Genomic DNA, 72,089 nt, shown 5'->3' on the forward strand with positions numbered 1-72,089 from the left:
AAGTCCGAGAAACGCGTTACCTCGGGTTTCTTCTTGACTTCAAACTGAGTTGGAAAGCGCACAGTGACCTAGTTTCCTGCACAGTGTCAAGGGGAGTTGGAATGCTGCGGCGTCTAAAAAATGTGCTTCCTTTGAAAGTTTTAATGTCACTGTACCATACTTTAATAGCGTCGTATATAAATTATGGTTGTTTAATCTGGGCTAGTAACTTTCAGTCTAATTACAGGAGAGTTCAAGTGCAACAGAAGAAGGCAATTAGAATTCTAGGAAATTATAGTCGTGGAAGCGCTAGTACTGTTTCTATATATAAGAAGTTTGATATTTTGGATGTTGGAAAAATCAGAGACATGCAGATTGGTATTTTAGTGTATCAGTGTCTACATAATTTAGGGCCTGATATTTTTAATGATTTTTTTTTTTTAGCTTGGGTTCTTCCTGTCATGATTATGACACGCGAAATTCAAATAATCTTGTTCATGAGTTTCGGAATACTTCCCGGTCGGCTCATGTCATCAGATACATGGGACCGTCCGTCTGGAATCCATTCCCACATCAAGTTACATAATTCTACATAATTTAGGGCCTGATATTTTTAATGATTTTTTTTTTTTTAGCTTGGGTTCTTCCTGTCATGATTATGACACGTGAAATTCAAATAATCTTGTTCATGAGTTTCGGAATACTTCCCGGTCGGCTCATGTCATCAGATACATGGGACCGTCCGTCTGGAATCCATTCCCACATCAAGTTAAGGAATCAGAAAGTCTGCCTCAGCTGAAGCGACGCCTCAAGGCCCATCTTCTGAACAATTAGTAATGTTGAGTATTTTAGATTGAGAGAGGGGTATCTCCCCCCATTTTGTTAAATTGACCATTAGTTTTTGTTTTGTTTTCTTTTTTTGTTTTTTTTTTTCTTTTTTTTTAGTTTATTTCTCTTATTTATTTTTCTTTTTTATGTAAGTGAAATATGTTAAAGAAATGGATCGTATTTGATGTCAGCTATGCTTACAGGCCATTGCGGCCTATTTTTTTTAGCTGATGAATGAAAGTTTATTGTATTGTTTTTTGAATAAAATTACCTACCTAAAGAACAATTAAGTCTAGAAGATTGGTTAGGAGAAGGACCAAAATGGAGGGATTCACATTTATCAGGGTTAAGGGTTAGACCTTCATTCGAGAAAGCAGTAGAGATAGAACGAACAGAAGCCGAAAGCCCAGATTTAGTTCTACAACTAATGAGAAGAATATCGTCTGCATAAGCAAAATATGAGACATTTGAACTAGCTAAAAGGCAAGTTGTTGGAAGACTATTTAAAATATCAGCAATACAAATTTTGAAAATTGATGGAGATAAAACTCCACCTTGTCTTACGGAGATCTTTAACATAGAAGGATCAGAAGGAGAAGATTTAATATGAGGGAAAGAATGACCTTACCAAAATTTTAATAAAGAAACCATAGAAACATTCACTCCACATTTAAGCAAAGAAAACAGGGCTTGGGAGTGAACTACAGAATCAAAAGCCTTAGATAGATCTAAAGAACAAAAATAAAGATCATAGCCCTTCCCGGAAGCATCAGATAGCAGAGTAGAAAGAAATTTATTGGCATGCTGACATCCCAGACCACGCTGAAAACCAAACTGGTTAACTCCAAAATTTATATTATCTGTTATAGAAGGGAGAAGTAAATACTCAAGGACTTTGCTTAAGGTACAAGAAACAGTGATAGGACGATAAGATGAACATGAGAATGGATCTTTCCCCCTTTTTAAAATAGAAGTAACTGTGCCACACAAGAAACTGTCCGGCACGACAGAACAACACAAACACATTTGAAAAAGTAGTTGTAAATGCGATATTAAAGGGGGGCAATCAGGTTTTAAATGATTCTCATTTTCAAAGATCTTTTCTTTTCAAAGATCTGTAAATAGGTGTACATTCCCTAAATCTAGTTAAAGAGAAATCACCAGTGCAACAGCACACATAAAAAAAACAAAAAAAACAGCAATGGTTAGTTTACATATTTAATATATGCTATGCTTTACCCCCCCCCCCTGATGTGCAAATATATAGCCCAAATTTGTTTCTAAACTATTACAGATTTGTAATGACCCCATATTTAGGTCATTTTTAAGAGGTCAAAAAGTGCTTAAATCTGAATTTCCGGTAGAAGTGATTATTATATTTGTAAAGAGCATTAAAAAAGGCATCGAGTGGTATATTCATTTTATATGAAAGCCAGTAATACTGTTTGCTCCAATTTCACCTAAGGACTTTATCCATTCGCGTGAGCTTCGAGGATAGATGTGAAAACATCAGGTCAGGAACCGAAAGAACTTCATTAGCTGACAAGATAACATACGTAGGTATGGTTAAATCTTCAGAATCACATTTCGCCGGCAGCTCAAGAATATCACGTAAATGACTGTATAGCCTTATTTCCTGCACGTCTTGGGCAAATTTTTTCCCAAAAAGCAGACTTTGCAGCCGCAACAGCAGCTGCATCGAAGAATTCCAAGGCATGCCGAATAATAAGATCATCATCAACACCATTATTTCGTCTAAACTACAAAAAGTTCAGAATTGGCAAATAAACCAGTTCTCCGCTCGCCATTATTCCAGAGCGATTACACAATGTCCGTTTGAATAATCCTTTCTCAAATGCATAACGTCACACACTATTATCACAAACAAAAATTAGTCTTATATTATCTAAGTCCGTATCCAAGCCGGTTATTACAACTGTTATGATTTGGCTTAAGAACTCACTAATACATACTGCTAATTGAATATTTTTCTTCACAACTCTGTACCTATTAAGTCACTGAATCCCAGGGGATTTAATGTCAATAGCAGTTGCATGAACAATCGGACTATAAGTGTCTCTAGGGAAAATCATCCAGGTAAAAGGCCTTACTTGATTGAGAGGTTATTATCCAGAAATAATGTGTTTACACAACAAACTCTGAATCAATCAATGATGATTGTGTATTTTGGATCTGATGTCACTATTAAGAGAAATAAAAAAAAAGTTTTTTTTTAAACTGAAATTAAGGAGCGATATTAAAACTTAAAACGAATAGAATAGAACGAATTACTCCATATATAAAAGGGGCTGTTCCTTCCTCAACGCCCCGCTCTTTACACTAAAGTTTGACTCTTTCTCTAAACTCTACTTTTTAACACAGTAAAAGACTTTAGCGTAAAGAGCGGGACGTTGAGGAGGGAACAGCCCTTTTTATATATGGAGCAATTTCTGTTCGTTTTAAGTTTTAATATCGCTCCTTACTTTCAGTTAAAAAAAACTTGTTTTTTTTATATTTAATATCTGAACGTTTGCATGTTTTGATTTTGGCTCTCCGCACATGAATAATTAAAAAGAAATTTGCATATTAATTTATTTTCATGACTACATGGCTTTCTCATGGTTTTGATCGGACGATTTTGAGGAAAAAGAGCGGGGGAGTAGGCATTGTTACCCTCCAATTCTTTTGGTTATTTAAAAAAGCAACTAGAACTTTTGATTCAAACGTTTTTATTTGTAAAAATACGTAACTTACGAATTAGCTTACGTAACGAACTTCTATACTCGTATTTTTTTATTACGTACATGAGGGGATTCACCACGTCGTCAGTACTTCGCTCTTTACACTAAAGCTTTAATTTTGTCCCAATTCCTTAAGAATGACCCCTGAATCACAAAGGCCGTAGAATAAATAGTTGAAATTCATAAAGTTACTTTAGCGTAAAGAGCGAGGTATTAGGAGGAGGTGTACCCCTCATATGCGTAAAAATTTCTGTTTGATTTAAGTTTTAATGCTGGTTCTTACTTTCAGTTGAAAAAACTTTTTCATTTATTTTTTCATTGTTCTTTAAAAAAATACTAAAACATTTTGCGCCCCTTCATGGAAATTTTCTTCCCGTATGACAAATTCCTCCATGGAAAGATTCCCCCGCATAAACCCCTCCCCCCCAACCAACAAAACCCCTGAAAGCGTCTGTACACTTCCCAATAACCATTACTAAGTGTAAACACTGGTCAAAGTTTGTAGCTTGCAGGCCCTCCCATGGGGACTGTGGAGGAGTAAGTCATCCCCAAAGACATAGTTTATGCTGTAGAATAAACTATCGAATTTCTAGTCCATAGTAACTAAAAATTCAATTAAGTATACGACTGGGTCAGATAGTTTTTCTTGGGGGGGGGGGGTCCTTGGCTATTGGTTTGATTACCGTGGACGGGTTACCCAAATTTTTTTTCAATTCTCTCTTTTCAAGCAGCAGTTTCAAAGTTATTCAGCTTAAATATCGGCATTTCTAAGCTCTATAGCTACCAATTTTGTTGTATCTTAATTTGCATCTTAAAACATGTATCTTAATTTGTGTGTAAATAGTCTGGTTAGTAAAAGCTGGCTAATAAAAAAAGTTTTAAATTTAAATATATAAAAATATTTTTAAGACGTTGTATCAGGAAGCTCAAAAAGCAATATGATGGTTTAATTTCTTAATTAATTTTGAGTTTAATATTTTTAAAGAGTTCATGTATACAACCCCTCAAGTTTTTCTGTTTGGCATGACCTTAGAAATGAGACAAGTGTATTTATATAAATATGTGACGTAGGATTGCACCATATGGTGGAGATAATCAAGACTGGAGTACTTCTAAAATATCTGGATTTTCGTATATTCCTGCGTATTTCCAAGATTTCACTTTGATCTGTAGAAACTGAAACTTGCTTTAGTATAGAAATTTCACCTTCTATCCCAGTTTTTTTAGATGTACAATTATGCCTGTCCAATTTAACTTTTTCCCCGTGTGCGAATTTATAGCATTGTTATTTAACGGAATGTAATTATATAGTAATTATAAAAATATATAACAAACATATAATTAAAATTAAACATGATAATAATTAATATCGTTATGTAATTATATAATGGTTATGTAAGAATAATTTATAATTATAAAAACGAAAAATTGATAATTTTCTTCTTTCTTGTAGATGCCTTATCGTCCAAGACTTCAGAGACCGACTGTTCGTGAAATGCTATTTATACTAGAAGAAGATAAAGAAACTTGTAGGTCGCCATTATTGTATAAAGCCTTTGTCAAGTGAGGATTCACAACTGTTTTAGTAGTTGTTTTATTGAAAGAAAATGTTTTGTTACCGGTAGTGTGTTTTCAATTAATTTATTTTTATCTTTTTTAAGTTGCTAGGCCTTGGTTTTTTTTCTCTTTTCTAAATAGAGTTTTAAATGAATGAATTGTTGTTTTGGATTATAACCTTAGTTTTTTAAATTCGCTATCTCCAGACGTAGCAGATTTTAGAAGATCGTAAATCATTTGAAGGCGATAGAAATTGGTAAGGCCTGAGGCAGGCGAGGGTCATTTAATAATTTCTGAGACTACACTGGCTATACATAGGAAACTGAAAAAAAATTCGTGAAGAAGGAAAAATGAGCATAATTCCAGCCAGTGAAAAAAGGAAGGATGAATGTGCTCAACCGAAATATGCAGATATTTCGGTTGAGACCTCCGTTCGATCGTCCAGAGATAAATCACATTTATTACAGAGATAAATGTCTCGGGGGCAAATAAAAACAAGACAAATACTAAATTAAATGAGGCCCTCTCCAAGCAATTCCGATCGAGTCAGGGTCTCAACGGATATATCTGCACATTTATCCTGCCTTTTTTTTCATTGGCTGGTATTATCCTCGTTTTTGCTTTTTCGTAATTTTTTTTTCATTTCTGTGAGGCAAATTACGGTAAAGAATACTGCATTTGACTTTACACTCCCTATTGGCGGTGCTAATCTCCGTTTTACAGCCTTTCAGCCAGGTAGTGTAATGGGGAAATAACGTTAGCGTTAGTTGCCACTCTTATAAGTTCCCTACCCTTTGGGTTAGAAAGTAAGAGAAGGTCAGAAAGTTAGTCTTAAATGCTGAAAACTAGTTAGCAGGCAGATTTAACCTCGGAAACTCTTAAAAAGTAAATTCGTTTTGTATTTCATTAGTTAAGGATTTACTGACCACTACTGTGTAAGGATGGAAAGTTAGGGTATTATCAATATCAGAAAGAGGGCCCTTACCGCGTCTTTTTAAACAAAATAAAAACGTCTGGTTCTAGTTGCAGTGAAAGTTTCGGAAACTTATAAGTGAAGAACTGCTTGTAGTACAGAAAAAAAAAAAAAAAAAAAAAAAAAAAAAAAAAAAAAAAAAAAAAAAAAAAAAACTGAAGCTAGACAGTCTCCTACCTGGACTGATAGCGACCTCTGAGTCTGAAGCTTGAGTTTCCTGATAAGTAGAAAAAAAAATTTTGAAACCATTTCCTAAAGTGCGCAAATACCAAAAATCCTTTGAAACTATACAACGAGTATAGCTAAATCCTCTTGTAATCAGTGGGTTGCATTGTGGCCTATTAAAGATCTCAAGAGGTGATAGACATAGACCGTGCACAATATGACTGAATCTAGTCACCTAGATTCCAAAAAGTATATACCCGTGCAGGAGTCTTTTCAGATTATAGTGAGAAAGTTCTAAGGCTGTCCCTTTTTAAAAGGCAATGTTTGTCTTTTCCGTCACAACATGTACAGATATCCGATCGAATGAGCCATCTCTCAAGTTTCTACAACCATTGCTTCTATATGAATTGGCCGGGAATAACAAATAAACAATACACGGAAGCCACTTCGCTCTTTACCAAGGGCCCTCTACACTTGAGTTGAATCCTGTTGAAGTTGTGATGGCAAAGGAATACTGGAGAAATTTTTTAAACTTTGAAAATGGTGCAAGAGGCTTTTATATATCCCAAACGTCAATCCAGTGGCTCCTAATGTTTAGTAATATTTTGGTTAAAAAAAACTTTTAGGGAGGCTGAAGGCAGACGAGGGCGGACCAAAAAAACGATAGCTTCTCTTGGAGTGAAAAAAAATGAAGATAGCGACAGATCAACTGTATGCTAATTAGATAAGCATGGGAGGATTGGCAAGAGTTGTCGGTAAGCCTCGTCAGATCCGGTTTGTAGTAAATCATACAATCTTTGGGAAGATTGTATAAGGCAATGAGGGGGGGGGGGAATTAATGCCAGGTTTTTCTTCTCACTCAATTGGACTATCTGTCTTGGCTTTTTCTACAATTAGCCATGGCTTGATGCCCACAACTATTCCATTTTAATTCAAAAATCAACGGACTCAAAGATACGGGAAAAATAATATTAAAAAATAGAAAGTATTCAGATACCCCCAGAGCCAAAGCCGTATTCAGGGAGGGGGGGGGGTTAGTGGGTTTGAACCCGACCCCTACCCTGATATTTTTGATCGACTCGCAATAACGTACTACAAAAAATGAAAACACGTTTTTGACGGCTTTAAGGTGGTGTTTAGGAACAAGCTGTATCTCTAGGAACAAGTTCAACCATCGATTGCGAAATTGATCGTCAAATAGTTTATGGTTGGTTTGATGAACCTAACCTAGACGGGAATGTTCCGTTCAATGCTTCAGTTTAAATCAAGTAAATGACAAACAACACATTTGTTCTCGAGGAACATTTTAACAAAGTGAAGCGAAATACAAGGTAAGGATTTTTCCTACAGTTTAATCTCCATTAGTTTTAATATAAAAAAATTTTGAGTTGTCGGTTATACCCGCCCACCACAACTAGCTGAAAACGCTCCAAAATGCAATTCTATCTACAGCCGTGATCTTCGCATCATAGTATTAACTGACTTCCATTTTGTTTTTGGTGGTTTTTCGTTTCAGAGAAATATACAACAGCTGATAGGCCTAATAGGATTGACACATGATACTTGAATTGAAATTAAGTACTTTGTGTAAAACAATGCCCCCCCCCCCAAAAAAAAAAAAAAATCTGGATACGCCCTTGCTGTCAAGTGACGAAGCCCTTTTGAAGCAAATTCAAGAATGGTATTTGGTTTTCCAGCTAATCTTGATAGTAAAGTTTATTAATAAATTTATGGGAATTTCAAGCAAGCCGGAAACCCGCCAAAAATCCTGTCTGGGAGACTTAAAAGTCCCCTATCTTGAAAAACAAAGAAAACCGCTTTCTCGCATAGGAATTTTTTTCAGGCGTGATTGTACCGAACCAGTAGTCCTAGAATATCGGGCGAGGGCTCACATGAAAGCCTCGTCACAAGTGCCATATGAGCTTTTAGCTCTTGTTCAAATAATGTAGGTAAATCTGGCTCTTTTCCCTGACCCCTCCCCTCTCACGGAAACTCTCCTGTGAAAATTTCATCCACTGTAAACAACATCCCCCGCTCCAACAAGATCCCTCCAGACTGTTCCTTCCATGTCTAAAACCCATTTTCCGTAAAATTTCTTGCGGATGGTAAAGCCTGAAAAATTATTCTTAGCATACTTTCATTTGAAAAAGACTTAAGTCTATAATGGGTTTCTCGATCACTCTGGGAATCCCTCCTTTCGAACCGGGAACAGGAGGCAAAACACGCAAAAAATGACAAAGATAATGTAAGACAATTAAAAAAAATTGTGTGTATGAATTCTTTCAAATCCCCCCTCCAGTGTAAAATTTCCCTGGAATTTGTAGCCCCCCAAGGACTTTCCCTCCTTAAGGAAGATCATCCAAATGGCACAAAATCCCTCCCGCCCAAAATTATCTGTATACTTCCCAATAAAAAATATTATACGTAAACAATGGGCAAATTTCATAACGTACAGACCTCTCTCCATGGACTGTGGGGGGGGGTTAATTTTACCCCTAAAGATATGGTTATTTTATTTTTTGACTACAATAAACGAAATGGCAATCTCAAAATTTTGATCAGATAATATTGGGAAATAAATAGGCGCGGGAGGGGGGCGAGTTGCCAACCAATCTTTTCTCTCACTTAAAAAGGGCACTAGAACATTTAATCCGTGTTTGAATACGCCCTCCCCCGGTCTTTTAAAACCAGTTTTTCAATACGATCACCCCTGAGGAAAAAAAAATAAAAAAACAACATACTAACAAATAAACAAGCATCCGTGATCTGGCAAAAATAGAAAATTCTACATTTTTGTATTTAGGAGCTCGAACTTCGACAGTAGGATTCTCGGGTACGCTGAATCTACTAGTGTGATTTTCATCAAGATTTCTTGAATTTTATGGGGTGTTCCCCCTATTTCGAAAATCAGGTAAATTTTCTCAGGCTCGTAACATTTGATGGGTAACACTTAACTTGATGAATCTTATATATTTGGAATCAGCATAATAATATGGTTCTTTTGACGCATCTACTGATACAAAAGTTCCGCTTCTTAGAGTTTCGGTGACTATTGAGCCTAGTCGCTCGTTACAGTTATAATATAAAAAATTCTTTAATGAAGAAATTGCTACTTACTTCTTATTCTGAATCGCTATCGACATCCCAGAGGTCCGGTTCACAGTCGTACTCACTAAGCGGAGAAGTCACTTGAATTGTTGGCATACTCTGCAGTACAGGTATATCTTTTACTTTTTCCTTTGATTCCATTGAATTTACCACAGGACACTTGAACCTTTACTGATTTTTCCCATAAATTCAGGTAGCTAATGGAAACCTAATCTGCGCTTTACAGACTCCTCCTGTCTCTTTGATAAATCATTCGTTTCTACTTCACTTATCCAGAAACCAACAGGTGAAGGCCTCATTATACTTTTGGTCCATCGACAGGACTTTATCCGGAATTTTTGTCCTGGAAATTACCTGTAAATTCATGAGGGGGTTTGGGGATGGGGCTATGATTTTTGTACCTGCATTTTAAGACCAACCTACGAGTCAAAGAAATATTTTCAAATTTATTAGAAAAACGGTCTTGCATTTTACTTGTATTTTACGATCTATTTTTGATTTATATAAATATATATATATATATATATATATATATATATATATATATATATATTTGGGGCGGGGGGTGTTTTCAAGACCAGTCCCATTCTCTAAATTTGCCCCTGTCTATATAGTTTATGAATTGGGAGTTCAGCTAGATAGAGTCCAGATTAATGATAGCTATTGAGATTTGATCTCCTAGAATTTAGCAACAAAAATTGAATCTGTTATTTTCGGTAATGATTATTGAAGACACAGTTAGTAATTAAAGTATTCCCTGTTACCCAAGTGACTTCGCTCCTTTGTTTTACATCCTATTTATAAATAGTACATTGATAAGAAATACATCAAGCGTAATAGACTGTATAACCCAATAGGTCTACCCCGACTCCGTACAAAATAAAATAAAATATCAAACTAAGAAAACAAAGCAATTGCTATGTGTTTAATTTTGTCGGTCTTGAAGTTAATTATATTTAGAAAAAAAAGTTTTTTCTTCTTCATTCACCTTCCCAACGGAAATATCTTCTAGAAAATTGAATCCCGGTTAGAATTTACCCCGGACTATTACCCTTAACAACCCAACGCGTAAAACTGAGACGGAAAAGAGAATGTAAGACATATAAAAAGCGTTTTGTATAGGAATTCCGCCAAATCCCCCAGTGCATAATGGGAGTGAACCCCTGACAGGTTCACTCCCCCTGAAACTTCCCTTCCCATATAAAATTCCCCCGTGGAAAAAAACATCAAAAAATTTACTCCCCCCCCCACCCGGAAATACATACACACTTCACAACAACAAATACTATGTGTAAACAATGGGCAAATTTTATGACTTAAAGACCTCTCCCCTGGGGCTGTGAGAGGGTCGTGTTATATCCAAAGGCATGGTTATTGAGCCTTTCAACTATTTTGGGCAAAATGGCTATCTAAAAATTCTGATCAGACAACTTTAGAAATAAAGGTGGGGAAGGGGACAGGATACCCTCCAATCTTTTTGGTCACTTTATTTTGATCAGACAACTTTAGAAAAAAAGGCGGGGGAGGGGGACAGGATACCCTCCATTCTTTGTGGTCGCAAGAACTTTCACTTTCGTTTGAATGAGCCCTCTAAAAATATTTTCGGACCATTGGGTCAATGCGATCACCCCTGAAAAAAAAACGCATCCTTGATCTTTCTTCTGGCAAAAAATACAAAATTCCGCATTTTTGCAGATAGGAGCTTGAAACCCTCAAAGTAGGGTTTCCTGATATGCTAAATCTGATGGTATGATTTTCATTAAGATTCTAGTACTTTTAAAGGGGCTTCTCCTCTTTTTTCGAAAATTGGGCATATATTCTCATCCTCGTAGTCTTTATTTGGTGAGACTAAGCTTAATGAAACTTATATATTTAAAATCAGGATAATAAGCCGATTCCATTGATATATCGGTTTGTATCAAAATTCTGTTTTTTGAGTTTCGGTTACTATTGAGCCGGGTCGTTTCTCACTTGCAGTTCATTACCACAAACTCTTTGATCAATAGCTATATTTTAGATAGGGGCAATAAGCATGAAAAGTGACATACATGGGTCAATTCTATTTCAAGAACAAATGAAACAGTTTCTATGTAAATCACCCAAGCTTACAGCGAATATGGCGGGAATACCCTCCTCAAAGGGCTCCTCGAGGGCCAAAGGGAAGCATTAATTAATATTTGGGTCAACTTGGTGGTAATGCCGAATCATAAGACTAATGTCAAATAAAATGGTTTTTAAATTCGCTTTGTTAAATTTATGAATTGTTATTACACAGATTTAGTAGGCAGTTATATTCTTAGTTATACATTAAATGTGTACCAGCTATTATGGGAGAGGTTGTATATCCTTTTGTTGTCTAATGGGGAGGACTGGACTCCTGTACAAGTTTTCTGGGTTATCCTGCAGGTCAAAGGAGCGGAGAGATTAAACCTCTCAAGCCTACTTGAATTAAGCCTACGATGTGAAGGCTGAAGGGGTAATAGCTAATCCACAGACGCATAACTTCTTTGAGTATGAACTAAAATATAACATTCATAAAATTACCCACGCAGAGGTAGAAGGTTTTGGGTAGAGGTATTTCTGACAGTATGATTTTTCAAAACAAACTTCCCTCATTTACAAAAATTAAAATTTTGACCATTCAGCCCCTGGAGGCGGGGGGCTGAAAAACTGACAACGAATACATTAACACAGAATTTTTTCGAGTGTAAAAGAACAGACAACATTTGTATATGTACCCGCGCCGAAAAGCCCAAATTGGGGACGGTAGGGCAAAATTGCCCCCTATAATTTTAAAAAACCCTTGGGTTTTGAAATGTACCAGAGATTAGAATTTCCCAGAGAAAGAATGTTAGGCTTATGAATTCCACAGAGAAAATTCCCTCCTCCCTTTAGGTTTTGCAAATACATTTACTATCCCCCTACATTTTCGTGAATTGACATCCCAGAGAGCTTCCACTCTTTATATTTTGGATAGTCCTGGATATGATGGAGAATGAGTATAATTTAAATTTGAAGAATACAGGCTTTTTCAAAGGAAAGTCCAGAGGAAAATAAAATCTTGAATTGCCTAGAAATTACAACCCGGTCCTGGGTATTGGGTATCGAGGGGCCTCTTGTTCGAGAGTTCTGACCCTCCTAAAAAATAAAGTTACAGGTTGTTAAATATTATGTTGGGGCCCTTGTTGGAGAGTTCTGCTCCACTAAAAATATAATGACAGACTATTAAACATGATGTCGGAACCTCCTGTTCAAGAGTTCTGCCCCTTCTAAAAAATAAAGCTATAAACCTTTAAACAATGATGTTGGGGCTTTTTATCGAGGATTCTGCCACTCCTAAAAATACTTACAAGCCTTTCAACATGGTGAATTCATTTCTTTTTTCAATTTAATAAAACCATCCCATTTCAAACAGATGTTGAGTAACCCCCTGTTTGATAGCTACTGCCCCTTCCACCAAGTCCCCTAAAAAAATAATTTTATAGGCTTTTCAATACTGCTGAATAATATATTCTCGTTCAGAATAATAAAACGAAAATCACATCCAAATAATTTGGACTCAGCGAGCGACATTATCAGCACCATCAACTTAAAGGGTCAATAATCTCTTTGACGGTATGAAGACAACTGTCTTGTTGCACCATCAGCATTTTATGACAGTATCTGTGCCCAAATTGAGACAGAGAAGGCCCCAAAGGAGAGTGAACGAGAGGGATTAAACATATTTTGTGAGATGATCCTAGATAGTATAAATCCCCCAACTTTGATTTAGATAGTTTTCCAGCCAATCTTGGTCTTAATGCAGAATTTTTGGATGGGTGCAAGAGGAGTTAACACCCAACACAGTCCAGAGACTCTTGGCAGACGATAGAGTGGCTATCCCTCCTAAACACTCACAGTGACCGTAAAAAGGAGAAGCTGGGGGTGTGGGACAAAGTGAAAGTGGCTCATCCCCTGTTTTACTATACTTCTACTTGTTGAACTCTGCCTTCTGCAAAAAATATGTCTATAGCGCAGACTTTGGGATCCTTTTAACTTAATTATAATGGGCTGTTGAATCACGTATTCTACAGACATGGTCTTCTTCTATGGGGGCAGGACTCGAGCCCTTCTTGAAAAACAGATAGAGGATTGGGGAGGTAGGGATAGGATCAAACCATCCATCTCACATTTTTTTTTTTTTTAATTAAACCAAAAATCGGGTGATTTGTATTAGTATTGTATGCAAACTGAAAATCACTTGACCCGGACCTGCACGATTCTGAAGGGGTACTTTCGGGTTGGGTAGATAGTATTATGAATAAATAGGATGACTGTAATGGAAAGAGGAGTGGGTCAAAGGTGTTATTTATTGAGAATTTATATATTAATGGGTGTAATTTCAAAAAATATTTTGTTTAAGAGGTGGGAGGGGAAGGCAGGTACAAAATACAATTCAGATTTGAGGAGGTGTAGTAGAATTCAAGAAATTTGTTTGGAAACAAGGTTGCATTGCTTCAATGCGCATTTGTCATAGCAGCCCACAACAAATTGCAAAAGGGTACTAGTAAGGTAGTTTTGGGTGATTTGGCAGTAAATGGGCCCAGAGAGGGGCAGATTTTCCTAAGGTAAACTTTAACTGTTTAAATGGTCAATATCAGTAACACTTAAGGTTTATGATCCCTGTTCCGATTTCCCATGTTAAATTTCTGGAAGCTTCTATTTCTTTGTACTTCACCACAAGATTAAGATAGAGATACCATTCGATAGCAAAGACTGTGTTCTTGAAAATCTCTATCTTAGATTTTTTTAAGTTTTCCTTATTTTTTTTTATCTTTCAAAAACCTTGTAAATACTTTTGAAAAGTAGGGTCTCATTAAAAATTTTGTATATCTTTATTTTCGATCAAAATAAAAAAAATATACACACCGTTGTATTCAGAACTTCCTGATCTATTTACTTGCGTGGTTAAAATTACAATATTGCTTAAATTTGTCTTAAAAACGCAGTTTAAAGTTCTATAAAAAACATAAAATTGAGAATATTCAATGAATCCGAGAGGGCGCACAAGTGCTGAATTTGGGTTTATCGTCAGGAGATTCAATGCAGTGGGTGGTTTTGGGGAGAGAACACATATGATTGGGCGTTACTCATCAGAGCTGTAAACTGCCTGTTGATATCTCTGGGTCGTATCTAATATTGTTCTATGAGAAGATAATGGGTAATAAGAAAGCAGCAGCGTTAAATAAAAGGAGGAAGTTGGGACAGTTCCGAAGGCAAGTTAATTTCCTCCTCTATTGTTTTATAATTATGTACGTAGTATAATTTTATTATTCAGTCTATCCTGTTAAAGGTAAATCCAATGTTAATAATAATTCCTTGCTGTTCATGCTAAAGATTTTTAGAAAAAGCTTCTTATTCGAATAAACATCCCTTATGTTCCAGGATTCGTTCTTTAGAATAGGAACAAAAAGTTAAACTTAGCGTAAAGAGCAAGCCTAAGATAAGGATTTTATTAAGCACCAACTTTTGTTTATCTTATATTTTTATGTTGCTCCTTATTTTCAGTTTAAAAAACTACTTTTTTTAATTAATTTCTTGTCATTTTTCCAAATATTGTTAAGAAATTTGCCACCTCTTTTTCAAGGGGCTTCCTTGGAGCACCCCCCCTCGTATTAAAACCCCTATTAGAGAAAGTTCCTACTGTATAAAATTCTCCCCTGTAAATTTTAATAACTATTCTTTTTTGCTACATTCGAGCATTTTGCACAAGAAAATCTTTTTATGTCACAGACTTGTGTATTTCCATAGAATAAGGCTACTTTCTTAAACGGTTAGAAAAGTTTTGCATAGAACAGTGTTATTCATACGAGAGGATACTCTAATGTACTTACTCTATTGATCATGTGCGTGATTAGTTCGAAAAACTGCTGAGCAATGCCAATGGCAGGCCTAATAAATTATTTTAGATCAATTTAGACCAATTGATAGTTCTTTCAGGCAATTAAATAAAAAAAAAAAGTTTTTCCAACTGAAAGTAAGGAGCGACATTAAAACTTAAAAAGAACAGAAATAATTCCGTATATGAAAGGGGCTGTTCCCTCCTCAGCGCCCCACTCTTTACGCTACAGTTTTTTACTGTTTTAAAAAGTAGAGTTGCGAGAAAGAGAACTTGAAAAAAAACTTAAGCGTAAAGAGCTAGGTGTTGAGGAGGGAACAGCCCCTTTCATATACGGAATAATTTCTGTTCTTTTTAAGTTTTAATGTCGCTCCTTACTTTCAGTTGGAAAAACTTTTTTTTATTTAATCGCCTGAAGAGGGGAAAACCCCTTTCATTCACGGAATAGTTTCTGTTCGTTTTAAGTTTTCTTAAAACTTAACCTTACTTGCAGTTAAAAAAAATTAGTTGTTAATTTAATTCGGAATGTTTTTGCATTAATACATGTTTTGACATGGATACTTTTAAAAAAAGGGGTGGGGGCGGCCTAGTTGCCCTCCAATTGTGGTTACTTAAAAATACAACTAGAACTGTTTTTTTTTTCGAACGTTTTTATTAGTAATAATATACGCAACTTGCGAATTAACTAAATTAACGAACTTCTATTTTGGTATTTTTTTTTACGTATATGAGGAGGCTCGCCCAATCTTCAATAACTTTGTCTTAACACTAAAGCTCGGATTTCATCCCAATTCTTTAATAATAACCCCTGAATCACAAAGACCTCGATATAAATAGTAGAAATTACTAAAAATACTTTAGGTTAAAGAGCAAGTTATTGTGGAGGAGACGAACCCCCTTATATACATAATATTTTCTGTTCGTTTTAAGTTTTAATGCTGCTCCTTAATTCCAGCCGAAAACATTTTTTTTTTATCTATTTTTACCTTATTTTTTTAATAATGCTAGAAAATCCTGCCACCCCTCTCTCTTAATGGAAATTTTATTCCCTCATGATACATTCTTCCTTGGAAAGATCCGACCCACCCCAATCCCACTGTGAAAAATTCCCCTGAAAAGACGGCTGTACCCTTTGCAATAACAATTACTATATGTAAACAATCGTCAAAGTTTGTAACTTGCAGCCTCTCCCCCCTGGGCCTGTGGGGGATTGAGTCGTTCCCAAAGACATAGTTATTAGGTTTTTGAATATGCTTAACAAAATGGCTATCTCAAAATTTTGACCCGTTGACTTTGTGAAACCAATGAGCGGGGAAGGGGGTCTAGGGGCCCTCCGATTTTTTCGGTCGCTTAAAAAGGGCACTAGAAATTTTTATTTTCTTTAGAATGAGCTCTCTTGCAATATTCTAGGCCTATTTGGTCGATAGGATCACCCCTGGAAAAACAAAAATAAACATGCACCCGTGATCTGTCTTCTGGCAAAAAATACGAAATTCCACATTTTTGTATATGTGAGCTTGTAACTTCTACAACAGGGTTGTCTGATATGCTGAATCTCATGGTGTGATTTTCGTTAAGATTCTATGATTCTACTTTTTAGGGAGTTTTGTCAGGCTCGGTAACTTTTGATGAGTATAACTAAACTTGATGAAACTTATATATTTGAAATCAGATTCTTTTGATGTAACTATTGGTATCGAAATTCCGTTTCGGTTTTAAGGTTTTAAATTCCGGCTTTAAGGAGTTTCGGTTACCATTGAGCCGGGTCGCTCCTTACTACAGTTTGTTACCACGAACTGTTTGATACTCATTTTGTTTTACAGATATAATAAAAGGGACAATATTCCCAAAGCTGACATTTCAGTAAAAAGAGGACTATATGGTCAATTAGACAGCGATGGTCAGCAAAAACTAGATCAGATTATAGCCGTGCAACAAGAAGCATCTTTTCATGGTTTAAAGGTCATTGAAGGGCCAGGAAAACTTAGTGAAGATGAAGGATTTAAAGAACTACTTAACGAAAATTACATTGTCACAATAAAAAAACAATAATTCTTATAGAAATAAAACATATGCTCTTTTGTTAACCCTGCTGATATGCTTATTTTATCTCGAGTATTAGATACAGTCTATTTCTACCGATTCTTCTTATAATTATTCTGGTTATAATTATATATATTTCTACATATTCGCCAGACTCTGTTTAACCCGGTTACATAAGAATGATATTGATCACTTCCCAATCTATGCACGAGTATTCATGACAAAATAAAATTACATGTGGTAATTCCACGTGTTGCTATAAGGATTGCAGTTTTTCAGGATTAAACTTAGGAGGGACAGTGTCATTTTTCAGAATTAACCCTCTCCCCAAACTCCCCCAAAGGGAGCGGATCTGTTCCCGTTATGCGAAACACGTATCCAAGACTTTTCTTTATTTTTCCTACCAAGTTCCATCCCGATCTCTCCGTTCTAAGCGTTTTCCAAGACAAAAGCTAATCACGTATCTAGGACTTGTGCTTATTTCCCCCTCCAAGTTTCATCCCGATCCCTCCACTGAAAGCATTTTCCAAGATTTTAGGTCCCCCCAACTCCGCCAAATGTCACCGGATCCGGTCAGATTTGAAATAAGAGCTTTGAGACACGATATCCTTCCAAAAATCAAATTTCATTAAGATCCGATCATTCCTTCGTAAATTAAAAATACCTCATTTTTTCAGAATTAACCCTCCCCCCGAACTCCCCCAAAGAGAGCAGATCCGTTCCCGTTATGCGAATCACATATCTAAGACTTGTTTTTATTTTCCCCGCCAAGTTCCATCCCGACCCCTCCACTCTAAGCGTTTTCCAAGATTTCTCCCCCCCCCCCCAACTCCCTCCAGTGTCACTGGATCCGGTCAGATTTAAAAGAAGTGCTCTGAGACACGATATCCTTCAAAACATCAAATTTTAATAAGATCCGATCACTCCTTCATAAGTTAAAAATACCTCATTTTGTAGATACCAAGTACTTAGTATCCACAGTGTCACTTGATAGATACCAAGTGCCATATAAAAGTAGAAAAACAATAAATTTTAAAATGCACTCTATGCATGTCGTCACAGTTTCATAAAAATGGGCATTTTGTGCTAGAGAATTACGGTGCTCATTTGCTCTTCACCCGTCGATAACCAAGCTTTGCAAGACGCAGACGAATATATTACTATTTCTCTGCTGAAGGACATATTGGAACACATGGACATTTCCAATAAGACACTGTAAGTTTAAGAGAAAAAAAATCTCTTGCCATTATCTAACTAAATACCGCTGACGGAAATTTTGTCGTAAATTCTAATCAGAAGAAAACTCTGTGTAAAAATATCAATCTTCGAAGCTTTAGACAAAAATTAATTTCATTGGTTTATTTAGGCCCGCCTTACATTTTGCTTTTGACCAATAAGGAAAATGGGGTGAAATTTTAAAAAGTTCAATCAGCACTTCCTAGCGGAATTTGTTTGTCTTGAGACAAAGGTATAATAAACCTTAAAGAAGTAAATATTTTTAAGCGGGCCAATGAGCATTTAAGGATTGATGCTACTGTTTTACAGTATGATACAGAGTTTGAGGAGGAGGATGAAGGATAAAAAGAGGGTAGCATATTCAGTGAGGGCTCCGTCCATTGAATCAGTGAAACACTGGGTATGACTTCTTTTCGAGCTTGCTAAAGAGGTTAATTCAGTTCCACATTTTTTCTATAGTACATATTTTTCGGGGAGAGGGGAGGGGGACAAGCTACTATTATCTAATGTGTCAGTCTAGATTCCATACCAAATTAATATCAAAGCACTCTTTTAAGCACTATAAGCGTCATGAGTATCAATCTGTGGACATTTTCGGGCGACAATGTCATCTTGTTATTCAAGAACTTTTATAATTTACTAGTGACAAGATGGCGTTAGTTTACGAGGACAAACTCACAGATGGACATGATACATCAAATTTAAATAGTGTCAAAGAACATGAAGCCATTGGTGCCTCTTTTGCATATGGAAAGAGACTCGAGAAATACGATGCAATTGGTAGATTTTTGAAGCATTGGGCGGGAAAGATTTTGTGGTTGCAGCCATGATTGCACTTATTAAAACTCATAATTAGTCAATTTCATAGGTGGGCAATACAGCCTATCCAATGACCCTTTAATCAGAGGACAAGTTGGCCATTAAAAATAAGAAAATGTATTGAGTGTCTAAATTGAAATTTATTGAGAGTATTGGGGAGACACCAGTTCACGCTCATGATCATTTACACAATCTTAATTTATCGTGGTAATAACTTTCTCGGACTGGCCCATAAATCTTGTAATTTAATTATTAAGCAATAGTTATTCTACCGGTTAACATACACAATTCCAACTACGATTTGAAATTCATACTGCCAGCGTTGGCACGTTTGCAGAGAGCTGAGGTTGAATATGGCATATGATGGATGGTTCTATTTCTTACAATATCTTATCCAAATCTTCTTAGAAGCTGCTACATTTAGATTTAAAATGGTAAACAAAACATTATTATATTATACGTGCTCGAATATGATCCGTTCTTTAGATTCCTATTTTTTCCCCTCAAATCTGTAAGTCTATTAATTCAAGCACAGAAAAGCAATGATTTTAATAGTTTTCCCCTCCTTAAACAGCACTCTCCAGATGATGAAATGCATGATTTGTTAATGTGTAAGGACATATATGTTTGTTAACGTGTAAGGGATTTAATTCTTAAAATTAGTAAAGAGAAAAGAGGTTTGACCACCGCTGTGAATAAGAAATTATTTGTAGAGAAGTACTTGAGAGGAGGGTATGTTTTCCATGGGAATCGTATCATGGAAACTGACCCGACCGGACAACGCACCGGTGAAAAATTTGACATAGTTTTTCGTAATATGAACTTATTTCATATGTCGGTAATATCTCACTACTCTTTGCCATGTGGGAATTATAAATGGCTTAACAGTCTTTGTGATCCAAATTTTTCCGTATATTGCCACTGTTGAGATGAATGGGCCACAAGGATAGTTTTTGAAATTGATAGTGAAATGCCTTTTGAACTTCATGACTCGGTAAAGAATTTTATTTTCCTGTGTAAAAACAGATCGGTGTCTGAGGACCCCCTGAGTCTACGTTAAAGGATGGTGGTATGTTCTGGAAACCTTCAAAACAAAAATTAATTGCCAACCTTCGTCCGAAACAGAATATTTTTTTTACACCAAGTTCTTTGGAGATGGATGCTAGGAAACAGTTTCAAGGTCACGAAGATCCATAAAGCCAAATAATCTGACCAATAGCCCTACATGAAAAATTTTAGTAATACCTCCGTCATTAAAAGTTCTTAAGTACGCAACGAAGGTTGAAAAAAAAAATCTTTAAGCTCATTTTCAGTTCAGCCTTCGGTAAGAGGTGCGAGAGTGTACGGAATAGCAGTTGCTGTGACGTTGTAAGCGACTCAAAGGAATGTGCTTAAATTACTGTTGAGCTGAGCTTTACAATGTTTTCCAGCATAGGCTCAAATATTGTCCTTTTACATAGGAAAGAAAAAAGAACATTTCGTTAAATAAAAATATTGCCACTGGCGTGGCCATTTTATAAGTTCAAAAAAAAAACTCGAGTTTTAATTTCATTAAAATATGTGTAGGCTCAAATAGCTGAGGGAGGGGAAGCTCAAGTATATTATGGAGACACTGATTCACTACTGTTAAAAGTTAAAACAGACACTATATACGATGATTTGGAAAATTAGCTCTCGAATGGACTTTACCCACTGGAAAGAGTCCATTTACCGGGAGCTAGTTAAGCACCATGCCCAAATAAAGTTTTATTTGTAAAATCTGAGACGCGGAGTGATGATTTTCCACGCTGTTCTTGCAGGTTCGAAGGTGTACTCTGTGCAAACACACGATGAGAAAATTCACACACTCTCTAAGAAAGTACCAATACTCTATGTGAATGAGAATTTTGGTGTAACTGTTTATAGAAACTGTGTAGAAAATAATCTAGTTCCAAGGGTGAGTCAGAGCAATTTGCTCTTTTAAATTTAAAAACTACATGGTTAGACTAGAGAAAAATCCCAATTCCATATCGGACAAAGTCAGTGTGTGTGCGGATGGTAGGAAAGTTCTACATGGACACTACTTTACTTCGAACCGAGATGAATGTGTCAAATACAGGCAACATCTTGGTGTGGAATAAATTCAGTAGTAAGTGGGACGGGGTTCTTTTTTTCATTTCACCAGTGCTTTTTTTTTACATATGTATGTTTGTTCCGTGTAAGGCAGAGTTTTTATTGTTGTTTTTTATGTGTCGGTACATTTTTCTATATCTTGACATAAAGTGTTTAATATTATACTATTATTTACCTGGAATCTGCCACTGCCTAGCTCCGTCCTTTAGCCACCGAGACGACCACCGTGCTTCCCAAGGTCCCCTCTCAAGAACTTTTATATCGTGTCGCTGTTTATTTTGCTCCTAAGTGTCTATTTTATCTAAATGAAAATGTTTGTTGTTTTCCCAAGTGCCTACTGTGTGTTATTAAAAATAAATGTGATATTCGAATGTCATTATATTTTTTGTAGCGATTTTTTTGTCAATAAAGAAACCATTTATTATTCTTAATTTTTGTATTCTCAAACATAGGAAATTAATATTTATTCAACAGATTGAGGCATTTTAGAGTTAGTTGTATTTTAAAATTGAGAAGAGCAAACTCTACATTCAGATCGTTTCTTTGTGGGCCATCAATATCTGGCAAAACAAGATTTTTAACGAAAATCATTCAATATCGTAAAAAAATATTTTATAAAATTCAAAAAATATCTGCTATTTTTAACGATCGCTATTTTTATAGCGTGTGGCAAGAGTCGTATGATAAAATAAAGACCATTGCACCAGACATAAAATTCATACAAAGGCTTGATGTATTAAACGTTATTGAACCAAACTATTTAACTGAACCAAATGATTTATCTGAATCTATTGAAGAATGGTCTCAAGAGATGCTACAATTATTCAAGGTCCAATCTCATCATGAAAAAATATCGGTAAAAGCTGTCCTCAACAAACTCTTTCATCAGAACAAATTTATGAGGTCACTTGCTTTGAATTGTACTAAATATATTACGTACAGGACTGTTCGTGATTAACATTCCCTCATAAGTTTAAATAACAAATATATCCCTGTGAATCGAAATTTCTACTCTTAGCGCACAATCAGGCTTAAAATAGACCTATAGTTACATTGTGCTGTTTCTCAATCAGAAAACACCCAAGCATTTGACTGTAGTCACCAACATTTTTGACAATAAAATTACCCTATTTTTACCATTGAACTGTAAAAGGTCATTAGTTGACATCAAGTTGCTGAGGAAACTACAAGAAAACTGATATTTATTTTACGTCCTAGGTAATTCCAAACCAAGGCTTAGGAAAGCTACGCTCAAATATGAGGTTGACAAAGAATTCATTAATCTCTTATCAGAGCTTTGTTTAAATTTAACTGAGAGTGATGTTCTGCTGCTAGAAGTATTTTAGGAACAGACAAAGTAAATTGTTCACTAGTGCGTGCCATAGCAGGCAAAAACAAGGGGAAGAAATTTAAAAGGAAGTGTCCTTCAAGTAGGCGGAAGCTTCTTTGCACTTTTACAGCCGTTAATTGCGGGACTTTTAAAAACTATTTCCTCAAAAATGGCTAATCCCTACAAGCTGACACCAATAGAATTGGTCCTTTCGCCAAAACAGCACTTTGAGGGCAATCTAAGTAAATTTATCAACAATATGACAATTGCTGACAATGAAAAATTAATTTTGCTACGAGTGGACAGGCATAAACCCTACCAAGAGAAGCCGCAAAAAAAAAATGCCATTGATTGCAAAAAGGAAACGCCTCAACCAGAGTCCTGGTTGAACTTCGCTGAGGTAAGGATGCTGGGACTGTCATGAAAAACTGTTCATTTTAGTTTTATTGATTTTATCCTCTTGTCAGCTGTTTTTTCTTATTTGCATTGCTGAAGACAGCCCTTGGACATAGGGCCGAAATATTCATTCTAATTTGTTTCCCACTGTCTTAAAAAATTCCCTAATGTTCTTCTTGTTTTTGGTGCTAGAGATCAAATAGCGATACTGAAAATACTCTCCTGGTTATTGACATTCTAGCGAATCTATTTGTCATGCTCTATCTATATACCCGAGCAAAGTTTTCTCAACAATTTCAAAAGCTTTCACATGTGCTATGACTCAACTGGAAACGCTTTAATCTCGAACATTTTCGAAAATGTCATACAATCCCTTTCGTATTTCGCACGGCCGTACTGTATTGATCTTTTGAAGGATGATCGAAATCCTTCATCAATAATTTTATTAGGGTCTTAAAAAATTCCTCTAGCCTTCTCATACAAGCCTAGATACTCAAGAAAATACCCCAAGGTTTTTGGGGGTTAGGATGCTCTTCTATACACCAGAAGCTATACAAAAGTAATATATGCACTACCATTTCACTGAAAATCCAGTACATGAAAACGATGTATTTTCTCCAAAGAAAAGACAGAATTTTAGAGATCGGACGGGCATAAATCGAATCCTCCAAGTTAACAATCTTAAACCAAACAGACTACGCTGAATGAAGATATAGAGCACAAAGAAAAGGAAAAAGCCATAAATATGAGTTGCACAACTCTCATTTAACTCCCCCAAATAACTAGTGGTGTTGGCTCTTTAATGAACACGGAACATATTTTCAACACAAATTATTCTTTCTCCGATGGTTTTTCAACATATTTGAGAGAATTAATTATTTTAGTCATTTCATAATTATTATTATTTCGCCATTAGTAGGCATATAGATACGGTAAATTCTGACATTGGGGCATTTCGACAAGCAAGATCGCCTTTCCAACTTTTATCAAGGTTCACTCTATTTATAAAAAAACCTAGCTACATTTTTTTAAGTTTAGCATTAATCCATAAATATAAAATGAAGGGTCCAGAAACAGATCTGTCGAGACTGTTTTTGAGACATAACAACAAAACCAGTTTTCCTTTATGACATCCCCATTTTAAAAGGGGATGTTTAAACTTATAAGTATCCAACACATGTTCGTGTATAATAAATGATGTTCATTAATTGTTTTGATGAACGCCGTTTTGTATTTTATCTGTCTTGTACTCCGTTCCTATGAACTATCCCTAACTCTAGGATCAACAAGTAGTTTGTAAGAATGCAAAGAAGCAATATTTTATTGATTTAATTTCTATTAAAATAAGCAAAAAAAAAATGGTCTTGGATGTTGAGTCAGGAAGGGGTTCCTTGGCAGGAGCAGAGGCCACATAATTGCACAGCTTCAATGAGCAGTAAATTCGTTAGGTGAAGGATGAGCAAAAAATAAAATTGATTAGAAATTTTTTTAGGGTTCTATTTTTTTGTAAAATATGAAAAGGTGAGAGAAAGAAAAATACACGCGAATTTTACTGAGATTATATTTAACTTTAGGTTTAGAACCCTTGATTTTTTAATTTATTTAAACTTTAAAATTATGTGAAACCAGTTCTATTGCACACTGCCTTTTTCTGTAAAAATAAGCGCCATTACACAAAAAGACGAAAGAATGCAACAGATTGGCTTATACAGATTGATTAGAAATTTACTGCCCAGCAGCTACTTCATTACCTAGAAAAGAAGAGGAACGTCAATCATTTACAGACAATAAATACTATGTTTTTCCGACCTAAAAAATTTATAAAGAGATAAATTTTGAAGACTGGCTAAATATATTACAAGAGCGAAAACCTCAAGGTGGTTGGGATGCTAGGTCAAGACCTTTTTTCCCTTACTATTAACAAATCCCTTTAGACTTTCCTGGCTCATTTTGTTATGTAGAAAAGCACAGAGACAAATGCGTTCCTTCAAATTCAATTAGCAAATATAAATTAAGTTTGTTTTTGTAACACAAGATTTTATTCCAACAAAACGGCTATCACAAGCCCAAAAGGGCCGAATTCGCTCTTTAGTGTCAGCATAAAAAGAGCGCTAAGAGTTCATATGACGCTTGTGACGAAGTCGGAAGAGCCAAGAGAACATATGGCATGAGCTCTAGCAAAATTCTAAGAATCAATAGACTAATTTAAAGGATATCAGAGGCTTAATAAAGGACAGGATTTAAAATGAGCTCTAAGACATGCGCTACTTCTAAATTCATTAAGATTTGATCACCCATTTGTACCAAGTTTCATGCCACCTGGTTTCATCTCTCCTCTCTATGAGTTTTCCAAGATTTTCTTTTGTCCCCTCCAACTCCCCCCAGTGTAACCAGATCTGTTTGGAATTTAAAATAAGACCTCTGAGACATGAATTCCTTCTAAATATCAAATTTCATTAAGATCAAGTCACCCGACCCTAGGTTACCAAGTACCTCAATTTTTCTAATTTTTTCGAATCAACAACCGCCCCCCCAGAACTCCCCACAAAGAGAGAAGATTCAGTCCAGTTGTGTCAATCACGTATTTAAGGCTTGTGCTTATTTTTCCCACCAAGTTTAATCCCAATCTCTCCACTCTAGGCGTTTTCGAAGATTTCCTGTTTCCCCTCCAACTCTCCCCAATATCACCGGATACGGTCGGGATTTTAAAATAAGACCTCTAAGACACGAGTTCCTTTTAAATATCAAATTTCATTAAGATCCGATCACCCAGTCGCAAGTTAAAAATACTTCTTTTTCAATTTTTCTTCTCCCTCCAGCCTCCTAGATGGTCGAATCGGGGCAACGACTGTTATAAAGTCAATTTGAGTAGGTCCCTGACACGCCTACCAATTTTCATCGTCCTAGTACGTCTAGAAGCACCAAACTCGCCAAAGCGCTGGAAATCCCCCCAACTCCCCCAAAGAGAGCGGATCCGGTCCATTTATATCAATAATGTATCTAAGACTTGTGCCTATTCTTCTCACCAAGTTTCATCCTGATCTTTCCACCCTAAGCGTTTTCCAAGATTTCCAGGTCACTCTAAATATCAATTGTTTGACCCCAAAATTGCATACTTCCAAAAAAGCTTTTGCACACTTTTTTGAATTATTTTTTTTTAATTTCCTATCACTTTAACTTTTTTCACAACAAAAAGGCCTTACATTTATTTCAGGGCTCCTGAATTTGTAATACGGACATATTAAGGTCTTTTTGGTATGGTTGATGATTGCTAGGGCGTTCAGAACCAATGAAATACTGCCACTTCTATTTATCTTAGCCCAAACCAATATGTTTTAACTTGTTTGCATTGAACTACAGTTTATTCTTAGCTGCCCAATTTTAAATACACCAGTCTGTTAATCTTCAGTCAATATTATCTTGTGAGACAAGATAACATGTCTGGAATATGATTTTTGACTTTTAAAGCCAGGTAAGGCCTTGAGGTAAAAGTCACTTCAAACTTTACAGCAAAACCTTTAAAAATAAAAAAAATCGTTGTACTTATACAGCTTTTGAAATTTATTTAGCCTTGTTTGAGTTTTTTTTTGTTTTACCACTCTTTGTTGAATAAATATAGAATACAGACCTTGCCCTGCTGCCTGAAGGGCTCAAAGATTAATACACTTTGCTCTATAGGTAATGTTACCTGAAAGCAAACCCACTTAACAGATTATTAGTCTTGTTGAAAGGGGGATTTTTGAAAGCTAAAAAATAGATTCTCTTCTCTAATAATGACAAAGAAACAATATGTAATCATTGGAATCTTACTATATACAGTAATATACACTTTAGAGCACTTGGAACAAAAGTAAACATTTACCAAAGAATCAAATAGTATATAGCCAAACCCACTTTACACATTATTAGACTTGATGAAAGGGGGATTTTGGAAAGCTAGAAAATGGATTCTCTTCTCTAATAATGACAAAGAAACAATAGGCAATCATTGCAAACTTACCATATACAGTAATATACACTTTAGAGCACTTGGAACAAAAGTAAACATTTACTAAAGAATTAAATAGTAGGTAGCCTATCCCTTATTTGTAGGTCAGTAATTTAAATGCCCTAAATCAACCTAATCCCTTTCTACAGGAGGTTTATCACCATCTCAACGTGCTTGATAGCCTAAGTCTTTTTTGGCCCCAGATTCATTCCTAAATATTTCATACCAAACTCAACTACTTTCCAAGGATATCTGGATGTCCCCCAATTGGAGTTTTACCCAAGCTGAAGATGCTTAACCAAATTCTACCTGCTTAGTTAACCTAGGGCTGGTCTAAGCCAAGTATATGATATTGAATCACAAGGTTGATGCATGTTAAAACAATATAACCCCTCCCTGAACTAAGTAAAAACTTACAATTTAAAGAGAATAAGATGACAATCAAAAGCTGACTATGATGCAAGACTTATTTAATTAGCTCATTAGGGGGGTATGTTTGCAGTTGAACCAACCAAAAATCTGCATATTAAGTAGAATTATTTCTTCATCTAATACTGTTAGGCATAGATGTTTATTTAGCGCTGCCTATAGTAATTGCAGAAAGATAACGTGGCATTTCGGAAAGTATGGACAATATTCTAAGAAATTAGATATTATAGTCTTTGAAGACCATAACATTTTTATTTATAAATATTCTTTTTCAAACACATGCATTCCTACGAAAGAATTGTTAGGTCTTTCTGATTAAAATGTTGTATGAACTATTTTCAGGGGGTATATATACACAGCCTATAACATACCTCTTACCCCACATGGACATTTGTAACCACACTATATTTTCTGACGCACTTAATAGCCTATGGATGCTATCAAATATATCATCCCGGATCAATATCGCTATCCCCCCATAATGTCGACCATTACTCGATTTATTTCTCACTCTTTCAAAAACATTATACCCTTCAACACTTAATGGGTTTTTCCCATCACTCCATGTTTTTACTAGTCCAACTATATCTTTCTTGTAATTTTCAATACACGCTTCCTTCAACAGACCACTTAGTTTTGTCGATGAAAACCCTTGTATATTCCAATGCACCATACGTACTACACTTTCACTGGAATTTTCACTATGGCCCCCCGTTTCCTATTCATCACCAATAGTTACTATAGTCCCTTGACTCGGCTGTTCTCTTGACACGCTTTCACCATCTCTTGCCCTCACCTCAAGACCACTGCCCTCAATTGATGCTTCCTGGTTGAGCACTCCCACTAATGGTGACTTTCTGATAGGCTGATTTTGATCGTCACTTTGACTTATTATCCTAGCATGATCGCGTTTGGCCCGTGGTTCAGGCATCTTGGGCATCTTTAAAGCAACCGTAGTTTTCGGTGCAATAACTGCCATTGTGGTTCGAATTTCCGTGTTTGGATCGTCCAATTCATTTTCATTGGCTGAAAAATATCCTTGCAAGCTACCTGTACATGCTAACCTGCTACGCATTGAAGTCTCATGGTCAAGGGACTGACGGCTCTGACCTTGAATTGAAAAAAAAGAAAGAAAAAGAAAGCAAGTGGTAGTCATTACAACACTCTGAGGATTGCTTCCTGTGTCATGATTGGCCTGCGCTTTCATTATTGTCTTGAAAAAATTTCAATTTTTTCAGAAAAAATAACTTTTTTTTTACTTTTTAGCTTATATGGAAATAAAAGTATTTTTTCAATATTTTCAAGGAGGCACACTCGTGCCTCTATAAAGAGGCGACACACGACAATGTTAAGCGATCTTCGGTTCCAGTGGTCGCAGACGGATGGGGAGGGATGCATTTCGTAGCCCGAGCTCCAACTAAGAAACCTGCAAAATTTCACCCCCCTCCAACTTTTTCTTCATGGGGAAAATCTGGTCGAAAGTTTCGACCTGTCAACCCAAGCCCCCCTTTAACCTTGTTCGATCGGGCTGAAATTCACAAGTTAAGGTCCCCTAGGGCCCAGGAGCTTATCCGCGAAATTTCAGCTTGATCCGATAACTCCTTCCCTGTTTTCCAGAAACCACCCATTAGCTATGATTTCTCTCCATAAGAGCCCATGTTAATTTGAAATTTTTAAAAGCTATTGCGAAGTTATGTTTACACACATGCAAGTTATTAGCTCAGTTGGTAGAGCGTGAGATTTTTAATCCTCGGGTCAAGGGTTCAAGTCCCTTACGGGCGGTTTTTTTTCACAACATCAAAAAAATTTTGATAACACCTGGACAGCTTATCATTTGAGAGATAACAGAATATTAGCTTCTTATGAGCAAAAGAAACATTTCGGTCATTCTATCTATTTTTTTTCTATTTTATACAATGATTTAAAAGCGGGGGGGGGGGGAGGGGGGGGGGGGGTTCCTCTCCTAATTCCTGTACGAGGAGTACTCCTGTACGAGGAGTACGGGAATTATTAAATTACATCCACCATGGATTGTAGAAAAACGTACAGAAATAATATGAAAAAAACTTCGTTTTCTTAAAGAGTTAAAGAGGCTGCGTCCCAAAGTCGAACCTTAAAACGTACAGGAATTAGAAGAGGCAGTTGGGGGGCTGGCGCCCCCCAAACCCCCAGCTTTTAAAGACTCTTTTGTACAGGTTTTTTGTTTTTTTGCTAACCCCCCGCTCTTGGCTTCGGAAAGGCCCTCTTTTAATTAACAAAAAATTGAAATGAATGAATAATGGAATAACTTCGAAAAATGTTAAACACAAGAGGACAGGAGAACCATTGCGCCGAAACTAGTAATTAGTAACAATGAAGTCCCCCAACAAAAAAAACCTGTCCAAAAGAGTCTTTAAAAGCTGGGGGTTTGGGGGGCGCCAGCCCCCCAACTGCCTCTTCTAATTCCTGTACGTTTTAAGGTTCGACTTTGGGACGCAGCCTCTTTAACTCTTTAAGAAAACGAAGTTTTTTTCATATTATTTTCTAATAATAACAACAATTTCTTCCTTTAAAAGCCCTGAGGCCATGGCAATACGCAACTCACGTCTAATTAATTCACACTCCATAAACAAAAGCATTGCACAAATTACAAAAATATGTTTCTGTGCTCTATTGCTATCCTGTGTGGCAGTGAGAAAAAATTCTTAATTTTTGTGTTTGAGGATAAAGGTATATAAAAATACTCTTTTTAGTTGGGTAAATCTTGCAGGAAAGAACAGTAAATATTTTTGTGTTTCATCCTCGATTTATACTTTATACTAACAAATATTGCTTAGCCAAAACTTCCTGCTGGGACCAACCCTGCCTCTATTTGAAAGAATCAGTGTCCATAGCTTTGCTTGTACGTGACGAATGTCATACCAGTAAACGCTTATGTTTTCATAAGACCTAATCTATGATCTAAAATGATGAAGTCAGCATTTTAAAATCTCTAAAATTAACAGTGTTGTAACTGCCTTTGTTTATGTGATAGGGCATTAGATTTTTCTGTCCTAGTCACACTGTAGCCTCTGTTGACAAGTGATGATTTACGAATGATCCAAGTTTTTTGAAGAATCTAACGTCACTTGAACTTACAGAATTTTACGTCACGGAGAACTTACCACAGCAGGGGAAAATCCTTTTTTGCTGCAATGACATGGCTTGCTGCCAAAAATTATTATGTATCCTCAAGCTTTTTTTGAAATATCAACCTCTAGCCTACATTCCGCTTATAAAGGGGACTCACCTTTGTTAAATTTGGATAAACTTTGTGGTATAAATATGAAACCTTCAAAAATTGATCTATACTGCAAATAAGGGTAGCACTTTTGTTTATGACTACATCCAAAGCAAACCTTATAAAATTCCGAAAACTATTTTAAATAACTATATTTTAAGTTTACTTTCGTTAAGTATATTTTAGTTAACCTTAGTTAAGTATATAGTTAATTATATTTTAAATAAGTGTATATTTTAAGCTTACAGAGTCATTCCACTGACCCCCGTCCCAAACTAAATAACTGGTCACAACTGGGAGTGAACCTGTGCCCCTTGGACAAAAAATTCCCACACCAGCGCGCCAACCACTTAGCCAGGACGGCTAAAATTTAATAAAGTTAATTTCAAAAACTTATGCCTTATGTCTCCAATCGATGAAGTTACGCTTTAAAGTCGATCATAGCTCAACTCATCAAACTTCGCAAGCGATATATAACTGGTCTATAATTTGTATAATGAGTAGTGCATAATTTGTATATTAAGTGTAGACACATAAAATATAGTATAGAAATATAATTTATAGTGATATATAAAATATATATTTATGTAATAATATAAATTATATGATATGATGTTTATATAATATAATATAGTGATATAATAAGTGTATAGTGATAAATAGCGCATAATAAAGTAGTGCATAATTTTGTTCACTGTCAGTTGTCACTTATTTGGCCCAAGCATTAGAGATGGCGTTTGCTGGCAAGCTCACCGGTTATAACAGCAGTAGGCTCATAGATCACAGCTAGTGCCTTAATATTTTGGATATTGTTTCTTGTTTTTGCAAGACTGTTCTCCTAAAATCGAGTTTTAAAGCCCGCTTATGGGCAAAGTAAATATTGTGGTGCTATAAAGTACGATGTTTGTGGGGCACAGTCGTAATATAAGTATAGTGTAAACCGAATTGGGTGTTTTCTTTTAATTTGCGTAAGGCTATTCAAAAACACAGTATCACTCAGCCAAATTCTGAGAGTTGGCCTAAATTAAGAAAATAAGAGCCTTTAATGGAGGCGCACAAAATTTCAAAAAAGAAGAGCAGAAGCAGACATTCTAAAATAAACACGGTTGTCAGATTGAAAAATTAAAATTTCAAAGCATAAAAGTTTTTCTTGCTAAAAAATATTAATTGTAAAAGTTGCTGTAATTTGGCTGATTTATTAATTCTGGTAAGTCGAAATTTACCAATTTTCGCTTCTGATTTATAGAACCTAAAACCGATTTACGCTTCTGGTTAGCCGAAAGCACAAAAAAACTGTCCAACTATCGGGAAATTTTACAACATTAATTGAAAACTGCAAAAATATGGCGCTTTTGGGAGGGAGATTGAACAGAAGGCAGTATTTTGAGTACTTATTATATATTCGAGCACCTTTTGTTCCATTGACTAATTTATAAAAGTTTGACAATAGCTTTTTTTCTCCAAGAAATGACAGAATAATATTTTGGAGTTATGGTGATACGATTTATGGCTATATCACGATTTTTCTTTTCTTTATATTAAACGTTGTCATTAATGAGAAATTTTCCTTAAAAAATATCTAATTCGGCTTTATCTTAATGATTATTGTTTTGTTCTTCTTGTTTATTAATTGCCTCTTTCATTTGTAGATGCAACGGGTGAAGATGGAAGAGATGTGTCAAGCGGAAGCCAATCGTACAGCGTTGCAAGCCATCGGCCTTAGGAAGAGGCCAAAATTAGAAGCGGGAGCAACCGGAGTCACTCAGGTATTTTTTTTTACATTTCAATATAATTCATAAATATCATCTCCGTGAAACTAAATCCTAAATTTGTGTTCACTCAATGAAACACTCTAAAAATGATAGCATTCGACGTTTTCGAAAACGAAACGGTTATCGAAAACGATAACTTTCGTTTTCTTCTTTTTATTGTTCCGCTTTATTCTTTTTTTGTGTGAGAGGGGAAAGTAAAATTATTATTATTGTTTAAGAAATAAACTAAAAAGAATAGTAACAGATGCAAAGAAAAATATTTATGTCAGAAAATAAAGCATTTCTTTTCTAGTTTTGATTTTTTTTTTTTGTATATAATTATAAGGGTTTTATTTAAATAAAACCAACACATCAACCGCCAGAAGTAAACGTCTTTTGGTGTTACACCCTTTCAGAGAAATGTCTAAGGGTGAATGTTTGATTGGCTCCTCTTTCCGACAGTTAAGTTTATAAAAGCAGGTGTAAGAAGATGGAAAGTTAAACCTGAATAGCTATTTGAAAGTTCGCTTTTTTTCTGCGATGGAATATACCACGGCCTTATATTTGATTTTTTTTTTTCATAACTACAACACCAAAATATGACTAAAAATTAACTATTTTGGTTAGTTTATTTTAAGTTTGTCGTGTCTAAATCCTAAGACACACTTTCCCGTACTTCGCGTTTTCGTTGAAGTGTCTTTTTTTTCTACGACGTTTGGCCTTTCAAACTGCCAAAAAATAAACGCCTTTGCGTTCTAAAAAAAAGGAATGACTCGCCCCAATAGTAACCAAATTCTAAGTAATTTCGATAATAATTAATACATTGGTGAAAGAATTGGCTTCATATGCTTGTTCCAAATAAATAAAATTAATTAGATTGATGTTATCCATCAAAAGCTACGAGTCTGAGAAAATATGTCACATTTTCTAAATGGTTGAATTACCTCTAAAATTAAAGCGACATTAGCGAAAATCACATCAGATTCAGCATACAAGAGAACCCTGTTGTTGAGGTTTCAACCTCCTATCTAAAAAATATAGAATTTTGTATTTTTTTCCATTTACATAAATAGATTCAATTAAAATTCAACTGTTCTAAAAAAAATTCCCTGTTCTAAAAAAAAAAAAAAAAAAAAAAAAAAAAAAAAAAAAAAAAAAAAAAAAAAAAAAAAAAAAAAAAAAAAAAAAAAAAACTGGCATCTAGCGTTTGCTGTTCCTTGGAATGCTTAAATATAGTAATAAGACAAAATTATTGTAACTGGCAGCGTAAGCGTAGTGATAAGTGTCTTATTTCAATCTCTCTCTCTCTCTCTCGCTAAAAAAAAAAATTAGAAGAAAATAAAAATTAGAAGAAAAAAGCCAATAAACGCAAACTGCTAACTGGCGTTGGTTATTTATTTCGACACTAACAGCTTTCCACTCTTATAAAGTAACCATACTCTGTAAATTTCGTTACATGGTACCTTTGAAGCGGGTAAGCGGGTAAACACTCACATCGCTACTAAAAAATTCAAAGAAAATAAAGAACTAAAAATACATAAACTAACCAAACAAGCGGGTGAAGACCTGGAGGGGGTGGTGAACACGGATCCACCGGATTCGTCATGTCATAATAATCATCCATTACCACAGGGAGTTTCCGCTGTTCAGCTACTTTAGGTGCCGCCGTGGGTCGTGTGAGAGAATCTGTTGAGAAATTATTACAACTTAAGCTTCGTAACGGGGGAATAGTAAAAATATAAAAAAGGTAAAAAGGGGAATAGGAATAGTGAATATCAACTATATGAGTATTTTTTTTTTGCTCTAGAGCAATGTGATTAGATTTCCGTAGCCACAGCTTCATGTAGACTTCTGAATATAGATTTCAGGAAATCTATATACGTTTTCGTAGCCATAGATTTACTGAAGTAATAGACTCGATTTGAGCCAAAAAAAAATAATTCGAATCAACTGGGTGTACCGAAGACAAACGGTAGTACATAAGAGCGGAAACTGACGTTCAGTGAAAAAAAAAAAAATTACTGGCATCTAGCGTTTGCTGTTCCTTGGAATGATTAAATATAGTAATAAGACAAAATTATTGTAACTGGCAGCGTAAGCGTAGTGATAAGTGTCTTATTGATCTCTCTCTCTCTCTCTCTCTCTCTCTCGCTCTCTCTCTCTATAAAAAAAAAAAAAAAAAAAAAAAAAAAAAAAAAAAAAAAAAAAAAAAAAAAAAAAAAAGCCAATAAACGCAAAATGCTAACTGGCGTTGGTTATTTATTTCGAAACTAGCAGCTTTCCACTCTTATAAGGTAACCATACTCTGTAAATTTCGTTACATGGTACCTTTCTAAAAAAAACACACAAAAAAAACACCAAATACTACCCTGCTATAAAAAAAATAATAAAAAACCTAAATTTGAATTTTGATGTGACATTCAAATTCAATAATTTACGCAGAACTTCCAAACTTCACTTCCATTTTTTTTACCATTTTAAAATTAATTGAAAGATATATTAAAATTCTACATAATATTTTTGATATATTTAACTAGAAGAAATGGAAGAGCCTGCATTATATACTAACCGCTTATTAGCATTTATGATAAAAACGTAAAACGAAGTCGAGTTGTTATTGTGTTCCATTTCGAATACTTTTTTTTAAGTAAAGCAGACAAAATTAAATTAAACGAGCTACAGACAAAACACTACCTAGATCGGGTAGATTAACCCTATGTTACTAATGTGCATTTGGCTCCTGCATTGGGAATATTTTGTCAGAGCTGCTGGAAATATTCCAACGCCATCTAAGTTTGATTTCAGAAATTATTTGTGTAATGCAAGATATATTTGCCACTATTACCTATGGAAAATTGAAAATTTTCAGCCGAGCAGATGTTATCTGTTTTTGCACGTTTCAGCGTCACGACCACTGAATAGTAGCGCTGGAACATTTTAACAAAGCAGACGTTATCTTTTTTCTCTTCTCCATACTGAAATATATATCCATTACGGAAAATCAAAATTGTGAGTACATATGTGACGAGATATGGAGCATGTGAATTGATAAAAAGGAAAAAACACGCACTCCGGCAGAAGAGCATGCAATTGGCATTTAAAGTCATTCAAATGCGTTATAAATTCTATCAAAGCTGATTTCACCACACTTAACCCATTTTTTTCACGAAAACAAACGTAAACAAACATTGTGCTGAAATCTTCGAATACAGAACATAAAAATTAGAGGAATTTTAACAATGACTTTTTACCAACATTTAAAATGGATAGGCAATCAATCGCAAGCGTTATTTACCAATCTGATTCAACCAGACAAAACCAAGATTCTTCTCCGAAACCAGGTTTAAACAAAGATTTTACAGAATTTTTCAAATATAGGGTATGCGAATTTGATAAATAGAGAAAAAAAAACAATTCAGCTATTATCTGCTCTAATTCAATCAAAAGCTGACCCAACTAGTCGATTTTTTTCTGAAACCGAATTTTAACACAGACTTTACCAAAAGTTTCAAATACAGACTAAACGAATTATAAGATAAAAAATAAGAGATTGCACATCGAAAAAAGAATGCATCACCATCACTGAGAATGGGTGGGCAATCAATCGCTTCGGTTTAGCTGATTAACCCATATTTGAACATATTTTTTTTTTCTGAAGGCAAATTTTTGCAATTTTACACAAATTTTCTAATATGGAGTACACAGATTAGAAGAAAAAAGAAATCTCTTGTACCCCAAAGAGAAATCGAAGTACCAAGAGACGGGAAATCATTCACTTTGCTTAGAGATGATTAAATCAAATTTGTCCAAAAATTTTGGAGAAACTGAATTTTAACAATCATCTTACAAAAATTTTAAATTAGGACCTTATGTATTAGAAGAACAAAAGAAGAATGTGCATGCCGGAAAAGGAAACGCATCACCACATTTAGAACATAGGGGATGGGGGGCAATCATTTGCATGCATTAATCAGTGTTACCTAATAAGTTTGATTATTTATCCAAAGCCAAGTTTCAGGAAATTCATGACCCAGTGTGATGCCCGCTTTGAAAGAATTATTTTGGCGATTGCCATCGCCAAAATACCGAACGGTAATAAACTAAAACAAAAAGCTGTGAAAAACAAACAATTGGTTTTCTATATAGCCCAATATCTAAACTCTTAAGTCTATTAATAATAGTATATTCGGTTAACTTCTAAATCTAAATTGTCCAGCTTTTGAGACAGTAAAATTATAAATAGGCATATGAATTTCTTTTATGAAAGACACTTTAGGAGGAAAATAGGACAAAACTCAAAAGGCAAAAAACGCGGGAATTAAATAGAAATATGTAAGAGGTTATCGGACAAATCATAAGCATATACAGACTTGTGGCAGGTGAGGGAGGACAGGGACACAATCCAGTGGAAGTTCCTTTTTAAGAATATGATAGAGCTAAATGATACTTCTGACTTTTTGTCGCGCCTATGATCGGATATACTTCAGAAACAGTTGAAAATTTTGGCTACTAGTAATTCAAGATTATAAACAAACATAATAAAACTTAAACACGTAACAGCTTAAACACAACAGCGTAAACAGCTTTCAGCTTAAACGTTTACTTGATGTTAAATCAGTTTAATCAGTTTCAGTTTAAATATTTACTTTAATATTTTTCAGTTTACTTGATGTCATCCTTCAGTTTACTAAAATAATATTTTGGAATAAATATAAATATCATATTTTGTTTTGTGTTTTCAGTAATGTATTGTATTCAGTGAGGTATACAGTTTTGCGCAATTCTAGAAATTTAGGGAATCACCAACAGTTAATTCTTTTGAACTACATTTATATAAATACGTTCGATATGTTGAATGTTCGTATGTTCAATGAACCACGACGCAATAATTTTTTTTGTTGTTTTAAAGCTTAATTTTGCTCTTCATTTCCGTCAGAGAGAGAGAGAGAGGGTGGAGTCACAAAAAAATGAATACAACCAAATGTAGTAGAATAAGAGATACAAAGAGTAAGCGTACCAGGGTGATATCATTGCCACTTTTAAAAAATATCCCTTGAATCCCCAAAATCCACCTTACTAAGGGATAAAACTAAAGAATTATACAGCTGAGTACGAAATTCCCCGTACTTTATGTTCTAGTTTACTTCCAAGTAGAGCTCTAGTTTATAACTCTACTTTTTAGTGTGATCTACTACTACCACTACTAACAACAACAACTGACCGCAGCACCAAGCCGCCTGAGACCAACACAGCTACGCACGCTCCTTCTCCATCCCAATCTATTCAAAGTCTCCCTCTTTACACCCTCCCAGGAAGTTCTCTTTTCCTTTAAATCTTTCTTCATGACATCTTCCCACTCCAAACGATGACGACCTGCTCTCCATTTAACCCTAGACGGTTGGCCGAAAAGGACAATCTTCGGAAATCTGTCATCTTTCGTCTGCAGAAAGTACCCTAGCCAATCAACTTTTCTCTCATTATAGCCCTAGAAAGTGGGATTGAACCGCACTCTTCGTATAGCCTACTGTTTGAAATACGGTCAGTCAGCCAGGTACCCAGAACAATCCGTAGACAATTTCTCTGGAAAACAAGTAGCAAATCTTCATACGCCTTTTGGAGCGCCCATGCTTCAGAGCCATATCTGACCACTGTCATCACTGTAGCCTCAAATATTCTAAACTTGGTTTGCATACTTATCTTTTTATTCTACCAACTATTTTTTAACTGTAATCGAGCCACACTATTTATACAATTTGTTGCTTGACATATGATCAGTCAATAGGTAACTTTTACTACCCGTAAATAATCAGACAAAGAGTTATGGCTAGCACATAATTTGACAGATTGCCAAATTATTGTGGTTTTTGGCAGTCAATCTGGGGCTAAAGAAAAAGAAGGTCGTCTCTGGGAGGGGTGGGGGCTAGGGAATGAGGCTTCGAATAAATTAGAGTAAAGGAGGAGGCAGCCCAGCTGTTTTTGTCCCAGGCGACTTCGTTCTGCAGAGGGTTGTTAGCAGTAAGTGGTAGCCGTAAGTGTTTTCAAAAATTTAGCTGAATCTAAATATAGTTGAACAGTTCACTAATATTCAAATTTTAACATATTAAAATGATGTTTGATTTAAGATTTCATAGTTCTAAATGGGAAACGCCAAAGGGAAATGATAGAAGCACAACTAGTTTTTAATTCAAGATACAAAATAATAGCCAAAAATCCCACTCCATAATAGCTAAAAAATAGCCATAATAGTCAAAATTCCGCTCTTCTTGGTTTTTCATGCACTTTGATTCCTTCCAAAATTAAACAAATGCTCAAAATAATAAATTTTCCACTCATGATATAGAAGGCTACATGATACATGGGAGAGTGGATATATATAAATAAATAAATAGGTTTAAAAATCGACAAATAAAGCAGAACATGTAAAGTTTTGAAAAGCTCCTTCAACATCTAATCTAAGTTATAGGTTAAAATTCGTTAATTATAATTTGTTAAAATTCGTTAATCTAAGGATATGTTAAATATTCGACAAACGATGCCAAACTTACAAGGTTTTGAAAAGCTCCTTCAACATCTAAGTTATAGGTTAAAATTCGTTAATTATAATTTTTTAAAATTCGTTAATCTAAGAATATGTTAAATATTCGACAAACGATGCCAAACTTACAAAGTTTTGAAAAGCTCCTTCCACATCTAAGTTATAGGTTAAAATTCGTTAATTATAATTTGTTAAAATTCGTTAATCTAAGAATATGTTAAATATTCGACAAACGATGCCAAACTTACAAAGTTTTGAAAAGCTCCTTCCACATCTAAGTTATAGGTTAAAATTCGTTAACAGCTGTTTTTGTCCCAGGCGACTTCGTTCTGCAGAGGGTTGTTAGCAGTAAAGGTAGCCGTAACATGCGACCAGATAGATAGTCTCTAAAAGAATGGCTGATTCGTCAAGGAGTGCTGTCTTCTTTTCAAATCAGAGTAAGGTTTTTTAAATCAGATACGCAGCAAAGAGCATGAAAATATATATATATTTAAATAAATATATATATATATTTAAATAAATAAATATATATATATATATATATATATATATATATATATATATATATATATATATATATATATATATATATATATCATGAAAAGAGAAATCACCAATGCAACAGCACAAACACATAAAAAAAAAAAAAAACACATGAAAGAGACAGAAGGAGAAAAGGAAAACTGTTTTCCTAAATTAGTGATTAATATAGACCAGCACTTGAATGAGGCCTTAACCCTACTCATCCATACAATCACATAGGTCAAACAGCATAGCCATACACAATCAACCATAAAGAATAATCCATGGACAGGCAGTCATGTCGTCAATAAGTATAAGTCGTCATTTACCAAACAATAGAAACAATAAAGACAACCCAACACAAGGGCTCATCAGGAGAATACACTTGCCTATAGGGTTTCGCCACATTAAATTCTCTACCCAGCCAAGTGTTGTGGCTACCACAGAATATCCATGGCATCCCCGTGTCAGGTATCATCCCCAAAATACATGCCTATAAATTAAAGGGAAATATAAAACAACTAAGTAACACCAAAACAAGCTTATCCTGTTAATATATCCCTCTTTTTAGCAACAATAGGTAAACTAAATATGATAAATTTTACCAAATCACAAATAATAACGCATTGCAAAAAACCTGAATGAACTAAACAATTATAGAATTCATCTTTACCATGTGGCTATTTTTTTAAAAAATCCGCTCTATTAGAAACACAATTCAAAATAAATGGCGCTGCGTCATCATTTCTCGAACCTCCGAAATTAGTTGAAAATTTCTTTAAGTATTTCCAGATAATTCTTTTTATATTTATTTAAAAGTTCGTTATAATGAAAACTAAATTTTTTAAATTTCCAAGTTAATTTATTTGCAGAAAAACCTTTTGATATCAATTTTTGGCTTAAGATTTTACATCTATTTTTAAAATCAATATAATTACTACAAATTACATACATATACTACAAATATATATACTGGCAGGGAAGATATTTAAGAGTTTCGGTTTTTTCTTCAAAATACACTATATTCCCTATTTTCACTTGCAGAACAATTTGGAAAATTTGAACATTTGACCCAAAAGTTGCCTTTCCCATCCGAAGTTCCTTGTGACTTTCTAACTTTCCTAGAAAATTTCATTAAAACTTTCCTTGTGACTTCTTGCTACCCCATTCGAGAACGTCCTGTTTTTCCACTAGTCCTAATTAGACAGCCAAAAAGCGCAATTTTCAGCAAACCCATCATCCCATATCTGCAAAACGAAACCCATCTTTCTCAATCACTCTTTATAATAGCCCTAGAAGGTAGGATCGAGCTATATTTTTGATACAGTTTATTGTTTAATGCCAGGTAACAATAACAGATCGTTAATATAAAAAAGTTCGTGGTAACGAACTGTAGTAAGGAGCGATCTGGTCAAACAGTTCGTGGTAACGAACTGTAGTAATGAGCGACCCGGCTCAGTAGTAACCGAAACTCTAATAAATAGAATGTTGATACAAATAGTTACATCAAAAGGATCGTATTTTAATGCTGATTTTAAATATATAAGTTTTATTAAGTTTAGTCTGATCCGTCAAAAGTTACGAGCCTTAGAAAATTTGCCTTATTTTAGAAAATCAGACCATCAGTTTCAGCGTATCAGAAAACCCTACTTGTGGAAGTTTCAAGCTCCTATCTACAAAAATGTGGAATTTTGCATTTTTTTGCCAGAAGACATCACGGATGCATGTTTATTTTTTTTTTCCCCCCAGGGGTGATCATATTGACTCAGTGGTCCTAGAATGTCGCGATGGCTCATTATAACGGAAATTAAAAGTTCTAGTGCTGGATTCAAGTGACAAAAAAAATTGGAGGGCACCTAGGCCCCATCTCACGCTCATTTTTCCCCCAAGGTCACCGGATCAAAATTCTGAGATAGCCATTTTATGCACCATAGTTAAAAAACCTATTAACTATGTCTTTGGGGCCGACATACTCCCCCAAAGTTCTCGTGGGAGGGGCTACAAGTTACAAACTTCGACTAGTGTTTACATATAGTAATGGTTATTACTATATGAAAAGTTTTTTCAACTGAAAGTAAGAGGCAGTATTAAAACTTAAAGCGAACAGAAATTATTACGCATATGAGGGGTTCAACTCCTCGTAATACCTCGCTCTTTACGCTAACGTATTTTTAGTAATTTCAAATATTTATTTTATGGCCTTTGTGATTCAGGGGTCATTATTAGGGAATGGGGACAAAATTTAAACCCAAAATTTTCCCCCAAAAAAAAATTAAAGGCCAAATCTCATTTATTAGCGAAGTTTCTTTCTTTTAAATCTAACTTTTCTTTCTTTAGTCTCGGCAAAAGTATCAATTATCTAAGACCATAGGTAGGCAAGCTTTGTATATGTAGGTGGTCCCATAACAATTTTAAATTCTTAGTCACCCTGCCCGAGACTCTAGGCAGGTGTGACTTAATAAAAAATAACAAACAAGGATTGGTCCAATAAGAGAGGCACAATTAGTCCCGCCGTTTACCCGTACCATTTAACCAAACACTTGGAAAACTACAAGTTCTGTGACTACCTTAGCTCTATGACAATCTACTTTAGTTCTATTGCCCTAGGAATGACGCATGGACAAATAATAGATAGACCTATCTATCTATTAACAAGTGAACTAACATCATTTTTAATAAATCCTAATAAGGGTGGTTCATGCCAGAATTGCCTCTCACTCAATTGGACTATCTGTCTTGGCTTTTCCTACAATTAGCCATGACTTGATTACCATAACTCTTTGATTTTAAACCGCAACAGCAACGCTTTAAGAAATTTATATTAAAATTTCTTGTGATATTTATCTCAATTTATCAGGAGTCAGCCCAATGGATGGTGGACCAAACCAACTTTTGGACCACACTGTGGTTTTTTGTGGATAGTGAAGTCCTCCCTTTGTAAGAGTGCAGACAGTCTGGTATTATAATATTATTTTTGTTAGTATTAAACCTTATTCCAATAGGCAATGCATAGAACACCCCCCAAAAAGTCCCCCCTGGACCATACCCAAGGATTATCAAAAACGTTCAACATCTTGGCTGGTCAGGCTCACTATCTCAAAGCTTACATGATGAATCAATGAATAACATATTGGTGAAAGTGGGGGCGTTTGTCACTATCCATGATGAAAATGAAATTGAATTTCAAGAGGTCCTATCAAGGAGCTCCAAAAAAAGGAAAAAAAATCTGGCTGATCAAAAATAACCCCTTGTCATGATCCAATTCCTCCTTCACAAAACCTTGGAATTTACTTTAAAATTTCTCCAGATACCCCTTTGAGATAAATAAGATAGCTTAATTAAGGGTTGCATTCTTCAAATTGTTAAAATCAATTTTCTCTTTAAACATCAACCATGATCGATCTCTACTAATAGCCCTCCAAATTGCTAAATCAGCAGAAATATTGCTGAATTTAAAATCTCTTCTTAACATCCCAATAAAATCTGTTCTATGGACTCCAAACCACAATCCAGCAAAAACAGTTGAGTATCCCTCCAGAAACACCTATTCTGGAGCTAAATGAAGGGCTCTCTGACAGAACAGGTAACCTGTACCCAGTTGCTGATGTCACCCAACTGAGTAAACCAGATGTCAATGGCCAAAAGTCAAGCAAGTCTTTCTTATTCACACTCAGAGAAGAATGCAATATCTTGGCCCAGATATTCCTTTTTGGACAAAGGAAACTCCATAAGCCCTAAAAGCCAAAACCAATCCAGTGCCAAAAATATTTAAAACTAGGACACACAAAAAACAAATGCAATAAATGAATTCCTATCCAAAATAATGTCCTAATTGCTGCATTACTAGACTTTGAAGAGGCATATGACAATGTTAATCACCAGATTCTTTGGTTAAACTTTCAAGTCTTTGATTACCCCCCCCCCCCCCACTTGTATCCTTTATAAAATCTTTCCTAGAAAATCGAAGTTCCATTGTTTTTGTAGGTTCACCCTTCTAACCAAAGGTCTTCCACAGGGTACAGTCCTGAGCTGCCTCCTCTTTTCCATATTTCTCTAGGACATGAACTTCCCACACACCAATTTACAATATGCTGATGATCTGGTATTATGGGCAACTGGCAAAACCTTTGGGATTGCACATTCAAAGTTGCAAAAATCACCTTTCCAATTTGAAAAGTTTTCTCAAAATTCTGATTTATCCATTGCACTGACCAATTTGAAAATCATCCAATTCCACCACAAGCAAAATAATCTTAATGCAAGGCTAACTCTAAATGGAATAATTATTCAAGAGGACAATCAAATAAGTTACCTAGGCCTCATGCTTGACCCAAAACTCAATTTCCACCTTCACATCACAAACAATTAAAAATTACAGTAGAAAAAATAAGAATAATAAAAAGACTACTATCAACACCTTGGGGCTGTCATGAGAAAACATTATTCAAATTTTGTAAATCACCTATAAGACCCCATATTAATTATGGCTTCATTGTTTATGGTGCTTGTGCTAATACCCATATGCAAAAATTGAATCAAAACAAAATGATATAATCCATCTCAGATTTGGTCTTAGGAAACCAACAAACACCAAGTTTCTCCTTACTGAGAGTGGATTATCAACATAAATGAAAGACAAAGATTTATATTAATTAATTATCTTACAAAAATTGAACTAATAGCTCTCATACTCTGCATAACTGGTTAAGAAATCTATCCATGTATAGAGGCATTGCAAATGATTATGTCAATACCCAGAAGAAATTCCCAGTGCCAAACCCCATTAGGGATATTCACCAACAGAGATTATCAGAGATGTTGTTACATAGGGATAATCCAATCCTATTGCCTTTCGTCAACAAGCACCTTTCCAAGATTTATCATAAAATTTTGTCTGGCTCAAATGGGCTAAATTTTAAAGTGTTATCATATCAGCTCCCTAATTCAAGTGGCACAGTTCCCTCTTTGCAGGTTTTGTAATTTTGAAAATGAAACAATTGACCATTGCCTATTTGAATGTAATAGGCTGACATCCGCACAGAATATTCTGCAATGTCAACTCTTAAAGTGCTTCAAACACCACAAATTTTCACTATCAGCCAAGAGTCTATCTCACTATACATGCTCCCAGAGCTCAGAAATCAGTATTTATCATCTTATATTTCATCTACTTTAATCAAAGGATCTACTGAAAAAAATCTGAGCAAATTTTAGATAAAGAAGAAGCAGCCAAATCAGTAACCCTGTCCATCACAGAGTAAATCAAAGGAAAAATGCTGAGTAGTCTTGACTGAAAAGCCTGCAACTGCCAAAGAAGAAGATTTCAAATATGCAAAATTTTCGACTTTCAATTTAGGCATCAAAGTTAGCTTTAAATTCAGAGCCATAATGGTTATTTGTTTGGTCATCCACTGAAATTTGACCAAATATTTGACTAAATGACAGCTGTTACCCTCTGACTAAGATATAACAGTGACAATCAATTATCATCTCTAACACAAAAAAAACCCTTGGTCAATTTTGTCTTACCATCTATAAAGTGATCCATACTCAGCTGCTGTTTATATTACCTTATATCTTTGAAGTGTATTTCTTATCTTTTTTATCTGGATTTGTAATTTTTTTAAACATTTGAAAATAAAGCTTATCTTGCATGGAATATATGTTTCAATACATTAGAAAATAAAACTAGTTTTTACAAAAAGTAAAATGATTTTTTTTTTTTAAATAAAGCTTCCAATAGTGTCTCCTCATTCATGCCCAAATGGTCAAATAAGATAATACATAAATCTTTGGTGGAACTTGTTGCAAAAGTTTGTTGCTTTTCTTTTGAAAAAGTTAATACCAATAATATTAACAAAAATTCAGAAGTGATTTTCAAAGAATGCAGATCTGCTAATATACCATTTTAACCATACTGCCAGTCAAGGAGCACCTACAGGTAAAGGAACCCACTAAGGATCCCAAATCTTGGCAGCTTGAGAAAAAACAAGTTCTACTTTTAACTGAGAATCAAAATGTTCAACATTTCATATAGGATACCATTTAAATTTTAAAATACACAATGAAAATAAATACTTATTTCGAAAATTGCATATATTTCAAAGGTATTAAAACAAGCCTAGATTAAGATAACAGATAGATATCTATATTCAAAGATGACAAGACATGCCTATGGTTTAAAAAAATTCTTTTGTGTAAAATAAGTAAAAATATTAAACACAAGTTATAGATAATCTTTCAACATATACTTTTAAAGAAAATTATAGATGTTTCAGAAAATTGGTTAGAAGTAATCAAATGTCCATGCTATTTTCTTGCATTGTTTTTCAAATCCAAAGCCACCCAATGTTAACAAAAGAGTGTATTTATTAAAAAATGCCTGATTGGAAGTGGTAGCATATTGAATATTGATTTCTTAACATGTTTCTTTCTCAATAGCCCCAAATGTGAACTAATACAGGGGGTCATCATAAAATATAGCTTATAGAGGCAATAAAAGCACTAGTCACAATAGTCAAATGTAAAAAAAAGCTTACTAATCCAAAAACTGTCCTTACTTTCATTGTTCAATGTAATTGTTTCATCATCAATTTTTATACATAAGATACTAGTAATAACTGAGTTTGGTCAATATCCTTCAAATTTAAATGAACCCTCTCATTATCTTGTAGGCTAGGCCTAGCAATTGATAAAAGGAAAGTTAAGATTGAAGTTTTATGACAGTCTAAGATAATGCCTCCAGTACTTAACAACTACTCATTTGGAAAATTTTTCATTGTTCATATTTTTGACTTATGAAGAGTGAACATATAGGTGCTTGATGCTTTTTTTAAACTTTATACAAATACAAAAATCACTCCTATTGTAGATTCAAATTTAAGCCCTTTAAACCTAACCTAACTTGAATTTGCTAACATTTTGAATATCTGTAAATTTAAATACTGCTTTGGATTGGAACCTCATGGGATATTTATCTATACCTTCTTTTGCTGGCTTTCATATTTCTAATATTTTATAGAAAACCCATATTTTAATTGAACATCAAGCATCGAGGAAGAAGAAAGCAGCATAATGTTGTAAAATTAAAAAATTGATGTATAATGAAATATTAAGTTTTGGACCAATGTTCTAAACCTTTTTTTTAACCAGAATCTAGAAATATTTGGTCATTTCCAAAACTTCAAAAAGTACTGAAATTTGAATTTGCAACAGAAGCAATAATTATATTTGTAAAGAAAATGTAAAAAGAAACATTTAGAGGTAGTTTCACTTTATTCTGAAGTCAATAGTATGAACAACAAAAAATTTACTTCCCATTCTTGGAAAGGCAGAGTGATTGAAGTGTCCCAGCACTGGTTGTCTTACCCTACTGCATACCAATTAAGGGTATATATTTGCAGATTAGGGGGATGGGGTGGGAATAAAGTTTATTTATGATGAAAGTACATGTTAGATTTGGATTCAGGCTGCAATTTCAGCTAGGGAGTGATGATGGTGATGCAATATGGCAACACCAGCTGTTTTTTGCTCTGTGAATAATAGTGAATTGTGGCGGATATAGAACACTAACCAAAGAACAAAATTGGCAAATATACTAAACCAAAACTGTAGAACCAGAAAAAAGAACTTTTCCTGTGTAATATGGACCAGTGTTAGACTTCCAGAACCGCGGTTGTGAATAAAAGTGCTGCCACCTACGAGTACGAACTAATTACAGACTTTTCGAGAAAAAACCACAGATGGCATCGCAGTCATCTAAGCGGAAGAAAGACAGTCCGATTAAAGGCCAAGACAAATGCTCAGCGTGCGCGGTAGCATTAGACCCTAACTCATCTGCCCTTGAATGTGATTCTTGTGAAAATTGGCTATGTATAAAGTGTTTGGAGATGCCCCTAGCTGAGTACAATCTTTTCACAAAGATGACAAGGCGAATTGGTTGCCAGTGGGTATGCCCAGTGTGCAAACTCAGGGCACCGCAGTCGTCCAATCAAAGTAACATTGGTAACCAAGTAAAAACCCTCCTTTCCGAGTTTGAAGATCGAATCACAAAAAAGTTTGATGATTCGTTTGACTTATTTAAGGACAGTATCACAAAAGAAATAAGCGAGGCAGTAAACCCACTCAGTGATCGGATCTCCAACATTGAAAGAGACATGGCATCTAAGTGTTCTGTTGCTGATGTCGATAGCAGAATTTCTAAACTAGTCGCGGAGGGAAAAGTTGGTACTGACCTAGAGGACCAAGTCCTAAAAGTGATGAGGCAGGATAGGGACAGACAACGCAGGAAACTGAACCTCATCGCTTACGGTGTCTCACCTACAGACGATGATACAAACTTTGTGATCCAGCACCTAGCCTCAGATTATAGTCTCCCCGGCGTCAAAATTCTGAACCTGAAAAGACTCGGTGCAAACAAACCACCCACCCAGCAAGTCCCAGACCGCCCTCCCCCGATTCTTTTTAGTGTTACAGACATTGCCACCAAGGTAAAGATCTTGAAAAAATCCGTCGAGCTGAAAGCAGACATACAGTTCCACAGCGATGAGTCCCGAGAGGACAGAGCTAAACGTAAGAGCGCTACAGAGGAACTTAAAAGACGGATTGCAAACGGTGAGACTGACCTCGGAGTACGGAACGGCAAAGTTGTTTCAAAAAACGGTCAGCGAGCTCCACCCCCAGCATTGGGGGCGATGGAGCACTAGATGCACAGCCAGACGAAAGACATGTAAATAGTAGTTTAGTGTCATTTAACAGTGTATTATATAGTAGTTCCATATCAGCTCAAGAACATTCATCGGAATGCAGTTTTGAAACTGCCAAATCTGACACTAGCTGCGTTCTTTCTGTTGAATCGGAATACAACTCGCCAGATTCTTATTCAACTGACGCAGCATCTAGCGAAGCAGACGAAAGTCCGTCATCCAACGATGACGTGCTAGTTCCAGCGGGCTCAGGAAGAAGAAGAAGCAGACAGAAACAAGTGATGAAAGTGTTGTCAACAAACATTGACTCCTTGCCAAACAAGCTGAATGAGCTAAAAGTGTTGCTGGCTCACGAAGATATAGACGTTGTGTGCTTAAGTGAAATTTGCCCAAAAAACTCTCAAAATAGACTGGAGGATAGCCATATTCAGATACCAGGATACACAGTCATTTCAAATCTGGACAGACCCAATGTGAGGAGAGGAGTTGCCATATACATCAAGTCAGCCTTGAAGGTAAATAACATTGACCTTTTCACAAGTGCCAATTATTTTTGGGTAGAGTCTGTCCTGGTTGAATTGACAGTAGGGTCTGAAAAGTTTAGAATTGGTGTGATTTACCGTAGCCCTTCCTCCCCCAGCTCCGAAGAATCATTTCAGTATGTGGCAAATATTATAAATGAAATGACAATATGTAACCCCAAAAATGTCATCATCACAGGAGACTTTAACATGCCGGACACCAGGTGGGTCGATGGTTTAGGCTTTACTCTTCAAAACAACTATACCAATCCAACTCTTGAAGCCTTTGCTGATAACCTGCTGGTCCAGACAGTTGAGTTCCCTACCAGACATAGAGATCATCAAACTCCATCTCTCCTTGATCTCGTTCTGTCAAACAACCCCAAAAAAATTATGTCAACAGCAAACTTACCCCCCCTTGGAGCAAGCGACCATCTTTGTATCCTGAGTGCAATAATCTTGAATCAGATACCAACCAACAAAATCAAACGAAGGTTTGTTGATTACAAGAAAATACGCCAGGACCTACAAGAGATTGAATGGGAAAACTCCTTGCAACAAGACACTGAAGCATCCTGGGAGCTTTTCAAGGACATACTACTGAGTCTTGAGTTGAAGCATACGAAAACTTACTTCTCAGAACGTCCCAGAACCCTTCCGTATATGTCACCACAGCTAAAAAAAGTCATTAATAAGAAAAAGAAAGCTTGGAAAAAGTATAAAAATTGTGAGAGTGCAGCCCATCTAGAGCAGTACAAAAAGGCCAGGAACAAACTGAGAAATGCGACCAGAAAAGCAACCATAAGATATGAGGAGTCGATAGCACTAGAGGCAAAAAACAATCCAAAAAAGTTTTGGAGATATGTCACTTCAAACAACCCAAGCCGCAGGTCGATCCATCATTTTACCTCCAGCGATGGAACCAAAATAACCGACCCATTGGTAATGGCAGATACCCTCAATCAATGCTTCTCGTCAAATTTCTCTAAAGACCCTGGATGCCCCCCACCGGATATGCCAACCACCCACATCAAACACCCTATGCCACCGATCCAGTTCACAGCTTGTGATACTTACAAGCGCCTAAAAACTTTGGACCCATCCAAGGCAAAGGGACCCGATGGCATCCATCCTAGGTTGCTGAAGGAGACCGCAGCTGAAATAGCGGAACCCCTGACAAGAATATTCCAGATGTCAATAGCTTCCAAAACTATTCCCTCTGACTGGAAAACAGCAAATGTCATGCCAGTTTTCAAAAAAGGACAGAAAGATAAACCACAGAATTACAGACCCATCAGCCTGACTTCTGTCCCATCAAAAGTCATGGAAGGCGTCTTAAATGATGCAATCGTTGCACATCTGGAAACTAACAGCCTGTTATACAATGGACAACATGGTTTCAGGAAGGGTCGCTCTGTGGAGACAAACCTAATTCAATCATATGACATAATCACCAAGATGATTGAGGAAGGCCTTCCAGTTGACGTACTCTTGCTGGACCAAGCCAAAGCTTTCGAGAAGGTAGTACACTCGTACCTGGAAAGGAAACTAGAGTTCTATCAACTCCACCAAGATGTAAGGGAATGGATTATCCAGTTTCTCAAGGATAGAATACAGAGGGTGATGATGTATGATGAGGAGGGGAATCAAATCATGTCAAACCCAACTCCAGTGCTCAGCGGAGTTCCGCAAGGAACTAAACTGGGACCTACCCTCTTCAACATGTTCATCAATGACTCAGCCCAGTCAGTGCAAAATGACCTTAAACTGTTTGCAGACGACTCGAAATTGTTTGGCCCAGTCGCAAACAACCAACAGTGCGCAGCTCTGCACACCCTCAACAACTGGTCCTCTTCCTGGTCCCTCGAGTTTAATGCTGAAAAGTGCAAAGTCCTACATCTTGGCCCTAAGAACCCAGGAATGACATATACAATGACAGATCGTACTGGGAAGCTCATAACTTTGGAAACTGTCACCGAAGAAAGAGACCTTGGGGTCATTGTTGATGACAAAATGAAATTCCATAGTCACAGCAGATACCTAGCTGCAAAAGGCAACAGGTCCCTTGGTCTCATCAGACGTAATATCACCAGTAGATCTCCCAGGACAATCAGGAAGCTATATACAGGACTGGTCAGACCGCAACTTGAGTACGGAGTCTCTCTTGCCGTTCCCCACTATGTTGTGGACAAGAAGATCCTTGAGAGCGTTCAGCGGAGGGCTACAAAACTACCAACCAAATGTAAGAACCTCTCGTACCCTGAACGCCTCAAGAAACTCAAGCTCCCAACCCTGACGTACAGGAGGAAACGCGGAGATGCAATCCTGACCCACAAGCTGCTGGAGAATGGTGTCACACCAGGGCTTTTTAATAAGTCGCTCTCTAGCCACACCCGGGGCCACACCAAGAAGCTCCAGCAACAAAGAAGCTCACAGAGAGAACGTTCCAACTTCTTCTCAACTCGTGCTGTTCCACTGTGGAATTCCCTTAGTGAAGAAACAGTTCAGTCCAAAACTGTTGACAACTTCAAAAAAGCAATTGACCAAGACTGGGCAGCAATGGAGTGGAAACTACACTGGGAGGCCAGTGGATCTACTCAACGGAACTAGACAACGCACTTCCACCTCCATCACTCAACCGGCGAATCTACAGGATGTTCACCCAACCTTATTCGCCGGCCAGTGCGATTTAAGGTAATTTAAGGTATAAATGTAAGGGTAAAATTCTAGTCCATTAACTTTCCAAGACAGCAAGAAGTCAATGGACTAGAATTTTACCTTTATCACTGTCACAAATTTACCTTGTTACATATTTATGGGGGAATAAAGTTCATTTCTGATGTAAATATAGGCCTATGTTAAATTTGGATCAGGATGCAATCCTGAATATAGATAGCCTATGTTTGTTCCTTAGCTACCTGTGTAGTCTGCTAATATAAACATTAACCATACATTTTCTATTGTTGCAAATACTCTCCTACCAGCTGGCAAAAATGTAAACGGTTTAACCCAAGCAAGAACAATAAATTACAACAAGAGCCTATGATTGTTATTTTAAATTACCTTCAAATTTAGGCTAGATATCAAATGAAGTCAATACAGAATAATCTCATTAATAGACATCATAAGCTACAGGCTTCACATTGAAAAGGCAATTTTATTAGCCTACTTAACATACTATCCATTATGCATAGCCTAGTAATTATCTTTTCTTTTGATTTCTATAGTGACTTAGAGTTGCAGACTAATTTAAAGAGACCCACCTTGTTAAAATATGGGTCTACATAAAGTATTCAAGCAAGTTTAACTATTACCTAAATGGAAATTTTCAGGTTCCGGTTGAGGAACCTGAAAATTTCTTTCACCAACCCCTTCTGACTCCTTTTAAAATGGCCGGCGGAATATGAGAACGTTGATGATGAAAATAATACACAAGATCGGTGTTGCATGAATATGTCCCCTAAGCACCCAATTATTTGTCATTTTCAGCCAGATTTTGTCCATACTTTGTCTAAATAATATATTATCCATAATATGACATATTTTGTCTATAGTTTGTCTACAATACGTCAATTTTGAAATCTCAGAATCTTTTGTTTTTTAATACTTTATAATTGTTTATAATTGTTTTAAAATTTAGAATTGTGGCAAAGAGTCAAACTTTAGCGTAAAGAGCGAGGGATTAGGGAGGGGAAAACCCATTTCATATACGGAGTAATTTCTGTTCGTTTTAAGCTTTAATGTCGCTCCTTACTTTCAGTTAAAAAAACTAGTTTTTTTTTATTTAATTTCTGAACGTTTTTGAATTAATGCATGTTTATTTTGGCTCTCCCCACATAAATTATTAAAATGAAATTTGCATACTAATTATGTTTTGGCTAAATGGCTTTCTCTTAATTTTGATCAGACGATTTTAAGAAATAAGGGGTGGGGAAGGAGGTGTAGTTGCCCTCCAATTTTTCGGTTACTTTAAAAGGTAACTAGAACTTTTAATTTTTAACGAACGTTTTTATTAGTAAAAAATATACGTAACTTAAGAATTAACTTACGTAACAAGTTTTTATATTCTTATGTTTTTATTATGTATATGAGGGGGTGTGTCCCCTCGTTAATACCTCGCTCTTTATACTAAATCTTAAGTTTTGTCCCAATTCTTTAAGAATGATCCCTGAATCAGAAAGGCCGTAGAATAAGTAGTTGAAATTACTAAAAATACTTTAGCATATAGAGCGATGTATTTGTTTCCTCCTAAATATATTGCTCTTTATGCTAAAGTATTTTTAGAACCCCTCATATGCTTAATTATCTCTGTTCTGAAAACTTTTTCAGTTTTATTTTTTCATTGTTTTTTTATAGCAATGCTAGAAAATCCTGCGCCCTTTTCATTGAGTTTATCTTCCCCCATGACATATTCCTCCAAGGAAATATCCTCCCACATAGCCCCCTTTCCTCAACCCAACCCCCAAACCAAAATAATCCCCCTGAAAACGTCTGTACACTTCCCAATAACCATTACTGTATGTAAACACTGGTCAAAGTTTGTAACTTGCAGCCCCTCCCCCAGGGACTGTGGGGGAGTAAGTCATCCCTAAAGACATAGTTATTATGGTTTTCGACTATGCGGAACAAAATGACTATCTCAAAATTTTGATCCGTTGAATTTATGAAAAAAATGAGGGTGGGAGGGGGTCTAGGTGCCCTCCAATTTTTATGGTCACTTAAAAAGGGCACTAGAGCTTTTCATTTCCATTAGAGTGAGACCTCCTACGACATTCTAGGACCACTTGGTCGATACGATGATCCCTGGGAAAAAGAAAGAAAAAAAAAACAAACAAAAAACAAATAAACACGCACCCGTGATCTGTCTTCTGGCAAAAAATTCGAAATTCCACATTTTTGTAGACAGGAGCTTGAAATTTTTGCTAAGGGTTCTCTGATACGCTGAATGCGATGGTGTGATTTTCGTTAAGATTCTATGACTCTTAGGGGGTGTTTTTCCCTATTTTCCAAAATAAGGTAAATTTTCTCAGGCTCGTAACTTTTGAAGACAAAGACTAAATTTGATGAAACTTATATATTTAAAATCAGCATAAAAATCCAATTCTTTTGATGTATCTTTTAGCATCAATATTCCGGTTTTTAGAGTTTTGTTTACTATTGAGCCGGGTCGCTCCTTACTACAGTTCGTTGCTACGAACTGTTTGACAAATTTATTATCTCCAGTCATTTCGGCTATTTTTATTCAAAAATAGGATTTTCAGTTCATGAGGATGCTAGAAATGATTCAATAACTGTTCTTTCACATAAATTTGTGGATGATAGAGGGGAAAGATTGGAGTTTCGGTTTGAAAAATCTAAAAGTAATAAGGCTATAAAAATTGTTATAGATATTAAATCAAATTCGGCTGGGATTGGTGATGTAAATCTATTCACATTTAAAGTCACAATGATGTATCTACTTCCTTCCTTGCTTCACATCATTAACTCATTCCTGACAACAGGCACCTTCCCAGATGCCTTGAAATATGCTAAAGCAATACCTCTGTTCGAAGGAGGTTTAAAGTCAAATATGGGTAACTGGAGACCAATCTCAATGTTGCCGATGTTCTCCAAGATACTTAAGAAAGTGGTCCATCAACGCCTTAGCGACCATCTTACGAATCATGGCCTATTAAGTGAGACACAGTTTGGTTTTCAGAGAGGCCACTCTACTTTCCATGCTGCTAAAGTTGATTTCGGAAATAATTGTCATATCATTTAGTAAATAAATGAATTTAACTAAATTGAATTGACTCTTAAAAAGAGCACAACTCATTCACTAACATCAAAACGTGCATTAATTCAAAGCCGTTCAGAAACTAAATAAAAAAAACAAGTTTTTCAACTGGAAGTACGGAGCGACATTAAAACTTAAAACGAACAGAAATTACTCCGTACATGATAGAGTTGTCCCCTCCTCAACGCCTCGCTCTTTACGCTAAAATTTTCATTGTTTCAAAAAGCAGAGTTGTGAGAAAGAGTCAAACTTTAGCGTAAAGAGGAGGGCGTTGAAGAGGGGACAACCCCTTTCATGTGCGGAATACTTTCTGCTCGTTTTAAATTTTAATCTCACTCATTACTTTCAGTTGAAAAAACTTGTTTTTTTTTAATTCATTTTATAAAGACTCCCATTTTTTTAACATGAGCAATCTCGCTTGAAATGTCAGTTAGCAGTACAAAACTACTGGGTGTTGTCATCACAACTGACTTAAAATGGGATCGTCATGTCCAAGCGCAAATACCACATTGTTCCTCCTTAAAATTTTAAATGTCCTAAGTCCCATTGCTTGAGAATCTACCTTTTATATGTACGCACAATCATGGAGTATATGTGTCCTGTTTGGCAATTGTCAGCAAGAATAGAGGCGGTCTAAAAAAAAAAGGTGCCTAAGTATTATTTTGAATGAGGTTAAAATCCTTTATATCTCCATTCTTCGAAGAACTGATCTTGTCACCCAGAATACAAATTTCCTTTATTTCGCCAACAATACCCTTCATAGTCTCTGGGAAAAGTACCTTTTCCCTATTTAGTTCCCCCTTCGTCCTCGTCTCCCTCGTTCTACTTCAATAAAAATTCCCCTTTTTACCCCATTTATACTGTCTACCGAGAGACACAGAAGGACTTTCATCCTCTACATAGTGAGCATGTTAAATACATGAGATCCCCCCCCTCTTTTGTTTACCTTGCAACTCTTAAATTTTTAGCTAACAAATTTAGTTATTTTTTAATTGAGTTGTATTTTGTATGTTTTAGTGTAAGACTAAATTATTCTTATGTGTTTTTTTATCTAGCTTATTCGTTTTTTAATTTTGCATGTTTATTACTATTTGGACATTTTCTACTGTTTTGACAACTGTTATTTTTTACAACTTTTTGGGAAAAAAACGTTTCCAGACTTATTTTGTATTTTTTACACTGAAGTGCGAATTCCGGTCACATGGGTTTGTGATAGACATTTTTTAGAAATAAAAACCTCATCTTATAAGCATTTTCCAGCCAACCATTCAGATTGTTTGGATTGTCGCCTCTCCACTCAAGATCGTCACTTAGCTGAATATCTCCAAATACTTGTGCTTAAGTGAAATTCAATTTTGTAAACAATGATAAAAGACCGCTGAAGTACAACAGTAAGAGGTTTCTTTAAAATTTAGCCTTAGGTGGAAGCGACGGCTTCGTTCCTCATTGTTGTCTGACTAATTTTTTAGCTGCTTCCAGATCACGCCGTAGAGTAAAGAATGAAGTGTTTTGGGAAGGGAAAAGGGTGGTACACGCTATCATATATAGTATGGCTTCTTTTTCTTTCAATTTTTTAGTTACGCCTTACTTCCATTCGAATTTTATTTTTTGTTTTTAACTTGGTTTATCGAGTAACAGTGGTTGATGTTTTAGAACGAAAATGCTTTTGATATAATAAAATCTAATCTCTAGTATCGTTCAGGCTATTCAATTAGTTCACGTAGAATGGAAACTGTTTCAAGGTAGAGGAAGGAAATATTTGTATAAAACACAAAAAACATGAGTTATGTGAAGAGCAGAAAGCTTCAGAAAAATCAATAAAATATGTGAAATTTCTTAAAGTTCCGTTACTTCAGACCTCATATATCAATATGCAAGGCACATCAGTCGTTTTATTTGAAGTTAGGATACCAAATCATTATGACAGATGATCTAATCGATATTAATTCCAAACGAAACATATAATTATAACAGGTATATTTTACAAAAATAACTTACAAAACAAAATACTGTTGCTGCAATTGCCTCTTTCATGACGACATGAGTGGCGACTCCTTTTCTCAGGAACTAATAAGAGGCTGCTTTTCGCCGATTCTGGGCTTTAACTGATTCCTCATCAGACATTTCGTCGTCTGCCCCAGAAAGAGGAGTTGTGGATTCTGATATGACAACACTGTGTTTAGGAGATGTACAGTTGCTGTCGGATATCGTATCACTGATAGGAACTGAAGCTACAAAAAGGAAAAAAATAGAATAAAAATATTATTTTTAGCTGAATTTGTTTTATTTTTATTATATTTTAATTGACTTAGTCATTTCATTGTAAAGAAAATTTTCCTGTACCTTCGCCAAAATAATTTTTTCTTCATAAAAAATAATCAAAGGATTTATATCTTAATGAGGGTTTTTGAATAATAAGATAATTGCTTATACTTTTTTTTTTGTAAAGTTTTAAAATGGTTTATTCTTCCGTTTCTGTACAAAGTAAATTACTTGGCATAATGGCACTTATTAGACTAAGAAATATTGTGAATTAAGTTCTTTTGAGAGTTAATAATTCAGAAAATTCTCATTCATCAGGTGAGTGTAGTCTTCAACTTTATATTTTATTTGATTCAACTGATAGAGAGGCTTTAGCGAATGCCCTATCTTTTTAAACGTTATCGATTATTAAATTTAAATGATCAGAGCTATATACAGAAATTAATTTGCTGCTTTTAAGGTTGGAGGTTAGGTTGGTAGTCTATTTGGCAAGGAATACCTAACATTAAGTTGTATGAAAAACGAGGTATAACTCCACTAGCTGGGACAATAATGGAAGAAACACTAACATGGGCAGACCATGTTTTACAGACTCTAGATGACAGATTGTTAAAGATTGTGTTTTTGGCCATTCTTTGGGGCCAAAAAATAAGACCTATTAAATAGAATCCTTTGTTATATTTTTTTATTTTATTTTTAATTAATATAAGTAGTAAAAGTAATTTTTATATAAGTAATAAATAGAAAGACGTGGGGACTTTTTTCGACGTTAAAAAAGTATAGAAGAATTGAAAGAAAAGTCGTATTACGATGGTTATGATGTTAATTGATTCTGACAAAAGTAGGAGTCAATCGTCTTATAACCACGGTTATAATGTTATTTGATTATGACAAAAGCGGGAGTCAATAGTCTTATGACCACGGTTATGATTTTATTTTATTATGACAATAGTGGGAGTCAATGGTCTTATAACCATGGTTATGATGTATTTGATTATGACAATAGTGGGAGCTGTTAAATATGGCCATGAAAGATGATCCTTTGAACGACAGTATATCAAAGATTAAGCTTAATGAAACGTGAGGATTAATTCCTCTTTTATGGATGTCATCTTTATAAAGTCTAGGTACTTCTCAAATAGAGTGGGAAGAAATTCTGAAGACAAACTTAAAGAAAGTAGGATATTCTTGGATGGGTGAAAACATTGAAGCTCTAATTGGAACTGGGTGGAGTGTTCTTAGATGTATACTTAGCGCCATATCCAATATAGCAGCACTGACATAGTGGAAAGCACAAGGTCTCTAATTTTTTATTTGCATATTAACAAAAATGCATATAAACAAATTTTTGATGTCTTCCGTGCCCAGAATGTACCCACAGTTTAGCGTAAATAAAAGTTGATCCCATACCTACCAAAAAGGTCCTTTTTTGTCTTTATAGTTTTAGACTTCATCAGCTATGAAACATTACGCTGACAGACCAGGGCATACTAGCACAACTATTGGAAAACTTCCTGAACTGTTATCAATAGTGCAATGCACAATGACATGAAAATATGACACACTCAAAAGCAACGCATTAGCCGGGTTAGAGTTTTAACTAGACTATAACCCATGTTCACAGTCTATAGAACTGGGGGGGGGGACAAAATCATAGTTTAAGATCAAACTTCTCATTTAAGGAGTGGAAGGAAGAGCAACCAACAATTTGAAGGTAGAGAAGACATGGGTCAGATCAGACACGCATGAAAGAATTGCTTCAGGGGGAGAGGCAGAATTGCTTCAGGATAATTGAGAACATATCTTATTTGATAAATTTGAATAGTAAGCACCCAGTAATTCGTTAAAATTCGGGGTTTCAATGGGTCCATGCTCCAAGCCGACCCTTGCCCCCACGAATGAGTCTCTGGCACAGATAATTTTTGCTATCTGCTTGCAGTATAACCACATACATCATAATCTGGCGTTGCGTCCGCTATTTCTTGCGGATGGTTCAGCCTGAAAAATTATTCTTAGTATACTTTCATTTGAAAAAGACTTTAGTCTATAATGGGTTTCTCGATCACTCTGGAAATCCCTCCTTTCGAATCGGGAACGGGAAGCAAAACACGCAAAAATGGTCCTCAGATAGTTTCCCCGAAAGATCTCCGCATGCAAAATTCAATTGACAAAGATGGGGGGGTAAGGTTTTCGACTACAATAAACGAAATGGCAATCGCAAAATTTTGATCAGATAATATTGGGAAATAAATGGGCGTGGGAGAGGGGCCAATTGCCCACCAATCTTTTCTGTCACTTAAAAAGGGCACTAGAACATTTAGTTTGGGTTTGAATACGCCCTCTCCCAGTCTTTTAAAACCAGTTTTTCAATACGATCACATCTGAGGAAAAAACCAAAAAAAAAAAAAAAAAAAAAAAAAAAAAAAACACAGAGCAAACTAACAAATAAACAAGCATCCGTGATCTGTCTTCCGGGAAAAATAGCAAAATTCTACATTTTTGTATTTAGGAGCTTGAACTTCAACAGTAGGATTCTCGGGTACGCTGAATCTACTAGTTTGATTTTCATCGAGATTTCTTGAATTTTAGGGGGTATTTCCCCCCTATTTAGAAAATCGGGTAAATTTTCCCAGGCTCGTAATATTTGATGGGTAACACTAAACTTGATGAATCTTATAATCTTATATATTTGGAATCAGCATAATAATAAGGTTCTTTTGACGTATCTACTGATACAAAAGTTCCGCTTCTTAGAGTTTCGTTTACTATTGAGCCTAGTCGCTCCTTACAGTTATAGTATAAAAATTCTTTAATGAAGAAATTACTACTTACTTCTTTTTCTGAATCGCTGTCGACATCCCAGAGGTCTGGTTCACAGTCGTACTGACTAAGCGGAGAAGTCACTTGAATTGTCGGCATACTCTGCAGTACAGGTCTATGTTTCTGCAGTACCTGTACTCTGCATATATATAATATATTTTATATAGATATATAATATATATATATATATATATATATATATATATATATATATATATATATATATATATATATATATATATATATATATATATATATATATATATATATATATATATATATATATATATATATATATATATATATATATATATATATATATATATATATATATATATATATATATATATATATATATATATATATATATATATATATATATATATATATATATATATATATATATATATATATATATATATATATATATATATATATATATATATATATATATATATATAGATATATATCTTCTATATATATATAAATAAGTTGTCGGTGTGTGTGTGTGTCGAGTGACGTCATGTTTGTGTGTCAACTGACGTCATGTTTGTTGATTGACGAAATTACACACCGGGACATCGGGACACAAATGACGACCGGGACACCGGAACATCTATATATATAAAAATAAGTTGTCTGTGTGTCGAGTGACGTCAAGTTTGTGTGTCGACTGACGGCATGTTTGTTGATTGACGAAATTAAACACCGGGACATCGGGACACAAATGACGACTGGGACACCGGGACATAGGGAATATAAATGACGACCGGGACACTCAAAGAGAAAGCGACCGGGACACAAGGAATGTTCGATTAGCAATCACCATCAACAAAGCACCGGGACACAAATGACGACCGGGACACAGGGAATATATATAAAAATAAGTTGTCTGTGTGTGTGTGTCGAGTGACGTCATGTTTGTGTGTCTACTGACGTCATGTTTGTTGATTGACGAAATTACACACCGGGACATCGGGACACAAATGACGGCCGGGACACCGGGACATCTATATATATAAAAATAAGTTGTCTGTGTGTCTGTGTGTCGAGTGACGTCATGTTTGTGTGTCGACTGACGTCATGTTTATTGATTGACGAAATTACACACCGGGACATCGGGACACAAATGAAGACCGGGACACCGGGACATAGGGAATATAAATGACGACCGGGACACTCAAAGAGAAACTACAGACTGGGACACCGGGACACAAATGACGACCGGGACACAGGGAAACAACAACAACGGGGACGCCAGGGGGCACAGGGGGGTATATAAATGACGACAGGGACACAGGGAATATTCGATTAGCAATCACCATCAACAAAGCTCAAGGGCAATCATTAGAATAATGAGGTATAGATCTGAATACAGATTGTTTTTCCCATGGACAATTATATGTTGCATGTTCAAGAGTCGGTAAACCTGACAATCTATTTATATGCACAGACAATGGGACAGCGAAGAATGTTGTACATTCGCAAGTTTTACGTAGTTAAAAACATATATATATATCTATCTATATTCACAGGTGGGACACAGGGACACAACTACAATGGCGCGTAACTAATATGACGCGTAACGACTTGCGCGCGTGGGGGGGGGGGGGGCCTGGGGAGGGGGCGAAGCGCCCCCACCACCTAGGTGTTGGGGTGGCACGAAGCGCCACCCCAACAGCTAGTATATATATATATATATATATATATATATATATATATATATATATATATATATATATATATATATATATATATATATATATATTTGGGGGGAGGTGTCAAAACCAGTCCCATTCTCTAGATTTGCCCCTGTCAATAGAAAATATTTGAATTGGGAGTTCAGCTGGATAGAGTCAAGGTTAATGATAGCTTTTGAGATTTGATTTCTTAGAATTTAGCAACAAAATTTGAATTTGTTGCTTTGGGTAATGATTATTGAAGAAACAGTTAGTTATTAAAGTATTCGCTGGTCCCCAAGTGACTTTGCTCCTTTGTTTTAGATCCTATCTATAAATAGTACATTGATAAAAAATACATCAAGCGTAATAGACTGTCTAACCCAATAGGTCTACACCGACTCTGTGCAAAATAAAATAAAATAGCAAACTAAGAAAACAAAGATGCTAAAAAACGAACACTATTAAAAAAAACTTGAAAAAATATAATAGCTTCTTAAAAATGAAAGGGAAAAAAAGCAGAAAATATATAGCAATTGCTATATGTTTAATTTTGTCGGCCTTGAAGTTAATTAAATTTAGAAAAAAAAGTTTTTTCACCTTCATTCACCCCCCCCCCCCTCCCAACGAAAATATCTTCTAGAAAATTGAATATCGGTGAGAATTTACCCCGGACAATTACCTTTAACAACTCCACGCGTAACATTGACACGGAAATGAGAATGTAAGATATATAAAAAGCGTTTTGTATTGGATTTCTGTCAAATTCCCCCAGTGCATAATTTCCCCTAACAGATTCACTCCCCTTCCAATAAAAAAATTCCCCTGTGGAAAAAAAAACCGCAAAAATTTGCTCCCCCCACCCGGAAATGCATACACACTTCACAATAACAATTACTATGTGTAAACAATGGGCAAATTTTATGACTTAAAAGCCTTTCCCCTGGGGCTGTGAGGGGGTCTTGTTATATCCAAAGGCATGGTTATTGGCCTTTCAACTATTTTGGGCAAAATGGCTATCTAAAAATTGTGATAAGAGAACTTGAGAAAAAAAGGTGGGGGTGGGGGAAAGGATACCCTCCAAACTTTGTGGTCGCTAGAACTTTCACTTTCGTTTGAAAGAGCCTTCTCAAAATATTTGAGGACCATTGGGTAGATACGATCACCCCTGAAAAAAAAACGTATCTGTGATCTTTCTTCGGGCAAAAAATACAAAATTCCACATTTTTGCAGACAGGGGCCTGAAACCATCAAAGTAGGGTTTTCTGATAAGCTAAATCTGATGGTGTGAATTTCATTAGGATTTTAATACTTTTAAAGGGTCTTTTCCTCGTTTTTCAAAAATTTGTTAAGAATAATCTTAGTGAAACTTATGTATTTAAAATCGCATAATAAGCCGATTCCATTGATATATCTATTGGTATCAAAATTCTGTTTTTTTTTTAGTTTTAGTTACTATTGAGCCGGGTCGTTTCTCACTTACAGTTCATTACCACAAACTGTTTGATCAATAGCTATATTTCAGATAGGGGCAATAAGCATGAAAGGTGACATACATGGGTCAATTCTATTTCAAGAACAAATGAAACAGTTTCTATTTAAATCACCCAAGCTTACAGCGAATATGGCGGGAATACCCTCCTCAAAGGGCTCCTCGAGGGCCAAATGGAAGCATTAATTAATGTTTGGGTCAGCTTGGTGGTAATGCCGAATCGTAAGACTAATGTCAAATATAATGGTTTTTAAATTCGCTTTGCTAGTCCTGGATATGATGGAGAATGAGTATAATTTAGATTTGAAGAATATACGCTTTTTCAAAGGAAAGTCCAGAGGAAAATAAAATCTTGAATTGCCTAGAAATTACAACCCGGTCCTGCGTATGTCCGGTCCTGGGTATCGAGGGGCCTCTTGTTCGAGAGTTCTGACCCTCCTTAAAAAATAAAGTTACAGGTTGTTAAATATTATGTCGGGGCCCTTGTTGGAGAGTTCTGCTCCACTAAAAATATAATGACAGACTATTAAACATGATGTCGGAACCTCCTGTTCAAGAGTTCTGCCCCTTCTAAAAAATAAAACTATAAACCTTTAAACAATGATGTTGGGGCTTTTTATCAAGGATTGTGCCACTCCTAAAAATAGTTACAGGCCTTTCAACATGGTGAATTCATTCTTTTTTCAATTTAATAAAACCATCCCATTTCAAGCAGATGTTGAGTAACCCCCTGTTGGATAGCTACTGCCCCTTCCACCAAGTCCCCTAAAAAAATAATTTTATAGGCTTTTCAATACTGCTGAATAATATATTATCGTTCAGACTAATAAAACGAAAATCATATCCAAATAATTTGGACTGCTGGGCCCTCCCCTGTTCGATGGTTTTGGGGAGACAAGGGGGAGCTATGAGGGCCCCGGGCCTCCAAAAAATAGAATAGATTATTAAAACGATGAAAATTATAGATTCTTTTTCAGGTTAAAATCCTAACCGTTTGAAAAAGAAAATAAGCTGGTAGTATTATTTTTCGTTCCAGCGAGCGACATTATCAGTGCCATCAACTTAAAGGGTCAATAATCTCTTTGACAGTATGAAAACATCTGTCTTGTTGCACCATCAGCATTTTATGACAGCATCTGTGCCCAAATTGAGACAGAGAAGGCCCCAAAGGAGAGTGTAGGAGAGGGATTAAACATATTTTTTGAGATGATCCTAGATAGTATAAATCCCCCAACTTTGATTTAGATAGTTTTCCAGCCAATCTTGGTCTTAATGCAGAATTTTTGGATGGGTGCAAGAGGAGTTAACACCCAACACAGTCCAGAGACTCTTGGCAGACGATAGAGTGGCTACCCCTCCTAAATACTCACAGTGACCGTGGAAAGGAGAAGCTGGGAGTGTGGTAAAAAGTGAAAGTGGCTCATCCCCTGAATTACCATACTTTTACTTGTTGAACTCCACCTTCTGCAAAAAATATGTCTATAGCGCAGACTTTGGGATCCTTTTAACTTAATTATAGTGGGCTGTTGAATCACGTATTCTACAGGCATAGTCTTCTCCTATGGGGGCATGATTCGAGCCCTTCTTGAAAAACAGATAGAGGATTGGGGAGGTAGGGATAGGATCAACCCATCCATCTCACAATTTTTTTTCAATTAAACGAAAAATCGGGTGATTTTATTAGTATTGTATGCAAATTGAAAATCACTTGACCCAGACTTGCATAATTCTGAAGGGGTACTTCCGGGTTGAGTAGATAGTATTATGAATAAACTGGATGACTGTAATGGAAAGGGGAGTGGGTCAGAGGTGTTATTTATTGAGAATTTATATATTAATGGGTGTAATTTCAAAAAAGATTTTGTTTAAGAGGTGGGAGGGGAAGGCAGGCACAAAATAATATTCAGATTTGAGGAGGTGTAGTAGTATTCAAGAAATTTGTTTTGAAACAAGGTTGCATTGCTTCAATGCGCATTTGTCATAGCAGCCCACAAAAAATTGCAAAAGTGTACCAGTAGGGCAGATTTGGGTGATTTGGCAGTAAATGGACCCAGAGAAGGGCAGTTTCCTAAGGTAAACTTTAACTGTTTAAATAGTCAATATCAGTAACAATCAAAGGAGTAAATATTTTTAAGCGGGCCAATGAGCATTTAAGGATTGGTGTTACTCTTTTACAGTATGATACAGAGTTTGAGGAGGATGTAAGGATAAAAAGAAGGTAGCATATTCAGTCAGGGCTCCGTCCATTGAATCAGTGAAACCCTGGGTATGATTTCTTTACGAGCTTGCTAAAGAGGCTAATCCAGTTCCACATTTTTTCTATAGTACATATTTTTCGGGGAGAGAGGAGTGGGACAAGTTACTGTTATCTAATGTGTCAGTCTAGATTCCACACCAAATTAATGTCAAAGCACCCTTTCAAGCACTATAAGCGTCATGAGTATCAATCTGTGGAGACAGTTTCGGGCGACAATGCCATCTTGTGATTCAAGAACTTTTAGAATTCACTCTTACAGAGTGACAAGATGGTGTTAGTTTACGAGGACAAACTCACAGATGAACATGATACATCAGATTTAAATAGTGTCAAAGAACATGAAGCCATTGCTGCCTCTTTTGCATATGGAAAAAGAGACTCGAGAAATACGATGCAATTGGCAGAGATTTTTGAAGCATTGGGCGGGAAAGATTTTGTGGTTGCAGCCATGATTGCACTTATTAAAACTCATAATTAGTCAATTTCACAGGTGGGCAATGCAGCCTATCCAATGACCCTTTAACCAGAGGACAAGTTGGCCATTAAAAATTAGAAAATGTATTGAGTGTCTAAATTGAAATTTATTGAGAGTATTGGGGAGATGCCAGTTCACGATCATGATCATTTACACAATATCAATTTATTGTTGTAATAACTTTCACGGACTCGCCCATAAATCTTGCAATTTAAGTATTAAGCTATAGCTAATCTACCGGTTAATATACACAATTCCAACTATAATTTGAAATTCATACTGCCAGCGTTGCCACGTTTGCAGAGAGCTGAGGTTGAATATGGCACTTGCTGGATGGTTCTATTTCTCATAATATCTTACCCAAATCTTTTTAGAAGCTGCTAGATTTAGATTTAAAATGGTAAACAAAACATTATTATAACACGTTCTCGAATATAATCTGTTCTTTAGATTCCTGTTTTTTCCCTCAAATCTGTAAGTCAATTAATTCAAGTACAGAAAAGCAATGATTTTAATAGTTTTCCCCTCCTTAAACAGCACTCTTCAGATGATGAAATTCATGATTTGTTAATGTGTAAGGACATATATATTTGTTAACGTGTAAGAGATTTAATTCTTAAAATTAGCAAAGAGAAAAGAGGTTTGACCACCGCTGTGAATAAGCACTTATTTGTAGAGAAGTACTTGAGAGGAGGGTATGTTTTCCATGGCAATTGTACCATGAAAACTGACCCGACCGGACAACGCACCGGTAAAAAATTTGACATAGTTTTTCTTAATATGAACTTACTTCATATGTTGGTAATGTCTCACTACTCTTTGCCATGTGTTAAATGGCTTAACAGTCCTTGTGATCCAAATTTTTCCATATATTGCCACTGTTGAGAAGAATGGGCCGCAAGGATAGTTTTTGAAATTGATAGTGAAATGTCTTTTGAACTTCATGACTCGGTAAAGAATTTTATTTTCCTGTGTAAAAACAGACCGGTGTCTGAGGACCCCCTGAGTCTACATAATCTTCTTTGTTGAAGGATGGGGGTGTGTTCCGGAAACCTTCAAAACAAAAATTAATTGCCGACCTTCGTCCGAAAAACAATTTTTTTTTTTTTTACACCACGTTCTTTGGAGATGGATGCTAGGAAACAGTTTCAAGGTCACAAAGATTCATAAAGCCAACCAATCTGACCAATAGCCCTACATAAAATTTTTTAGTGGTACCTTCGTCATCAAAAGTTCTTAAGCACGCAACGAAGGTTGAAAAAAAAAGTTCAGCCTTCGGTAAAAGGTGCGAGAGTGTGCGGAATAGCAGTTGTTGTGACGTTGTAAGCGACTCAAAGGAATGTGCTTAAATCACTGTTGAGCTGAGATTTACATTGTTTTCCATCATTGACTCAAATATTGTCCTTTTACATAGAAAAGAAAAAAGAAAATTTCGTTAAATAAAAACATTGCCACTGGCGTTGCCATTTTTTAAATTAAAAAAAAAACGTGTTGTAATTTTATTAAAATATGTGTAGGCTCAAACACCAAGGGAGGGGAAGCTCAAGTATATTATGGAGACACTGATTCACTCCTGTTAAAAGTTAAAACAGACACTCTATACGATAATTTGGGAAATGGTAAGCAAATTAGCTTTCGAATGGACTTTACCCACAGGAACGAGTCCACTTACCGGGAGCTAGTTAAGTACCAGGCCCCAAATAAACTTTTATTTGTAAAATCTGAGACGTGGAGTGATTTGATTTTCCACGCTGTTCTTGCAGGTTCGAGGGTGTACTCTGTGCATACACACGATGAGAAAATCCACACACTCTGTAAGAAAGTACCAATACCCTATATCAGGGCTTCTTAAACTATGGGTCGCGACCCCATTTGGGGTCGCTTAGCAAAATTATGGGGTCGCGAGTGATAAAAATACAATTTAACAAAAAATGTTTTTTAACTTGTAAAATTATTGTTATAAAGAAAAATAACAATTATCGTAGATAAATGTATGATAAAATCATCTGGTTCGGAAAGACTGTTTATACCAGCATTTCTATTCTGATCATTATAATATCTTGTACTAATTTACTATGAATCAGAAGATGTTATAAAAATTTATAAGAAATGTCGATTTATTTTTGTCAATCTCTTAAAACTGAAATAATCCTGATAAATATTATCAACAAAATTTCTAAGTGTTATTTTGAAGAAACTATATAAACATTTGGTGTTATTTTCATTTAGACATTGTATGATTGCGAACAAAGTGCATTTTATTTCGAATTAGTCGGTTTAATCCTTTCACGACCGGCGGGACCTTACAGTCCCGGCATATAAAGATGCTATGGGCGCTTCTTAATTGATTAATAATACCAGAATTGAACGATGTGCTTCAGGATGCTGTTAAGGTCATAAATTTGATTAAGAACCATGCCCTTAACAGTCGCTTATTTTCAAATCTCTGTAAGGATACGAATTCCAACTACACAATTTTGTTATTACATGCAGAAGTAAGATGGTTGTCAAGAGGTCAAAGTTTAAAAAGATTATTGTTATTGAAGGACGAGATCGAAATATTTTTAACTGAACGAAAATGTGAATTTGCTGCTTTTTTTCAAAATGACTTGTGGCTATCCAAGCTGTGTTATTTGTCAGATATTTTTGCGAAGTTAAACGATCTTAACTTGTCTCTTCAAAAAAAAATTGCGATATATTTACTTCAAACGACAAAATTGAAAGTTTTATTAAAAAGATCAGCATTTGGAAAAGTAGGGTCGAAAAAAATTCGTTCGAAATGTTTTCCGGTGTCGACAATTTTGTAATTGAGAAAATTCATCGTAAAACTTTTATTGCAAAAACTATTGTAGATCACTTAAAAGCGCTAGAAATACAGTTCCGGACATATTTTATATTAAATATTGATTTACAAAAAATAGTTTGGATTCAAGAGCCGTTTTGGATTGGCTTAAGTGAGATTGATCATCTGCCACTTAAAGCTCAAGAGGAATTTGCTGAGCTTTCGTGTGACTCAAACTTAAAACTACAATTCCAAAAAAAAGCTCTTTACTGAATTCTGGATCTGAACTAGAACTGCATTTCCCACAATCGCTGATATGGCGTTAAATGTACTTCTGCCATTCAAAACCACATATTTATGTGAAGTTACTTTCCCAACTCTAACACACATTAAATCCCAATATTGTTCAGCGATAAGAAATGTTGAAGAGGTCGTACGTCCAACAGTTTCAAACATTACACCAAGATTTGATTTCTTATCCAATAAAAAATAGGAACATCTCATTAAATTTTTAACGTAAACTTTAATTTAATATTTACCACGCAACGACTTGGATATATTCGAGAGGATTAAACAAAAAAAACAAGTTTTTTTTAAAATGAAAGTAAGGAGCGACATTAAAACTTAAAACGAACAGAATTTACTCCGTATTTGAAAGGGGCTTTCCCTCCTCAACGCCCGCTCTTTACGCTTAAGTTTGACTCTTTTTCTTAACTCTACATTTTAAAACAGTAAAAAACTTTAGCGGGGCGTTGAGGAGGAAAAGCCCCTTTCAAATACGGAGTAATTTCTGTTCGTTTTAAGTTTTAATGTCGCTCCTTACTTTCATTTAAAAAAAAAATTTTTTTGTTTAATTTCTGGACGTTTTTGAATTAATGCATGGTTTGATCTTGGCTCTCCGCACATAAATAATTAAAACGAAATTTGCATATTAATTTTTTGGGGCTAAATGGCTTTTTCAGTTTTAATCGGAAGATTTTGAGAAAAAATGGAGCAAGGGAGGATGCCTAGTTGCCCTCCAATTTATTGATTACTTAAAAAGGCAGCTATAACTTATAATTTTTTACGAACGTTTTCATAAGTAAAAAATATACGTAACTTACGAATTAAATTACGTAGCAAACTTCTATATTCGTATGTTTTTATTGCGTATATGAGGAGGCTCACCCCTCATTGATACCTCGCTCTTTACATTAAAGCTTAATTTTGTCCCAATTCCTTAAGTATGACCCCTGAGTCACAAAGGCCATAGAATAAATAGCTGAAATTACTAAAAAAAACTTTAACGTAAAGAGCGAGGTATTACGAGGAGGTAAACGCCTGATATGCGTAATAATTTCTGTTCATTTTAAGTTTTAATGCTACTTCTCACTTTCAGTAGAAAAAACTTTTCATATTTATTTTTTATTTTTTTTTAAATAATGGTAAAAAATCCTGCACCCCTCCATTGAAAGTCTCTTCCCCCATGATAAGTTCCTGCATGGAAAGATCCTCCCCGGTAACCATCCCCCCAAACCAAAAAAATCCCCCTGAAAACGTTTGTACACTTCCCAGTAACCATTACTATATGTAAACACAGGTCAAAGTTTGTAACTTGCAGCCCCTCCCACGGGGACTGCGGGGGAGTAAGTCGTCCCCAAAGACATAGTTATTGGGTTTTTCGACTATGGTGAATAAAATGGCTCTCTCAGAATTTTGATCCAGTGACTTTGGGAAAAAATGAGCGTGGGAGGGGGCCTAGGTGCCCTCCAATTTTTTTGGTCACTTAAAAAGGGCACTAGAACTTTTAATTTCCATTAGAATGAGCCCTTTCAAGACATTCTAGGACCACTGAGTCGATGCGATCACCCCTGGGAAAAAAAACAAATAAACACGCATCCATGATTTGTCTTCTGGCAAAAAATGCAAAATTCCACATTTTTGTAGAAAGGAGCTTGAAACTTCTACAATAAGGTTCTCTGATACGTTGAATCTGATGGTGTGATTTTCGTTAAAATCGTATGATTTTTAGGGGGTGTTCCCCCTATTTTCTAAAATGCGGCAAATTTTCTCAGGCTCGTAACTTTTAATGTGTAAGACTAATCTTGATGAAACTTATATATTTAAAATCAGCATTAAAATACCATTCTTTTGATGGAACTATTGGTATCAAAATTCCGTTTTTTAGAGTTTCGGTTACTATTGAGCCTGGTCGCTCCTTACTACAGTTCGTTACCACGAACTGTTTGAATAAGACGGTCAGAATCCACTTTTGTTTTTGAAACTATAATAAAAACATTTCTATAACATTTTGTGCAAATTTCAATTTTAGATTTTTATATGTTTCAAAACGAATTCTAAATTTATATATTTTCATATGCATATGTATATTGTTACCTAATAAATATATCATCAAAAAATACTAATTTATTTTTCTTTTATATTTGTTGGGGTCGCTAAGAAACTCGCAATCGTAAATGGGGTCGGGAATTAAAAAAGTTTACGAAGCCCTGCCCTATGTGAAGGATAATTTTGGTGTGACTATTTATAGAAGCTGTGTAGAAAGTAATCTAGTTCCAAGAGTGAAAGACAGAGCAATTTGCTCTTTAAAATTTAAAAACTACATGTTTAGACTAGAGAAAATCCCAAGTCCATATCGGACAAAGTGAGTGTGTGTGCGGATGGTGGAAAAGTTCTACATGGACACTACTTCGAACCGAGATGAATGTGTGCAATACAGGCAACATCTCAGTCTGGAATAAATTCAATAGTAGGCGGGACGGGGTTCTTTTTTTTATTTCACTAGTTTTTTTTTACATGTGTGTTTGTTCCGTGTAAGGCAGAGTTTTTATTGTTGTTTTTCATGTTTCGGTATATTTTTCTATATCTTGACATAAAAAGTGTTTAATATTATACTATTGTTTACCTGGCGTCTGCCTGGCTCCGTCCTTTGGCCACCACAACGACCGCCGTGCTTCCCAAGGTCCCCTTTCAAGAACTTTCATATCGTGTCGCTGTTTAATATTTTTCTCCAAAGTGTCTATTTTATCTAAATAAAAATGTTTTTTGTTTTTCCCAAGTGCCTACTGTGTGTTATTTAAAATAAATGTGACATTCGAATGTCACTGTAATTTTGCAGTGAATTTTTTGTCAGTAAAGAAACCATTTATTATTCTTAATTTTTTTATTCTCGAACATAGGAAATTAATATTTATTCAACAGGTTGAGCAATTTTAGAGTTAATTGTATTTTAAAATTGAGAAGAGCAAACTCTACATTCAGATCGTTTCTTTGCGGGCCATCAATGTCTGGCAAAACAAGACTTCTAACGAAAATTATTCAATATCGTAAAAAAATATTTTATAAAATTCGAAAAATATCTGCTATTTTAATATCGTGTAGCAAGAGTTGTATGGTAAAATAAAGACTATTACACCAGACACAAAATTCATACAAAGGCTTAATGTATTTAACGTTATTGAACCAAACTATTTATCTGAACCAAATGATTTATCTGGATCTATTGAAGAATGGTCTCAAGAGATGCTACAATTATTCAAGGTCCAATCTCATCATGAAAAAATATCTGTAACAGCTGTCCTTCACAAATTCTTTCATCAGAACAAATTTATCAGGTCACTTGCTTTGAATTGCACTAAATATATTACCTACAGGACTGTTCGTGATTAACA

At 35.5% G+C, this 72,089-nt stretch overlaps 2 protein-coding genes and 1 long non-coding RNA gene across 4 annotated transcripts in view; 1 reads left to right on the plus strand and 2 right to left on the minus strand.

Annotated features, from left to right (window-relative positions):
* Window positions 1–2,554, minus strand: part of LOC136043670 (thioester-containing protein 1 allele S1-like) — a 21,147-nt gene extending 18,593 nt beyond the window's left edge. The window contains 2 exon segments of the mRNA XM_065728566.1: window positions 1,083–1,231; window positions 2,268–2,554. Coding sequence (XP_065584638.1) covers window positions 1,083–1,231; window positions 2,268–2,554 — 436 coding nt within the window.
* LOC136043669 (transcription initiation factor TFIID subunit 4-like) overlaps window positions 1–5,259 on the plus strand; it is a gene marked incomplete in the record, with an annotated part of 105,488 nt that extends 100,229 nt beyond the window's left edge. Inside the window, 1 exon segment of the mRNA XM_065728564.1 lies at window positions 5,002–5,259. Within this exon segment, the coding sequence (XP_065584636.1) occupies window positions 5,002–5,115 (114 nt within the window).
* Window positions 5,260–24,468: 19,209 nt separating this feature from the next.
* Window positions 24,469–52,313, minus strand: LOC136043671 (uncharacterized). 2 transcript variants are annotated; one of them, XR_010621684.1, is made up of 4 exons: window positions 52,190–52,313; window positions 39,376–39,513; window positions 34,140–34,278; window positions 24,469–24,916 (listed from the first exon to the last, which is right to left on the minus strand). It is a non-coding gene; the product is annotated as an uncharacterized LOC136043671 (long non-coding RNA). The 2 variants fall into 2 exon arrangements; XR_010621683.1 differs by having other exon boundaries at window positions 52,139–52,296.
* Between the last annotated feature and the right edge of the window lie 19,776 nt (window positions 52,314–72,089).

The sequence above is a fragment of the Artemia franciscana genome, unplaced genomic scaffold (genome assembly GCF_032884065.1).
Source record: "Artemia franciscana unplaced genomic scaffold, ASM3288406v1 Scaffold_805, whole genome shotgun sequence".
Classification (NCBI taxonomy): Eukaryota; Metazoa; Arthropoda; class Branchiopoda; order Anostraca; family Artemiidae; genus Artemia; species Artemia franciscana.